Consider the following 60,565-nt stretch of genomic DNA (forward strand, 5'->3'; position numbering starts at 1 on the left):
TCTTTCAGAAGCTTTTTCACTTCTTCAAGCCGCCCCGAAGTGTTTCTCTGTCGAACGTAGGTTTTCATGTTCGCCCAGATCAGTTCGATGGGGTTGGGGTCGCAATAATATGGTGGCAGCCTGATGACCTCATGGCCGGCTTCCTCTGCCAGCTTGTCCAGCACGTATTCAGGTCTCCCTCGCAGAGGGCGAACGGGCTCCAGCAACTCGACCTTCCTCATGTCCGGTTCGAATGGAATTTCCTGTCCCGTCAGCCACTCTTGGATCGCCGCCTTCCGCCAGTTCGTTGTTGGGACTTTTCTTGCGTTTCTCGAGTGATACGATGCGTTATCCATAACGATTACGCTGTGAGGTGGTATGTTGGGTAACAACCGCCCTCTGAACCACTCCTCGAAACACTCCGCGTTCATCGACGTATGGTAGTCGGCAGATTTCCCGTCTGTCCTCAGGCACATATATGCTTGAGATATGAAGCCGTCTTCTGAGCCAGCGTGGACGCGAATCAGCCGTTTGCCCTTTCCAATTGCTGTTTTTTGTCCGCTGACCTCGCTGTCGTCCAGCCATGCCACTGTCTTCATGTCATATTGGTTATACCAAGTCTCATCAAGGTATATTATTGACCGATCTGGTGCCTGCTGCCTGATTTTAAGAATGCGACGGATGAAGATGTTCCGAGCCGCTGTTACTTGAGGTTTTTCTGTGAGAAGTTTGCGGTTGTTTACTTTTCGGAACTTGAATCCGATCCGCAGCTCAGCTCTTTGCGGAGCGAAGAACGTGATATTGTCTTCTCCATCTGAGTTTGCACTGACGCAGTCAAGGTGTCTAGGGTAACATTTTCCCCATTCAGGTACATGTTGTGCACGATTCTTCTCAGAGCACATCTTTCAAAATCATCAAACCACTGGCCTTTTGCTCTGCTGGGTCTCTTTCGGAGTGGAGATGCGCAGCCACCGTCTTCGGTATTTTTCCTCACCATCTTCACCGTCCATTCCGATACTCCAGTGGCTAAGCTTGCTTCCCTAGCGACATTCAGCTGTTTCGCAGCCTCTTCATCGCCTCGTTTCAGTTGAGTTTCCTTTTGTTTAGAAAAGTAGCAGTAAACGTTCCGAACAACTTGTCTTGCCTGCGAGCCGAGAGAGACCCTTTCCCCTCTGATGTTTGGAAAACATAATGAAAAAAGAAAAAATAGATTACAAAGCGAATATAAACATGTTCATAAATATCTACAAAAAGTCACCTCAATTATCTCAATCATTCCACTCGATAAACAGAGATAAGCGTAAAATCCGTTGTTTGATAAAAGCAAGGCCCTGATCTTCCGCTAGGTAAAATTTTCTTTCATGCAGACTTGATTTTAATCATATGTTCGTTGGAGCACGTGGTTAATGAGATCAACATCTTGGAGTGAAGGTAGAAGATACGAAAAACAGACTATAACTTTTTTTCGGTCAAAATTCGAGAATCAGTGTGGAACTGAATGAAAAGTGTTAAAGGGACTATCTCATCTTCAAAAAAGTCCCGTTTAGGATTCGGAAATGCAATCACTGCCTAGATTTCTTGCCTAGATCCTGCGCACCGACGGGGGGGGGGGCGGGTATCCGCCCCAGCCCCCTCAGGTTTTTCGTTAACAGCGGAAAATCGCGGTGCTGAAATTTGGCACGACTATTCCCTCATCACTTTTACACATGGTGTGCAACTTTGAATCTCCTACCTTTCAATGTCAGGTCACCAGGTCACTTCGACTGAAATAACTTTTTTGCAACTTTGTCACCGTGTCAGAGCTATAGTAGAAGACGGAGTCCTTTGAAAGTTGCAAGATGCAATGCGGTTACTGGTAGCTGCAATTTTTATTTCTCGGAATTTTAAGATCTCCAAAGATTGTTGTTAACTTTCGCCCCAGTGGGGGCATATGTTACCACCCTGTCGCGTTTTTTACGTGTGAATAAAAAAAACCGCGGCGCGTAGCGCCGCGCCGCTTGGAGTAGCTTTTTGAACATCAATTTTTAACAATGTGTGAAATTTTTGACCCCAGGTCATGTTAGGTCAGGTCACCAGGTCAAGTTAACTGACCAAGCCTAAAAAAGTTTGCAATCATGTCCAGCCTGCAGTATTTGTCAGAAAGGTTTTAAACTTGATGGATTGCATGATGTTACGGGCGCCTATAATTTGTATATCTCGGATTTTTTATATCCGTGACCTAAGGTCAGGCCAGTGAGGTGACCTTACCATTATGTCAATGGATAAAAATGAAAATGCCTCTAGATCCGTGTGTACGCATAGGAACAGTCCAAATATTTCAGAATAACAATGATTTGGACCGCTTGTGACGACCAAGGCGTCTTTTTGCTGATAGCCTCTAGAAAGGTCACCTGAGGTCATTTGAGGCTACAAACAGATTTTCGCCAATAACTCTCGATTGGAAAGAGATAGGACGCTGGGGATGACCTCATTGTGTCAACCCTTGCTGTATGTGCCTGCAGCAAGGGTTGACACAATCAGAAACGGTTTGTTCTGTCGCTTGCCACGAGCTGTGAACAGTCTATGTGAGAAACGGCCCACTGCTGACCTGTTCGGATCCCGGGCGGCGTTTAGAAGTCAGGTGAAGGCATTCGTATCGAGCCTGTAACCTTATTTATGCATGTGTTAGTTACACATAGGTAGGTGTGTGAAAATGTGACGTATATTTATGCTTGTGACTCCGTCTGTAAATGGGGTGCACCTGTGGACGGTATATTTCAATACACAATTGTGTTTGTCTTGTTGAGACGCATCGATTGATATGCATCATGACCTTTTCCGGTCAGGTACCTTGACCTGAGGTCAAATTTTCAAGTTGACCTTTCAAGGTCAAATTATAGTTCTTTCGACGCGTCTCGGCGAGAGGAACACGATTCTGGCAATAAAAATGTGGCTTTTTTAAGTCAAAAGTTATTGTCGAAAAACACTTCGTAAAAACGGCTATTTTGGAGTTTTTGCCCTCTGGAGGCTAAACCGTTGACCTGAAGTCAATTTTGATGATGACCTTATCAAAAGAAGAGTTCAAAACCTATCGATTGCGATTCCATGCGTTTTTCTAGCTATCATAGTTCCTGAGATAAATGCATGTTTTCTGAAAAATATAATGACATTTGGCAAATTTTGACCTTTGATGACCTCCGGTGACCCCAATATTGCTTTAAGATGAAAAATGACTGACTGAAATACTCTAAAACGTACGCATCAAGAGCTATTGACTGCTTTTTACCGCGTCTTTCTAGCCCTCTTAGTTTTTGAGTTTTTGGAGGTGGGTGGTAACATGAGAGAGAGAGAGAGACCATTTATTCAATAACAAACAGATGAATATAACAAATAAAGTATGCAATTGGCGCAAAAGTGCTACGCACTTAAATCATGGCGCCGCTTGCTAAACGAGAAGTACTTAACGTATTTAGCAACAATAATAATGATGAAACACAATGAAACAAGAATAACGGAATAAAAACATTTATGTTGCAAAACATGTCAAAGTGATCGTCGATCGACCGGACCGCCCAAGCCCGGTAACGCTCCACGACCCCGGCGGCACTGCAAGCCTGCCCCGCACCGCGCCCACTCGTCCGACCACGGTAGTGGTGAGGATTGGGACTGGGATGTTGTATTTTATAAGCGATGGGTATGGATGATGAAGGATTGGACAGCGGTGGCAACCACACGGCCCTCCTCACGACTCAGGTCTGTACCGTGGATAAGGATGTCGAGTTGTTTGGAGGAAGGGAGAGTGGAAAAGTCAGTGCGGATGACGGGCGACACGGTGTTGTAAAGAATGTTTCGCTGAGTATGATAAAGTGGACAGGAAAGTAGGAAATGTTTTGTGTTCTCAGAATTATAGCCGCAAGTGCAAGAGGGTGAATTAGCTTGTTGTATGGAGAAATAATGAGCATTAAGTTTTGAAGTATTCAGTCGTAGTTTTGTGTGTAAAATGTTGCCTGTTTTTGTGCCTAGGAAATAATACAGAGGTGGACGGGGTTGTGTAATCAGTTCTTTTAGGTGTTTTTTAAAGGTAAAGTAGTTATTGTTTGTGCGTAGATGTTCGGGCAATGTGTTCCAGAGGCTTGTAGAGGATGGGACGAAGGATCGGTGATAGGATGTGGTTCTGGCCAATGGTATTGTTTGAGCTGAAATATTTCGTAAAGTTCGTGTTGTGTTTTGCTGTCTTGTGTTAGGAATATTGGTCTTAATAAATTCGGGAACTATAGGATTGAATATTAATTTGTGATAAAGCTGAAGTTTGTGGATTTTCCGTCTGTCGGTCAAAGAAGTCCATCCTACTAGGGTTGACTATTAAGTAATGGAAGTGCCTTAAGCAATTGCCTGCGCAGCCGTGTTTACATTTGTTTATGTATGACATTCAGACTAGGCGCTTTGAGTTAAGCTTTTGCTTTTGCGTCTGTCTTATATTTTGTACAAGTTCAGCCCGTATTTTTTGTTTAATAAACTTGGTGATGATGAAATTAAACGTTTTTGCACGTGCACATGTTTTCTTGGTGTCATTTCATGCGCCGATGTTTTTTCTATCCAATGGTGAAGACCACATGTCCTTGGCTACTTCTTGCTCCAAGCTATCGTCGTTTTCCCAAGAGACCACCCGAACCTGCGGCGCATCATGAAAAAGAGTCTGGCAATGGCCAAAATCGCCAGCGCGAGGTCATCAGAGCTTATTGGCTTATTGTTATGGCTACACAATGGACAATTTCTATATTTTCATCAAAACAATACACATTGGCACGATAAATGACAGCATACACTACTCCACATAATCGCCTTCAAGCATCACACACCATTCCAGCCTCGTCTTGACCCACTCCTGGAACGCCGCCAGAAGACTGATCGGCGTTTTCTTTCTCAAACCGATGAAACCACCGACATATCGTCTGTGGGGAGGCTGCGTCGCTCCATACACTTAGAAAATAAATTTTCTGATATTGGTAGGCCTTTTCCCTACGACAAACTGAGCTCTAATGACCTTGCACTCGTCGCTGGCGCGCGGCTTTGGCCATTGCCAGCAGGTGCGCCACAGGCTCGGGAGGTCTCTTGGGAAAACGACGATAGCTTATAGCAAAAAGTAGCTAGGGACATGTGGTCTTCACCATTGGATAGAAAAAAGATCGGCGCATGAAATGACACCCAAATAATGTGTGCACGTGCAAACCCGTTTAATTGCTTAAGGCACTTCCATTACTTAATAGTCAACCCTAGTAGTTCTCGTCGCAGTCCGTTAGTCGATGTCCGAAGTCCAGTCCCAGTGATCAGTCGTGCTGCTCTGTTTTGTGCTTTTTCTAGTCGCATGCCGTCAGTCGTTGTGATGTGTCCGTCGTAAGTGATGTCACAATAGTCGAGGAAAGGTTGAACGTAAGTAATATAGAGAGATAGAAGCATTCCTTTAGGTATGTGTTTTGCTATTGGGTATAAAGGGCCCATAGAACGATTACATTTTAGAAGGACGTCATTAATGTGTGTGTGAAAGCGTAGATCTGTGGATAGTGTGAGGCCGAGATGTTTATGGTCATTTACTATTGGAATGGGGTTACCGCCGAAAGTAAGGGTTGGTCGATTAGTTTGTTGTCGATGTGAGAAAGTTTGTTGTGTGGTTTTCGTTGCATTGAATGTTATAGCCCATGTTTGTCCGTAGTTGTGTATGATGTCTAGGTCTTTCTGTAGTGTCGTTTGTGCGTCGTGAAAGTTGTCAGTTGGAGAGTAAGACGAGTATAAAGAGCAGTCATCGGCATAAAAAAGCATTTTGTTTGTGGTTTTGTCACATAGTCCGTTTAAATATAAAATCGCCAGAAGTGGCCCTAAAACCGATCCTTGCGGTACCCCAGCGTCAAGTGTCAGTGTCTGTGATGTAATATTATTAATGTCAACTGTCTGCTGTCGGTCCGTCAGATAAGATTCAAGCCACGTCAGTAAGTTGTCCGTTATTCCAAACTCCTTTTTACACTTAATAAGAAGACCCTTGTGCCAAATCTTTTCAAAATATCGAGAAATGTCTAAGTATATTGTGGTGAAGTCGCGTCCGTTGTCGAGAGATTTGTACAGTAAGTCTGTCATGTATGTAAGTTGCAGTTGAGTGTTGTGTCCTGGTCGGTATCCACTTTGTCTGTCGGTTAGAAGCGAAAATTCAGTAATGTGTTGATATATATGAGCGAATATAATTTTTTCAAAAACTTTTGATATGCACGGAAGTAAACTGATTGGGCGATAATTATTTAATTCAGACGGAGTTCCCTTTCGCTTAAATATTGGGCGAACTTTAGCCTTTTTCCAAGATGTGGGGTATATTCCGGTGGTGAGAGATTTGTTAAAAAGTTGTGTCAAAGGTTCGTAAATCAGTAATGCTGTCATTTTTAAAATTTTCGTAGGCAATCTGTCTGAACCACAAGCTTTATTAGCGTCTAAGCTGTTCAGGGTTCGAAGGACTTCACCAGGGGTGATGTCAATGCTGCTGAGAGTGGGTACTGGTTCAGTGTTTCTTGCTGTGTATGTTTGAAGCTGTGCAATGTGTGCGTTTGTGATGTCAAGTTGTGTTTGTGAGGCAAAGTATGTATTCAGCATGGTGGCTTTGTCAGTGTCAGTTGTCGCTGTTGTGCCATCGTGTTGTATGAGTGTCGGTATGGAATGGTTTTGTTTATGACCTGTTATGTCTCTTAAAATTTTATGATATTTGTGAGGGTCGTGTTTGTTCTGAAGTAGAAGTGATACTTTATTTTTTACATGCCCCCCAACAACATATGCCCCCCCCCCCTAGGGCGAAGTTGGCTGAGACTGCCACTGGGGCGCGGGTTATTAACTCCTTACAGGAGCAATATACAGCCGCGCAGATAGTCTCATTGTGTTGAACTCATCAAGGCGCATCGAATTACATACGTAATGACCTTGAGGTCACGTGACGTTAGGTCAATGTTTGACCTTGACCTTTCGAGATCAACACCTATTTGTTTCGATGCGGATTGACGAGAGGATCACGATGGTGCTCTTAGTTTGTTCCTAACGTGGCTATTTCGAAAATGTTTAGAGAAAAACTCATATCTACACTGAGAAAAAAAATTATTCCCCAGGGGTGTTTTACGGGTGTCAGACACCATTGGAGGTGTCATCGAACACCCAGATTGGTGTTGAAAAATGCTGTTTAGGGAATCATTAAGGTGTACAACACCACGATGACACCCTTTCAAGTGTTCGTTCGCATGCGAGCGTTTAGATATACCTTAATGGGATTCAGCATGACACCTTAATAGGTGTCCGACACCCACACCCATCCGGGTATCAAACACTCTAAGGTATCAAACACCCTAAAAGGTGTCAAAAATGTTCTTTTAAAAGCATCTGACACCCTTATGATGCCTTCACAGGTGTTGCCATTTATTGAAGCGGAATGTTAAGAGTGTCCGACACTGCTAGAGGTGTCACATTGACACTTGCAAAAGGATCTGACACCAAAAACAGCGTGAAAAAAATGAGGAAAAATATTCCCATGGGGTGTCTCACGGGTGTCGGACATCATTGCAGTGTCATATAACGCCCAGATTGGTGTCAAAAATGTTGTTTTGGGAATCATGGAGGTGTACAACACCACGATGACAACCTTCAAGTGCAACGCGCTTTTAAACACACCATGATGGGATTCAGAAAGAAACATTAATGGGTGTCCTACACCAACATCCATTCGGGTGTCAAACACCCTAAACCATCAACACTTCAAAAGGTGTAAACAAAAATGTTCCTTAAAAGGGATCTGATACCCTTGTGATACCTTCACGTGTGTTGTCATTTGTTGAGGAACATTCCAGCATGAGTCATGAAATGTTTGAAAGCTGTCGTGTATTCGAACCTAAATCATCACATAAATTGTTCTGACGTCACTTGTGTTAGGAACCAGGGATGCGGTGTCTAACGGATTTTCAGTGACTCGCACTCCCGCTCTGTCTTCCAAAATGGACTCCTATTCCGGCCAGAACTGCCAACTCCATCAGACTCCGACTCTGACTCCGTAGCACTGCTAGAAACCACAGCAGGTCCAGTGGTTTGAATCATTACCCAATCAGCAAGCTTCATTGTGTGACGTCATTTGTGTGCTAGTCACGGCGTCAACCATGCGAAGATCAAAAAGCGCCACCTTGCAGGAAAGCCGTTAGAGTTCAGTTGGCGGCGGCGTGCCACGTGGTGCGTGTGCGGTGTGAGTGATGGCAGGGCTTTTTTTGAATTTATGTGGATATAGTGGCGCCGAACGTTGTTCGCAGTGTACTTCTTCAAGTGATTGTGCGTTAATGATAATGTTTAGCTTTTATTTGTAGCTTGCTCCGTGTTTATTCAAATGACGAGGCGGGCGGTACTCGGTGAAATTTGAAGTCTGGAGTGAGGATGACAACACAGCATTGCACCATGGAAACGAAAGCAAGTGAACTGCGGAATAACATCTGGTTGGAGATAATCGACGGTTAATTATCATTGCTGAAATGCGAGCAACTTCTCACTGTGAATGGACCCGATGTGTTTCGGTGAGTTTTCATTGGATTTCTCCGTAAATATAGGGCCCATATTTTTTGTACTTTATAGTTTGTTGCTGTATACAAGATAGGAATGCCATTGTATGCGATATGCCTGTTTGAACCAATAAATGTAAGAATGTGTCGACACCTTTTTTTGGCATCCAATGGACACTCTCGTAACACCTTTAAGGGTGTGTACCAAACTGCACCTCGCTGGGGTGTCAGACGGGTGTCACTTTTGACACCAATACAGGTGTCATTGGGAATCAAACACCGGGTGTCTGACACCCTTTTGGGTGTGCACCCAAAAGGGTGTCAGACACCCGGTGTTTCATTCCCAATGACACCTGTATTGGTGTCAAAAGTGACACCCGTCTGACACCCCAGCGAGGTGCAGTTTGGCACACACCCTTAAAGGTGTTCCAGGGGAATAATTTTTTTTTCTCAGTGTAGCGCCACTTATTCTACTTTTTTATCCCCGTCAAGTCATCTTTGACCTGACCTAAAAATGATCTCAGTAAAAATTGCAGACCTTGTCCTAATGCTGTTAATCACTTGTCGCTATCTTGGTTCGTTCTCAAGATGTCAGGGGGAGCACTTGTCCGCACCCCCCCCCCCCCCCGTCGGTGCGAAGTTGGCGCGGACACCGTCAGTAATCCAACCTTTGCACATGTCAAAAGAGAAAGGAATAAGCCTGGAGTAATCATTCAGTGTGGCCTAGTGGATACGGCGTTAGTCTCCTGCACAGGGGAGCAATGCCGCTTCAACCCTATTGGCCGTAGTGTCTAACGGTGGCGGCCATATTGCGCAGACCAGGAACCGGCTGCCGCCTGTGTTGAGGAATAGGGAATTCGGGACCTCGATTTACGTTTGCTGCCGCCGCATCCGTTACGTTCAAGTTACGTAGATACGGAACCCGGCATCTTACGCAGAATTGAATGGGGAACACGATCGTATCTTCAGAATTCCTCAAATTCACTCGCCGGACCTACATTTGCCCCGGCCGAAGGGGTTGATTGAACCCACCTCGCTAATGCGCCGCTAATTAAACTATAATTAAGCGGTAAAGTGGTCGTATGCGGCAAAGTATAATGCAAAATGACTGGTAGGAACCCGCTGTAAAGGTCTCATGTCAACCGGTGACCTCTGAGGTCAGGTCAAGTGATCTAAGGCATGGGTTCGGTTTTTGGTTAATAACTTCGCCAAAAATGGCCGTAGAGCCGCGATTTTGGAACCATCGTGTTCAGCTAGCTCAGGCGCATCGAGTGATATACTTTTTGTTCGGGTCAGGTCAACTTAGGGTGTTGACCTCAGGTCAAGGTCAGATCAGCACCCCCAGGTCACGAAGTTGGTCGAAAGAGGTCATGTCGCATATCATTCGCTTCGGCAGGTCTTCCTGAGTCCATTGGTGGCTTTCCCGACTCGCTAGCTCAATTTGATCGGGAGTTATTGAAGAAAAATTGTGACACTTGTGACGTCACAAATGACGTCACGCAAGGGCAACAATGCAAATATGAAGCATAGAACCTTGCAAGGAGTGCATGAAATCATGATTCTATATGCTTGAGATAGTTTCAGATCATTCTCGGCGCAAATATAGCAATTTTCATATTTCCCCATTGACTTATAAGGGTTTAACGTATTAGTTCCTTGTATCTGAGGATTTTTTAGGATTTCATCTTGTTCTCCACTCAATTCTGCGTAAGATGCCGGGTTCCGTGTCCACATAGCTTGAACGTAACGCATGCAGCGACCGCAAACGTAAATCGAGGTCCCGAATTCCCTATTCCCCAACACAGGCGGCGGCCGCTTCCTGGTCTGCGCAACATGGCGGCACCGTTGGACACCATCTGGCGGCCGATGCGCATTCCACATTATAGAGTTCAGTGGTCTCCTGACTCCGCAGCAATGAGTCCGTGGCCGGAGAGCACTCGTTATCGCGATTAGCTGGTGACTGCCTATGCATTTTACATAGAGGGCATCGCTGGACCCGGGAGAACGTGCCGCATCTGCCCAGGCTACATTATCACTTTTCACCTTCGCACTTACAGGGAGGTCGGAAGGGGCTCCCCCACCCCTCTCTGCTTCACAAATGACTCATGAGCCATGACCATGCCAGGGCAGAATGGCGATTTGACGCATGGTGGCGCAGATTTGTGAAAGTGCCTTTCCGAGCTTATTTGTGATCAGCCGCTACTTACTAGCCGCAAGCTCCCATACCTATGCAGTAAAGCCGCTATAAAAAGGCGAAAACTGGCGAGAGTTCATAGAGGATCCTGCACATCAGGAGGGTTTATTTCGCATGTTCGCCACTCGCGGCTATGTTTGTGGTCACGTTTGCTTCGTCAGTCGGCTATAACCTGCTTCACTGTTAGTGTGCTGGCTGGCAGAGATAACTGGCCTGGAAGACGCCGTCAGAGGTCGACCCGACTTCGCAGTACTCGGGCCGTGTCACAGTTCTCTGATCTGGAGGCCATTGCACCTGGTTATGATGGCGCATCTGACTTAAGACAGAAGTACGTTTTCTTACCTGCCGTTAAGGGCGGTCAAGACCACATACTTCCGCTGCTCCTGCACGTAACTGATTTATAACATCACGACACACATATTTGACTCATGCCTTACATAATAAAACGGACGGCTTAACAAGTAACTGCTGAATAAATTAGCTTTACGCATACTCGCCTGCGGCCACCTGTCACCTTACACCTTCCGCTGCAGGTGAGGATGACAGCCGCTGAGGCCAGTCACTGGGAAACAACATGACGTCATACACCGCAATAGTGACGTCATCAGGAGAGCGGCGGGCCTCCCAGGCCGGTTCGCCGGACACCTGGTGACGTCATGACCGGCTCAAAAGCGGCGCGGGTACGGTCGGTCGGCCAGTCGTTCCGTCGGCCCCACACCACCCGGACCATGCTCGTGGCGCTGACGTGGGCGGCTCTGGCGGCCAGCTGCGGCGCGTCCTCGCAGATTTTTTTCGGCTCCGTGACCGAACTGGTGCGCCGCTCCAGTGAGTGTGTTTTGTCCGACGGCCGCCAGGGGCGCTGCATGTACCCGAGCTCGTGTGAGGCGCTCTCGGGTCCGCAGCTGCCCGACTGTGTGAAGCCGTGCGCCATGGTGCAGCATGAGCTGAAGGTCTGCTGTCCGACGGAGGCCACCAGCAGCGGAGACACAACCATCAGGACCTGCGGCCGGCCCGGCACCCCGCCCACTCTGGCTCGCAACATCGCCTTCGGCCGGCGCTCGGCGCCCGGGCGGTGGCCGTGGATGGCGCTGCTCGGCTGGCGCGAGTCGACCGGCTCCGGTCGGCACCGCTGGCGCTGCGGCGGCGCCCTCATCAGCCAGCGCCACGTGCTGACGGCGGCGCACTGCGTGGAGCGCGCCGGCGCTCCGCTCACAGTGCGCCTGGGCGAGCACGACCTGACCGAGACGGCCGACGGCCGGCACCAGGACGTGCTGGTGGCGCACGCTGCCGTGCCGGCCGGCCGGCGCGGCCACCAACAAGACCTGGCGCTGCTGACTCTGGCCGAGCCGGCGCGGCTCTCGGCGCACGTGCAGCCCGTCTGCCTGCCGTCGTCGGCGGCCGACGACCCAGCCGTCGGAGACGATGTGGTGGTGGCCGGCTGGGGCCGCGTGCAGTACTCCGAGCCGCGGTCGGACCACCTGCGCGAAGCAGTGCAGCAGGTGCGGCCCACCGGCGAGTGCGAGCGCGCCTACCGCCGCGTGCCCGGCTTCGAGGACAACTATCCGGGGGGCCTGGGCTCGCGGCTGATCTGCGCGCTCGACACCACGGCCGGCCACCAAGACTCGTGCCGGGGCGACTCGGGCGGCCCGCTGGTGGCGCGCGCGACCGACGGCACCTACACGGCTGTCGGCGTCGTGTCTCTCGGCATGGGCTGCGGCAACCCGGCCTTCGGCAGTCTCTACACCCGCGTCTCCAGCTACCTGGATTGGATAGAACGGCAGATGGCGCGACCGCAAGGTGCCCATGGAAATACAACGGTCACAGTCGTAGCCAAGTAGTCAGATGTTCACATTTTTAGCTTATAGACCGTTGATGCTCTAGACAGCTTGTCATGATCTCAGATTATGCGTTCGCATTCTTGCAATACAGTTGCTAGTTGTTAAAATATTATTAGTTGAATATGCACACGGTTGAAGATATGTGACAGTCTCAATCTATTATGTATTGCATTTTATGATTCGATCTTGTTACTGCGAGCTGTTAATTATGTTTTGTATATGTTAGGTGCTAAATGTGAGATTCGGAAATAATGTAAATAATACGACATGTAGCAGTCTACTGGTGCTGGAGGATGAGCCACCTTAGTTGTAACACACTGGTTACAGTTACAAGAACGCCGAGCAGGGAGTTGGTTTGATCAGGACCCTGAAGCGGCACGTCGTTCAGGGATAGGTCATCGTACTTGGCCGCAAATCGAAAACGACTCTGATCTTGTCGACCATTTGGGGTGATACACCATGATGTGGTATGTACGACTACATACCACATCATATGTACATATGTATGTACGACTACATACGTACAATGTGCATACCAAACATACCACACACACGGCCGTCTGCCCTGCTCAGGCTTTCCTCCGGCACCTCCTCAGCGTAGTTCTCTTGCAACATGTTATCCATGAAGGCAACGTTGTCCTCTTTGAATCTTGTATTCTCAGTCAGTTTCTTTTTCAGACTGGAGTCAGTGCAGAGCCATGCGTATTTGGAAATTCCGACCTCGACGAGCATCTGTGGTAGAAAACCACCACTTTAGTAGGGGAAACTACTGCTGTATGCTACCATTTGCACTGCATGTGTCGCTATAGCTGCGACATCTATGCATAATGTATATACATATAAACCGCGACATCTGTGCCGCTGGGCGGGTTTACTCCAGACCAAGGCCCTAAAACACTCCAGACCAGTTTGCATGATCGTCGCCACACGCTGCTCCGGTGAGGCACTGCGTGTTGTTAGTCAATGAGACAGAAACTTCGAACGGCGGTCTGACTTGGGTCTGACATTTCCTTCGTTGAGTGCGGAGCCCACGAGTCATTTGGACCAAACTCCCACAGCACAAGCTGTAAAGAAACTCTCAAAGCTCCGGGAAAAAAAAAAACAAAACAAAAACGCCCTCATGACTATGGGATATCAATGCGGCGCTTAGTGAGACAGGCTTGCCCCGATTTTTTCGGCACAAACGGTCAGGTCAAGAACCGACTGTTGGCTAGCGATGTCAGCGGCCTCCTGGCGCCCGGGGAAGGCGCACACCACGAAGAGGGTCAAAAAACGAACACCCACCCACCTGACGGGTTTCAGGGTATGATACGCTGTTGGTCCCGTAGGGGCTGGGGATCCGCAAGTTTCAGTGCTCAAACGAATAGCCGGGCAGGCTCGTAACGCTGGCCTGATGTCGCTGCCGCGCCGGTGACGAAAGTGATGATAAACGGGGCAATTTTTAATGACTGGTGGATACGGGAGCTCAACGGACTTTGTTAGACTCAGAATTCAGAATTCAGAACCTTGGCCCCTCGAGAAACAGCGAGACGTGCAGCCTATCTCAACTCGGCGTCTGGGCATAATTTGAATGTGCTTGAAGTGTGTCCTGCCCGTAAAAATGCAGGCACCTACTATGGACGTCAAACCCCATGAGACCCCACTCACCCCACTATTTGCGAGGATTTTTAAATGCGTTAACTCTCGTTGACGATATTCTGACAGTATGTTTCAGATTCAGAACCTGCCGGAACTTTTATTACTTTAGTATTATGTGTACCCAATTTTCCCATCACATCGAAATTTCTCATAGAGCGGCCAATCCTCCAGATTTTCCTCCAGAATTGAAAATGCTCCAAAGGCGAAATTTCTCCGTCGAGTTCGAAATCCTCCATATAAGCGGAAATCCTCCAAATCCGGCAGCACTGCTCCAGGGCAGATAAGTTAAGATAGTGATGACGCAACTTGTTCCTTCCGTAGCTTTTTGCTGTTACTACATGTCAAGACACAAGCTCACTATCCCGTCCCGTCGGGCCCGGGCGTTCGGGCTCCTCCTTTTATACGTTCTTGGCTCTCATACGCTGTCAGCCGCCGGGCTCCTCCACTCCTCCATTCAGCCTTCAGTCATGCCTTGGAATACAACTGCGCTGGCAGCTAGACTAGACTTCATGGAATATTATACTAAAAATCGAATTTCTTACTAGATATGTCCTACATATTTAAAGTATTTAGGTACCTGGTTCAGAATAGAGTAAGGCATACCCAAGAGCATACCGAAGAATAAATAGGTGCCAGAAACATCTAAAATTAGGCCATTTTCCACGATTGGTGCCGGTATTACCACATGGGTGCTTAGAGAACCAGATGTAGGGCGGGGCGGACCCAGTGGTGTATGTTGGAAGAGCGCAGCACGGCGTCTCTGCGCGGCCTCTACGCGGAACTGCAGCAGACACAGCCGGAGGTCAGCTACCTGCTGACTGAGCACCTAAATCAGGACTGTCTGGAGAATTGCTTCGCGAAGCTGCGCAGTCTACGGTTCAATCACCAGTCTGGACGCGGTGAAAGCGCGCGCTCGTCTGCGCGTGCAGTCCATAGTTCATAGTTCTTCAATTCTACATAGTAGTCGCCAGCAGTGGATGCCGGTGGGACCAGAGCCTAACACCGGATAGATCAGCTCAGGCTATCAGGGATTGAACCAAGAAGAGATTGAGAATGGTTTACCTGTCCCTCGCGGATTAACTGAAAATTCAGTAACCTGCTTTCCTGTCTTCTTGCCACTGCATAACATGCTGTTTGAACAATTGAACCATTCCTAAATAATCTTAACCCGCGCCCCAGTGGCGGTCTCAGCCAACTTCGCCCTAGTGAGGGGGGGCATATGTTACCACCCACCTCTAACTCAAAAACTAAGAGGGCTAGAAAGACGCGGTAAAAAGCAGTCGATAGCTCTTAATGCGTACGTTTGAAAGTATTTCGGTCATTTTTCACCTTAGAGCAATATTGGGGTCACCAGAGGTCATCAAAGGTCAAAATTTGCCAATTGTCATTATATTTTTCAGAAAACATGCCGCTATCTCAGGAACTATGGTAGCTAGAAAAGCGCATGAAAGAGCACTCGATAGCTTTTGAACTCTTCTTTTGAAAAGGTCGTTATCAATATTGACCTCAGGTCAACGGTTTAGCCTCCAGAGGGCAAAAACTCCAAAAATAGCTGTTTTTACTTTAAGTGTTTTTCGACAATAACTTTCGACTACAAAAAGCCACGACATTTATATTGCCAGAATCGTGTTCCCCTCGCCGAGACGCGTCGAATGAACTATAATTTGACCTTGAAAGGTCAACTTGAAAATTTGACCTCAGGTCAAGGTCATGACCTGACCAGAAAAGGTCATGTTGCATATCAGTCGATGCGTCTCAACGACACAAACACAATGAGACCATCCCCAGCGTTCTATCTCTTTCCAATCGCGAGTTATTGGCAAAAAACTGTTTGTAGCCTCAAATGACCTCGGATGACCTTTCTAGAGGCTATCAGCAAAAATGACACCTTGGTCATCACGAGTGGACTAAATCATTGTGATTCTGAAATATTTGGACCGTTCCTATGCGTACACACGGATCTAGAGGCATTTTCATTTTTCTCCATTGACTTGTAATGGAAAGGTCACGCCACTGACCTGACCTTAGGTCAAGGATATAAAAAATCCGAGATATACACATTGTAGGCGCTCATAACAGCATGCAATCCACGAAGTTTAAAACCTTTCTGACAAACACTGCAGGCTGGACATGATTGCAAACTTTTTTTTAGGCTTGGTCAGTTTACTTGACCTGGTGACCTGACCTGACATGACCTGGGGTCAAAAATGTCACACATTGTCCAAAATTGATGTACCAAAAGCTACCCCAAGCGGCGCGGCGCTACGCGCCGCGGTTTTTTATTCACACGCGAAAAACGCGACAGGGTGGTAACATATGCCCCCCCCCCACTGGGGCGAAGGTTAAGCATTGAGGGAAGTCATCCATTTCGTTTTTCATTAGCTTACAATATCGTTTGCTGTGATCGCCGTTTCCCGATCATTTAACTATATAAATAAGTTTGGAACGTTTCCTTGTTTACTTTACTTCCAAGTAAACACCCATATTTAGCTTATTTGGCTCGTCACTAAATAACTAACAGAAAAATCGGTATCTGACAGGTTATCAGTTTCATCCCAAAATCCGGCATGGTACTCCGTGGAGACTATGAGACAGTCATTCTTCAGCTTATGATGTTTCCAGAGGGACGAGCTGGTTGCTGCCGATGATCTGCTTAAGGCCGCCCCACACCGGACCTCGCATGCGGGTTGCGAGTTTTTGGGTTTTCGGGTTTCTTCAAATTTAAATAGTACGATATATGCTGAGTGACCCACACTACCATCGAACAAGCGAATCTGCATGTTTTTAGCTTACCAGCCACCTTGCATCGCATTACAAAAGTTGATTTTGAGTCAGCTTTCGATTTTCCTCGCTGCGAGGTCTGTGAGTTCACTTCTGCGAGGTTTGCGGGTCTTTCGTTGAAAATTTAGGTTCGTTGTGCTGGTTTTGCGACTATATATGTAATTTTCTGAAGGTGTACCGGCTTCACTGCATTCATGAAGTTACCATAAGGGAACAGTCTAATAACTCTATGAATGAGTATTATGCCCGTAAACTCAAAACCCGCAAACTCGCAACCCGCATGCGAGGTCCGGTGTGGGGCGGCCACTAAGCTGGAGAAGTCGCTACGGCTACAGAGCCTGGAGCTGAGGGAGCCGACGGACGCCCACGGCGGCAGGACGGCTCCCGGCCCGAGCGCGATCGAGACCACCGTCTTTGAAGACGCCATGGCCTTTGCGGGGGGGGGGGCTACGTGCTCCTAGTGCCACCATACCGACAGCGGACTCAGCGTCTCAATGTACGTACGTACAGGGCGACCTCAGAAGACATGCACGCAGTCCCAAACACCTGGCTGATGACATCAGCCGTGGCAGGCTGTACGTCCCAGGGTATATTGAGTGAAGGGTAGGACGAACACTGGTAGGAATTTCTAGTATAACTAATAGAAAACCTACTATGTGGTAGGGACTAGCAAAAAGTTAGTTCAAACTAGAATATGGTAGCGCTTATGGTTGGCAGTCGTGACGCGCACGTGACATTCATTTTTTAAAATTTCTTGAATAACGGGTTTTAGGGGCCGATTAGTGCGCAGATACATTCAATTAGCTATTAATAATTCATTACGCAAACATTCAAGACTCTACATCATTCAATTCTAGCCGAAATCATACGGCGCTCCCAGGATTCGAACTCACGACCCTCGGATCCGTAGCCCGATACGCTACCGACTGCGCTACCGAGGACCGCGCGCCGACGATCGGAGGGGCGGATCGCGGGTGCTGGCGTGCAGATAAATCTTTACCCTGTACGCCGTAGAAGATCGGCTGGGTTTCGTGAAAATGGTAGAGGAATTGTCGAAAGAAAATTCATCGATCTATCATTTGAGACTAAAAACCATTGATTCCTTCAAAGGTTGACCGAGATATCGCTCGCCGAAAACAGGCCATTTAACATGTAAACCATATGGGCTGGTAGGAAATGTACGCCGTGGAGCAGCAGTGCTACCAACTAACTTCGGCGGGGGCCGGTACGTCCAGTCAGCCCGATACATGAAGATCGTGCGGACCTTCGATGTCAATTTCACGATGTTGATTGGCGTCACCGCCAGCCAGAGGCCAGGCTCGGCTCATAGAAAAACTCCAGCAGCTTTTCAGTCTCAAGGACCTCCAGTTGGACCAGAGGGAAGCCGGGAAACTGGTATAGTTCTGTCTGCGTCGCCTAAATAACGCTAGAAAGGTGGCACGTGCCGCGCCGCGTGCTGCGAAACAGCTCACTCCCCCGCGTCCAATTTGATTGTGGCCCGAGCCGCCGAGTGACGTCCATTCTATCATTCTTGAAGCGACTGACTTGTTTGAAGCCAAAAACGTGGCAAACGCGAATTATTACCATGATATTTTATCACTCTGGATTCGCTCAAATTTGCGCTAGGATGGTGACAATGGATGAGTTGCGTTCTATGAACTTAACAAGGCGATCAGAGGGGGGGGCGCACGAGTCGTTCAGAATTCCTCCATTTGTGGACTGAGCGGTCCAGCCAATTAAATACTTAAGCAGACTGCTTCTTGAGCGAGAAAAAGGGGAGTGGCCGTCCGATAAAAGCCGTCTCCACGGAAGACAAAAGATAAGCGGAAGATCTAGTTCTCCCCCAAGAAAGGCCGGGACCATACTTGCACCAACAGAATGCAACGAGAACCTTCAGAGTTCATTACATCAAAATCTTCCGTCCACCGTCACCATAAGTCAAAGAACATGAAGGCATTGAAGCGACTCATCGTCCCACCCATGTTTGTACAACAAAAATATGTAGGTATGGGGTCAGCAACGCTTGAACTTGTGTCAAATGCAGTGCCGAGAACTTCACTCCAAGTTGCAGATAAACTCAGCAAGCAAGTCACGCTAACGCGAGAGGTACGAAGAGCGGTGTGCAACATCGAAACTAACAATATAGCATTAGGAATTCTAACTGGGTAGCCCCGCAGTCGCATACCTTTCCAAGCATACCCTTCCAACGTGCACTAAGGCTCAATAGAACTGATTACAATGTCGCAGCTGTCTGGGAAGCCATCTACGTGGAGGGTGATAAGAGGAAATGGAACAGGATCCTCTATTTTCAGCCCGCTTTTGCGATGCCCGCCCACTGCACTATACGAGCCTTGTTTATTTACCAAGTCCTATACACGGCCTTGATACGGGCAGCTCGCATGCTGTTCTTCACATCGAAGACTAGACGTCAAAATACTGCCCGCGCCGGCGCTTTCATGGATTGTGTTATGACTTCACAAAGTAAGTTCTTAGTCATACATTTTATTCATCCCAAAACACACACCGAGCACCACACACATTTTTGCACTCAAATTTAGTAGAAATAAATCTCGTGAAAAATCTTCAGTAGAAATAAAGCTCGTGAGTATACCGAAAGTGACAAACTAATCAGGGCTCCTTCATGTCAAGAATGAATGAAGGTCAGTGACCTCATAACACCCTCAGGCCCTTAGAAATAAAGCGAACTGTTCACTCAGTACGTTCACTAGTACATGACAAAGTCTTTGAATCGCGCCGGTCGACGGTAAGTTCTCCCGGTCCTCGATACTGACTCTGCAGCAGGCTCAGGTAAGAATGGCTGCGGCTCTAGCTGCGCAGACATCTGAGGGTTGTCCTGGTCCCCCAGTGGTGGTACATCCTCATTTGATGTGACTTCATCAGTTGTCTGCCCTCCTGTGTCACTGCGTGCCGTTTCCGTTCTTGGGTTCAGCTGAGGTAGATATAAGGGAAGACTGTCCCCGTCCAGCTCCTGGTTGCTGACCGACCCAGGCTGTTGTGTTTTACATGTGGATTGTGGAACTGGAGGCTTGTTGAGGCTGCTTCCATGTGCTTGGTTTTGTACTTGTACTTGTCTGACTTGTGCTGACTGTGGTGTCTCGTTTACCATTTTCTTGAGACTGTTGATTCTGCCGACTCTCGATAATCAGTGGAAGTATGTAGTTGTCCAGCGTGTCTTGACCAGATTAGACCATCCACTGTCACTTGGTAGGATACAGGTCCTGTGCGTCCCAACAATGCTCCCTTCTTCCATTTCTGACCTGAAAAGTTTCTCACTAGAACATTGTCCCCTGCTTTATATTCAACCAGTCGCTGGCTGTGATGAGGGGTCCGGTCGGACAGACCTCGGCGCGCGCCTCGCCGGGCTGCACCGCCCCCGCTGGGTCAGCCAGGGGTCCGGTCGGACAGGCCTCGGCGCGCGCCTCGCCGGGTTGCACCGCCCCCGCTGGGTCAGCCAGGGGTCCGGTCGGACAGGCCTCGGCGCGCGCCTCGCCGGGTTGCACCGTCCCCGCTGGGTCAGCCAGGGATCCGGTCGGACAGGCCTCGGCGCGCGTCTCGCCGGGCTGCACCGTCCCCGCTGACCATGTGGGACTACTCAAGACTCGACTCAGATCTACTAACAAGACTGTTGCAGGCAAATTAAGAAGCAGTACATAGAACGTAAAGTGACAATGCTTATATCCCAAAGACGTGACCCTCGGAAGTACCACCAGACGTTACGAACCATAACAGGCCGGACACGTAATGACAACATCCCACCTCTTGAAAGGCCAGACGGAGAAATAATTACTGACGACTACGCAAAAGCAACACTTTTAAACAACTATTTTTCAGACCAGGCCAAACTCGACATAGACACAGAGTTGCCCATACCAAGAGATGAGCCAGAAATAATGCCGGTGCCCACTCTAGGAGAAATAAAAACAACCGAAAGAGAAGTCCTACAGTTCCTAAATTCATTAGATAAGATGTAAACAAAGCAACCGGACCTGACGAAATACCTGCAAAACTTGTAAAACTAACAGCCGTACTAATCGCAGAACCATTGTCAAAACTGTACAATAAATCACTTGCACTTGGTATTTATCCCTCTAAATTCAAAGAAGCAAACGTAAAACCTATATTCAAAAACAAAGGCTCTCCATCTGAAGTCAGCAACTATCGCCCATTAGTCTCTTGTCATCTCTATCTAAGGTTTTCGAAAAAATTGTACACAAACACATCTACGACCATCTTTCCCAAAACAACCTTCTAACAGACAGAGTGGGTATCGGAGAGGCCACAGTGCCGAACAACAGTTGCTTTATTTCACTCATAACTTGTACCAATCATTAGACTCAGAACACGACTTCACAGCAATCTATCTAGATATATCAAAATACTTCGACAAAATTTGGCATACAGGACTCCTATACAAATGCAGACATGACTTTGGAATCACTGAATCTCTTCATGACTGGCTTAAATCATACTTATCAGACAGACGGCAACGAGTAAAGATTGACGACACTTTTTCAGCAACCGAAATTATAAACGCTGCACAGTGGGGCCGTTGACCAGCTTAGGGCGAATTTATTCGTAGCGTTGTTAATATTTCTCAATATGTTTTTCAAATGGTTTAAATGGGTATATTTAGGCATTTTGGGTCATCCCTGATGCTTTCGATACATTCGATAATCGAAAAAGCATAAACACACGATACATATGTATTGCATCACATGTTACATACATACACTTTGAACACTCTCACGACACGCCGCGCTGGTTCGACTCTGCCAGTCACTGCTGTCACTGCTGAACAGTCACTGCTGCTGTGGCAGTCGTCGCTGTCGACATCACTGCTGTCGGTGCCGTCGTCACGACGTAGCTGATTTCTCTCTCTCTCTCTCTCTCTCTCTCTCTCTCTCTCTCTCTCTCTCTCTCTCTCTCTCTCTCTCTCCCCCTCCCCCTCCCCCTCCCCCGGCGCTGCAGACCCAGGCTGCTGAGCAGCGGGTCGCTCGCCACGAGCAGGTAGCCCAGGAGGTCCAACATCGTGTGGATCCTCGAATCCTTGCGGGTGTGTCGAAGGCGGTACTGGCGGACCCGCTTGTGGGTAGCCTCTGCTGCTTCCTCAGACATCATACCGATCGGGAGGTGGCAAGACTCCACCACGGCCGCGGAGTGGCTCAGCAGCTTGTGCAGCGTGGTGGACATGTACCCTCCACGTACAGCTCAGCCGTGCGGCGGCAGTACGCGGAGAGAGCGTCGATGTCCAGTCGGTGCAGACAGCTGACAGCCTGCAGCACCGTGCCGACCCGGTCGATCAGCTCCTGGTCGACACCGGTGCAGGCCGCGAACTCGGCCGGCGAGCGGAAGGCGCGGCGGGCGGTGTTGCCGTCGTTGGAGTTGCCGCTGCCTCCTGCCCGCGGCTTGTTCACGCGCAGCCCCATCCTGGTCCTGAAGGCCTCCTGCACCTCAGCCGGGTGTACGGAAAGCAGTAGTACCAGGGGTAGCCAGTAACAGTTGGTAGCATTAGGTCAAATGGGCGCTCAAAAACTACTACCCCATAGGGATTCCATGTTAAATCGACCTTTTTCAGGCGAGCCCCATACGTAAGCTAAAAGATAAAGTGCCAATATTATTGTGGGGAAAGGTAGCCTCAAGCTTCCTCTACAACCTTTTTATCTAGCGTTTTTCGATGCGGAGGCCATAACAGGTCCAAAAAGCATTGGGCGCTGCCCGAGGTACCAAAAGCCCCTCCATGAGAGCACAAGTTCCTGCGCATGCGCACATTGCCTCAACCCTGTACTAGCATAAATTAGTGATACTGCTCAGTGCTCACGGACTCGATCAGCCAATCAGCATCCCCAATTACATTCATAGATGTCGCCAGCGTCGCGTAAGTCCTGCTTGCGAACACATTTTAAGAATGAAACAGCTGCGCCATTTCTGCCTTCCATTGATTCCTTCCATCTTAGTATCAACTATACGCTTTTCAACTAACTTTCGACTAAGTTTTAAACTATGCTTAGTATGTTATTTCTGGTACATATAATTTAAAAATAACTGCTTTATGGATTTGGCTTTACTCGTCAGAATGGAATACTCTATTTTTTCCATATTCAAAAAATATATCACTTACCATGTAACTCATCCAGGTAAAATGGGCGCTTTCCGCGTCGTTGGTGTACCCGTTGTTCTATATACCCTGAGTAGTACGGGGCAGGAATGATCAGGTACCAATCATCGAAATCATCGTGGCCAAAGAGGACTTATTTCATACTCTCGAAATAGGTTACGATACATTTGCCACCCAATGACTAGCTGACACACATCCTGACCCATAATAACAGGCTCGATGATTGGCTGCTGTAGACAGTGACATCACTCAATGGGCGGGACTAAAAACCACACGTCATTCCGGATCCTGTCGGGTCACGCACCGTCCGCCCCCAGGTCAGGTCACGGCGCGCGGCTGGGTCATGACCGAGCGGCGTGCCGTCGGTCATGTTTAAACTCGAGCTACCGGTGAGGCGAGCAAGTTCGAGCAGGAAAAAAAGGTCGGGCCAAATCAAAAAATGCTGGCAAATTGCAATCATCCTAGATCTGACGTGGCGGCAAACGGCGGTAGTTGTTGAAATCTTCGGTTTTCATGAAACATCGTTATGAAAACGCTATCCATGTATTGGTTTGATTCTATCAGTCGTAACGTGCAGACGATAAGTCAGCCAGTATTGCAAGTAATCCTATCGTTTTTTAGAGACATTGGGAAGAACAATGGTGTATGATTTATATCAATTCAATATGTATTACACTATGTAAACTTGCGTTACAAAAGTCGCGTTCTTGCCCGCAAATCGGCAGGATATGAGAAATCCAACAATTTGTCCACTTTGAGTAGTCAAATCACCCCCTAAAAGTTGCCATATGTGCAAAATTCAGTCTGTTTCATAAAATTCAGGCAATTTCCTATACATTCAGCCATATTTCAAGCAGATTTTCGAAAGTCACTTTCTTGATTAAATTCGCCCTAAACTGGCGCGCGGCCCGTCCGTGCGCTGGCTGTCCGCAATGATCCGTCCTTGGACCACTTTTAGCCCTTATATATCTTGACGGACTTTCGACGAAGACCCATAACGACATTCTCTTCTTTGCTGACGACGTCTCTATTTACACATCCTATTCAACAGCAGACACTATCAAAGCACAGGCATCATTACAAAAGGACCTTGATGCAATATACAAATATGGACAGGACTGGGCAATAACTTTCAACACAAACAAGACAAAACAACAAACATTTTCACTAAAACAAAAATACACTTCGCCAACCCTAACATTTGGAAACGATAGGATACCACAATGTGACAATCATACACATCTCGGAATGACATTTTCAAAAGACTTGCGCTTCCATCAGCATGTAAATGAAATTTGCAAAAAAGTACAGAGAACATTGAGTCCACTCTACCCTATTGCACCATACATTCCCAGAGACATTCTTGACGACGTTTACAAAACATATGTGAGACCTCACTTTGACTTATACGATACCATATATGACGGACACTTGACAGCACGGGACGCATATAGACTAGAGACACTTCAAAACAGAGCGGGAAGACTAGTTACCGGTACACTATAGAACACCAACAGATAAATTATTATATGACCTGGGGTGGAACAGACTCACTATTCGAAGGAAAATACACAAACTATCGTTGTACCATGCATTCACACATAGCCAACATACACCTGCATATATCAAGTTAATCATACCGGCCACTCGCATCCAACAAACTGGCAGAACGCTAAGAAACGCGAGTAACCACACGATCACAGCAAACCGTACCACATCCTATCAATCCTCATACTTCCTTTCAACCGGCAAACTATGGAACGGGCTCCCAGAATCAATTAGGTCATTACCCCATACATCCTTTAAGCGAGCGATTACCGAGCGGCTGGGAGTATCCAAGCCTCCAAATTATTACAAAATTGGATCCAAGGAAGGAAATGCCCTCCACACCAGATTAAGAACAGAAATGTCATTATTAAATTCACATCAGTTCCAGATAAACAAGTGCTCGACCACTGCTTGTTCATGTGGTTACCCGACGGAAAACGTTCGTCATTTCACATTATTTTGCCAAAAATATGAACACCAAAGAAATCAACTCTTTCGAGACGTTTTGCATATTCTCGGCAATGTCACTAACAACCAACCACTCGATTCCAACCTGACACTTCGGTTGCTCATTCATGGAGAAACTCTTGGCGACGGAGATGGGCGGCGGGTGGCACACCACTTCCAAAGATTCTTGATTAACTCAAATAGATTTAGTCAACAATAACACTTTCTTTAAAATCAACCTTAGTTTTTCATTGATTTTCAATCTGTGACCTTGGTGCTGTCCCCGCGGGCCGGCGCGCGGTCTGCATTCAACCCAACCGCTCATCGGTGACCGGGTTGGCGGCGGCGGTGTGATTAGCAGCAATTAATTTCATTTCCTTTACAGAGAGGTGCCTAGAATTAAGCGCTTGGCGCTTTTGCACCAATCTGCTATTATTTTTTCGAAACGCCTTGTATAACTATTTGTTTTCTACTTACGTTTCTCTTTTTGGTAATACGTGTTGATTAATAAACATTCTGTGTGTGTGTGTGTGTGTGGGTCAGCCAGGGGTCCGGTCGGACAGACCTCGGCGCGCGCCTCGCCGGGCTGCACCGCCCCCGCTGGGTCAGCCGGGGGTCCGGTCGGACAGGCCTCGGCGCGCGCCTCGCCGGGTTGCACCGTCCCCGCTGGGTCAGCCAGGGGTCCGGTCGGACAGACCCCGGCGCGTGCCTCGCCGGGCTGCACCGCCCCCGCTGGGTCAGCCAGGGATCCGGTCGGACAGGCCTCGGCGCGCGCCTCGCCGGGTTGCACCGTCCCCGCTGGGCCAGCCAGGGGTCCGGTCGGACAGGCCTCGGCGCGCGCCTCGCCGGGCTGCACCGTCCCCGCTGGGTCAGCCAGGGATCCGGTCGGACAGGCCTCGGCGCGCGCCTCGCCGGGCTGCACCGTCCCCGCTGGGTCATCACTCAGTGGGTAGATCTCGGTGCATGCCGCCTCGCTGGACTGGCCTGCTACCTCCGGGACTGCGGCGGGCTCCGCTGGGTTTCCTGGTGCTTGTTCGCCACAGCACCTCTTGGCGAGAGGTAACTCATCGTCGGAGTCGTCTATGGAAAACCGAGGAGGGGAGAAAGGAGTGTGAGGAAAAAATGAGGACGCGGGAAAGGGTTTATGGAAATTAATTGTGCGATACCTAACTGGTTATCCTGATGTGTGGCTTGATCTTTTTCCATGCGGGTGTTCGTGGTCGGGGGAAGAAAATCTAATGAGTGCAACTTGGAAGGGCGAGGAGGGACGGCAGTCTCGATGTGGCACAAAGAAAAATGGCAGCACATCTAACATATCAGGACTCAAAAAAGTCATGCTTGATATATACCTACATGGCTTCAAAATTGCAGGCAACCGGCACGAAGGATCTCTCAGTTCTTATATAACTCTTTCAACAGTTCCGAATTTCACTTTTCTAGCTCAAAACACGTAGCGTGCAGCAATGAAACAATATTTTACCTTGACCTGGGGCACTGATCAGTGGGCACCAAGGCCGTATAAGAGAGGTAGAATCATCCCGCGATTTCCAATGGACCGGTCGCTAAGCATTAGCGTGACGTCACTGGTGGAGACCGGGCGGCGCCCGGCTCCAAGCTGTACGTCGGGTACATTTGGCACCGTATAGTTGTTATTACTGTAAGTAGGTATAATATTATTTAGTGGCCGAGAGCCGTGAAGGATGCACGGCTAAATCGTGTTCCCGGCTGTGGCGGGAAGCGGTCGCGCGTCGGCGCGCGAGCAGAGCAGAGCAGAGCGCTGGGCAGAGGGTGTGTGTGTGGAGATATTATTTAGTGGCCGAGAGCCGTGAAGGATGCACGGCTAAATCGTGTTCCCGGCTGTGGCGGGAAGCGGTCGCGCGTCGGCGCGCGAGCAGAGCAGGGCAGAGCGCTGGGCAGAGGGTGTGTGTGTGGAGCGCGGCCGGAGGCGCGGCTGGTTGTGTGTTGTGTGTTCGGTCAAGCTGAGAACACAGGAATACAGAGACATGCAGTAAGACCGGAGGCTGTATCTGAAGACTGAGGTGTCTTACATTACTGAACGTAATGACACCTAATGACTCTTAATAACTTTTTTACTCAACTAAAGCTGATTTCCTTGCCGGTACATTGCCGACCCGAGCCCCAGGGTTGACATCATGGGATATGGGTCGGATGGGCGACCTCGCGACGGGAGAAGGAACAATTGCAATTGTTGTGCCCGCACCGCCGATTGCATTCTCTATCTGCATCGGGGGGGAGCAGGGGGCACGTGCCCCCATCGGATCAGGGGGCCTCTCGGGCCCGAGGGGCCTTGCGACGCCAATTGGCGGCTGAGGGTCTACGCTGGCATCTTTCGACTCAGAAGGGCCCCACAGGGCTCTGAAGAACACCTTATGTGCTCCGAAGAGCCACACTTCTATCCATAAGAGCCCCACACCGGCTTTTCAGTGTCCCTTGTCGGCCTTTGAGGGCCCCTTGCCGGCTTCTCAGGGCCTATTGGCGACCTCTGAGGGCTACTTGCCGGCCTCTGAGGGCCCTTACCGGCCTATCAAGGACCAGCAGCTCTAAGGGTTCCACAAACGCCTGCGATGACCCCCTAAACCAATGGTTGAAGCCTGAAGGCCCCCACAACGGCGCCTGCGAGGGCCCTCACCGGCGGCTGTGAAGGCCTCACACCGGTGCCTAGCTGAGGGCCCCACACTGCCACCTCTGAGTGCGACCGGCACCCTTGAATGAGGTCCCGAAACCAGTGCTTCTTATCGGCGGCTCTGGGGGCTCAACGCCGGAGCCTCTGACGGCCTCAGACGGGACCTGCGCATCGGACGGCCACTCACCGGTGACTTTTGAAGGCCCCACACCGACGACTCTGAGGGCCCCACTGGCGTTTGAATGCATCTTGCTGGTCTATAAGGACTCCACAGGGCTCCCGAAGGCACCGCAGACCTCTTGAGAGCCCCTGTCGGCCTGTAAAGGGTTCGAGCCAGCAGCTTTAAGGGTCCCGCACCCGACTGTGACAACCCCACACTGCAGTGTCTCTGAGGGCCAACAACGGCAACTGTGAGGACCCTCACCGGCGCCTCTAAGGGCCCACAGTGGCAACTCTGGGGACCCCGCACCAATGCATCTGAGAGCCTCACACCGGTACCTGTGAGGGCCCACACCAGTGCCTCCAAAGGCTTCATAACCGGCGGCCCTGAGGGCCCTACACAGGTGATTTTGAGGGGCCTACCGAAGGCATCACACAATCCCTTAGTCTCGCTGAGCTTCTATCCCAATCCCATACCGGCTTCTATCCCAATTCCGGCTCAACTAATTAGCAGTCCCCCCCCCCCCCCAGCATATTTACGTCTGGACAACGAGTTGCGTTGGAGAGGCCGGAAATAGTGGCGATTTCAGGACCGCAAGAATGGACCGTCATTGGAATGATTCTTTTTTAAACCGTGCACTGTTTTCGGCCGGAATTGAATAGTTACTACAAAATATTTTGTAATTACGTTTCCACCGAGAATGAATGCCATCAGGGCTGAATTTTTAATACTATTGCATTTTGTCAAGAAGCATATAGTGCTGTTATATTGCAGTTTTAGCGCGTTTGTTACAAAATATGAAGCGAATAAGCGTCAGTGTAATTCATCAACAGTGCCAGTTTTGAGTTAAAGCTTTGCTAATTGCTCTTGTCCATCCACTAAAATTTATTAAATATTTTGCTTTGTGTATTCCAAAAGGAGAGGGAACTATTTCATTTGTGCCTTCATGTCAGAATTGAAGGTGGATCATTAAATTGTCAACGCAGTTTACAAACAAGCATTTGGTCTTTCTCGTTTATAAGCAGTAGCTAAGAAAAGGTTGATCAATCCTGAAGTTCAGTCATCGTACCTCAACTTGGCAGCAAGATCCCCCAAGGACAGAGGATATACTGTATACATGTCCTGTAAATCAAAACAAACAAGCATTTGGTCTTTCTCATATATAAGCAGTGGCAAGAAAAGGTTGATCAATCCTGAAGTTCAGTCATCATACCTCAACTTGGCAGCAAGGTCCCCCAAGGACAGAGGATATATTGTAAACCTGTCCTGTTAATCAAAACATTGTTCTGCCTTCAAAGGCTTAAGTTATCTGTGGTGTGTTCGGAGTTAGGCTATATGACCGTTTTTGTTGTATGTTTATGTGGAGATTGAATATAACTGTGACCCTGTGCTTGTTTGTATGCTTACAGTCAAACAGGGAACAGCACATTTACATAACATGCTCACCTAGCACCTAACTCATAGCTGTACCCTGCAGGATCTGTACTTGTTCATGTCTCGAGCATTAACAAAGCACTAGAGTAGCTTAGTAATCATTTCCCACATTTTCTGAGCATCTAACATGACATACAGCAGTGCAGAGCAGCTTCAGAGAAGAAACACTTTAAATGCACAGACTCACATGGCACACCAGCCACCCAATGAGCCAGTTCCTCAGTTGACTGTTTCCCTGGACACAGCTTGGCAATGTGAGCTAACTTTTGGCAAGTTGAAGGTTAGCAGGTAAGATTGAGTTAGGGTGAGTACCTACCTATAACTGGGTGCTACTGCCATGCAGGTCTTGGGTAGGCTGCAAATATGTGTGATGATTGAGGTTAGGTCAGCTGTCAGGTTAGTCAGGTTCAGGTATGCTCATTGCTCAGGTCACATTTTTATGGACATTTGGCAAATTAAAAAACTAACAATCTGATCTAAGCTAACCCGACTAAACATACACAACTACTGACTATAGGAACTGAGCACCTACCTACTTGTGCCTACCTCTCATACCATGTCAAAGTAGAGTTCCTTGGTGGAAGATAACCCTCAGTACTTTTTATCCCAGCCCTGTGAAGAAAACTAATACTTCTAAGCTCTGAGTCACTGCTGGCCATCCACAGGATGAAACGCTGAGACTGAGAGCTTTGCCACTGTATATTGGACCAATATTGACTATCACGAATGACTATGAACACATAATATGATCAAATCGTTGCATGGATTGTCACATTGACAATTTTACTACCATCGTTTTTTCAAGAAATACAGTGATGATGATTAACATAAAAATCAACATTAAAGGAAATAGTTCACTTTTAACATGGGGTTTTGAGCTGGAATAGCAGTTTCGTAGCTTGAGCTGAGACTAGCACAAATCAGGAGCTTTTACGGCTCAACGATCACCCTAGACGAAGATATTCCATTTCTCGTTCCGAAAAGAGTGCCTTGTAGAGGAATGCGTGCCTTGCACAGGAATGCAGCCACGTCATCGTCAGCCAATCAGCGTGCTGCTTACAGCCAATGCAGTATGTGTAGGTTTGAGCTACGCAATATGATTGGTCAATGCGTAATAAGCTTCCGCGTCAAACATTATTTTACATAGAATATAGTTCGTCCTATATTAAAATATAGAAAATAATTGTTTTTACAAAAAGGTTTTATTTTATTTCATGATTATTTTGAGCATAAAAAAATCATAAATCAATAGCAAAATACTGATTTCAGGAAAGTGGACTGTTTCCTTTAAGTAGATTTAGTGATCCAAGCTTTCTCCTCTAGTAGCAATGGAATGATCGCATGCTTCATTTGCCAGACACTGAGTACCTGATGCACATTACAATCTGCATAGCATCTAAGCATAGTAAAACTGCCCAAGTCCATTCATTCTAGATTTTATCTTGATAGTTAGCACTAATTTATCTTGCTGATGTAAGTTATCATTCAATATTCATACCAATACATCAATATGCGCTCATCAGTCAACATTTTCTGGCATGATCCTGCTCAAGTGCTCAGCGTGCTCTTCAGTATTGGTCCAAGGTCTGCAATATTATAGCTTGTTTTTGGACAATAAGCTCTTTTAATTATACTTTTTCTTGCTAATATATGAGCCCGATCAACTTGCGTTTATCAACCAAAATTTCATAACTTGTTCAACTTGATATTGATATTGCTCAGTAGTCAGTCGACCTCTGTCAGCCTCCTGGATAGATTGTTTTCAGTCAACATGCTTCTTAAATATGATATAAGTCAATCTTAATGAATTCAAAACATCCAACAAAACGACGTACAAGAGCAAGAAAACCACCAGATAAACTAAAAAATGGCCTTGGAACAGAGCCAAGTGGTGCTCCATTTGTTTGTTTACAATGATTGTAGTGCTGATGTATTTTTAGGACTCTGAACGTCGGCTTATAAAAAAATGAAACGTTTTTACAAAAGTTGTACGGCAAGTAATATTTATCTGAAAGAACTAAAATATTCAAAAGCCGAACACTATGAAATACATGAATCGGAACGAAAAAGTAACCCAAAAATCCAACCTAATCACCGGCTCCTAAAACTGCAACACAATCAGCACTTTTCCCCGCAACTCGTTGTCCAGACGTAAATATGCCCCCCCCCCCCCCATGGGTCAGCAGCGCCGCGCCGGTGCCGGGGGCCAGCGCCATCGGGGCGGCAGTCGGCCACGCGCACTCAATGGTTAGCGCTTAGCATCGACGGCTAGCGCACGTCCGGTGTGTTATCGGCCGTGAGCCGCTCCAAAACGGCTGCAGTAACTAGTCGATATAGGTAGTAAGCAGATGCAGAGATGCAGGTGGATTGATGACCGGCAAGCTTTTGTGTTTTACGAGAGTGAAGGGTCGAAGTCGGCTGCTAAGTGGTGAGCGGATTTTATCAGATGCCGGTTCACCATGACCTTTGTCCGGGTCCTGGTACTCTGACGCACTCTTGGAGAGCCGAATCACAGCAAAAATCCACCCACGACTGTATCTATACGGCTTACGCTTTTCTGAAAACGTCTGCGTTTGGCGTTCTACGGGCCCGGCCGGCCGGCCGGCCGCACCGGCCCCGATTGGCGGTCCTCCAGTGACGTCACCGGTAGTGTTAAGCTGATTGGCGAATAATACATGGGAAGAACCGGGACGACATCCCCCTGGTGGGCACCCCTCCCTCCAGTGCGAACTAGAAATACAGGGGGAGGAAGGTGAAAGCATATTTGTACATTTTCTTACCATGAACGAGCTCTAAGGCTGCAAGTCGCTGCTTAGACAATTGGATTTTTCCAGTCCACACCTTTCTTGAGTGTCGCATAGACACGCTCGCTCCTCCCTGGAGAGGTGTGTCGCTCTTGAGGCAATGCACCGGAACGTAGTGGGAATGGCCTCGGCTTGTATCGTCCCATGCCACGCGGACGTAACTAGTTCCACTTTTGATTTTGCAGTCCCCATTGGGCACGGAGTTCTTCGACTTCCTCTTCATTTCACAGCACAGTTCGAAGAGCCCGCGCCACCCGTCCGACCTCCATCACTGACAGAACGAAACTGGCGCGAACTTCAATGAAAGTTATTGGTGATATTTTATTTTAGCGCATTTCCTCCCTCATCATACACAAAAAAATTAACATATCTTTGTAGGGGTATATTCGTATCCAACAGAAAATATGAAAAATAAATCCAAAATATGTCTGAAAAAAAAATGTCGCGAAATTAAAACCCGTTATAAAGCTAGGCCACATGAAACATTCCCGGCAGATGAAAACACGTATGTGTTTTGCAGGGAGAGAGGCTGACAAGACAAAAAACCGTAACTACACACTTACGGTTTTCTGCCTTTTCACAGCCTGCCACAAGTGACGATAGCATCCCAGTAGAGTAGTAGCTGACAAGACAGAAAACCGCAACTACGCACCTACGTTGTTTTCTCTTGTCACATCCTCATCACGCACTGATTTGCGCATAAATGGACACCGCATGATCACTTACGTTTTTCTTTCCTGTCAAAGAAAAGGTGGCCTGGCACTTGCGTTTTTTTGCGATAATATGTCAAATTTAAAATAGAAATATTTGAAAAATTATAACAAATTTGATAATATGCTCCAAACAGGCGTATGCGGACCACTTTTCCGCGTCGAATGATACCAAAAACCCAAAATCGATAAAATGTGAGTTACGGTCTTCATCCTTTTCACGACAGAGTGGCACAGGGGCGTTCTCTATCGGCTCAGTTGTCTTCTTTGTAGGAATAGGCAAGGCCGTATATAGGGGAATAGGGGCCTCCTGTGCGGACACGAGCCCTCTGGGGTCCTGTACAGACACAGGGCGTCCTCTGAACGTACGTACTTACAAAAACCTCGTGTTTTGAAACAGGGGCCTACACAGGGCCTTCAGTGCGGGCACAGGGGCCTCCTGTGTAGCAACAAAGGCCTGTTAGATAACTTCTCACGTATAAAATGGTCTCTTGTATTTATAGAGGCTTATACGGGTATCTGTTCATAGGAAGAGACTCTTCACTTCCTTCCAAGCTTTTATAATTATGAAAGGGCGGACATTTAACGTATGTAGTGTAGAGGTCATAGGGGCCTCGAATAGTTGAGACTATGAGAGTCTTTTTCGTCGGTGATGTTTCAAATTTGCCCCATATTTCAGGGGTGGCAGGCTGCCACCCATGCCCCTATCGTGATGCCGCCATGGTGACAACACTAAAAAAACTTAGCACGTGCAAAAACCAATCATTGCTAAAAGTACCTCCATTAATTGATTGTCAATTCGTACGTTTTTTCGCAATGATATTCTCGAGTCTGCGTGTCGAACACCGACAATGTCGGTGCGTCTGTCGTCTGACTGGTTTCTGGGGACCACTTTTTATCGCCCATCGGAGGACGTCCTGTTCCATGAGGAGGACAGTGTCAGTTCAGCAGTGGTCTATACGACTGCCTTTTGACACACCTAGCGAGACTGAGTGAGGCTACTTCTGATTGTGAAACGTCTATCAATGATTTTTTAGTGATTGTGACCGCATACATTTCATCGCACTATGGCCTTGGAAGGATTTCGTTGTGTCGTCCTGTTTTTGTGTTCGTGCTGTCTGTCCACCACAGCTGGACTGGGAGTCATTTGGGACGTCTTTGGCATCAACAGAGAGAATGTGGTGAGTACACCCATCTACAGATTCTACCTCCTTCCTACGGATCTACATGCCCTGAGAATTTCCTGTCCCAGTGACCTTTGGTCTGCAGGTCACCAGGCTACGAAAACCTGTGCACTGTCAAAATAGCACTGAAATTACACTCAAATTTCTATGAAACCTGGAGTTTTACTTCGCTTTGGTTCAAACTTGCAGGATGTGGTAAGCTCACCGAATTTGACCTCGGTCAATGGTTTGGCCTCCAAGAGTCAAAAATCGCCAAAATGGCCAATATTGACGAAACTAGTTTTTTCAGGCATAACTTCTCACATAATGAAGCTAGGTCAATGATTTAATCACCATAGCATTTCTCTCATCAAGGCGTGGCGTTTCGGGGTCATCAATTTCAATGATATATAAGATGACCTCGAAACTTCAAATTGAAAAAATTGACAAGTCAAGGTCACGACCTGACCCCAAAAAATCATGTTGCATATCAATTGATTAGTCTTGACGAGATAAACACAGTTAACTTGTCCTGGAACCCGTATCTCGCTTCAATCCTGTACCTCGGTGGCGGCCCCGGTAGCGGTTGCGCTTTAGAATTTTTTCGCTTCCGCAACTCGCAACTCCGCAACTTTTTGGGCTCGGTAGCCGATCCGTAACTCCGCTTCCACGGCGGCAGTCCGCAAGTTGCGGAGTTGCCGATTTAAGTTGCGCAATGCCCACCTCTGGGCTGCGACACGGGGGAGGGGAGCCTCTACGCCCACGGCCGGCCTGTTGTGAAAAGTCCCTGCCCTGTGGTTTCGTGGATGACTTAGACTCCTTACTCGTACCAAGCTGACCTAGCTTCTCATGATCGTTATGTAGAATCTTCCCTCGTGCAGTGCCGGCACGTCACGCCAGTTGGCCCAGTCATCCCTGACGCCATTCTCACGTCACCCGCAGACCCGGGAGCACTGGACCCCGTCCCAGGCGGTGCCGCAGAACCGGTTTTTCTTGGGCGACATCACGCCGGCCGGCCAGCGGATACCGGGGCTGGCCAAGAACAGCAGGTGCTGCGGCAGGACCAACCGCGACGGCATCCAGCTCGACAGCGTCGGCACCAAAATCGTCAACGGCACGGCCACGGAGCGGAGCGAATTTCCCTGGATGGTGAGTGAGGGACACATCAGGAGACAGACTGGTGAATGGTGACGATTGGTGGGGTATAACTGGGATAGATGAGTGAATAGTGATGTTTGCTTGGGTGTAACTTGGGGAGAGTTTGGTAATGTTTGGCGGGTTACACCCGGGGGGGGGGGGCGTAATACTGGTAACGGTTGCCGGGGCACGTCGGGGACAGATAAGTGATGGTTGGGGCACATCAGGGGCATGGTGTTGAGTGACATTGAGCCGGGCACCTCGAGGACAGAATGTGACGGGTTGCGAGTGTGTGGCCTTTCGTGTCATGCTGACAACGGACGGTGTTCTATCACACTGCCGCTCCTTAGTCCGGGCATATAGTGTGAGGTTCATAAAACTCGTTATTCGCTGGGCTCATTCGTCTCTGATCAGTCTTTGATGAGCAATTCCTTAACTTATAAGTTAACGATAGGATTTGAGAAATAATCGTTCATATACCGGTACACACAACAGTCAAATGAAGTATACTTTTTTACTTTTTTATCGACAGGCAGCGCTTGTTGAGCGCACGGATACATTCCTGGGTGGATTGCCTTTCTGCGGCGGGTCTCTGATAAATGACCGCTACGTGCTGACGGCGGCTCACTGCATCGCATGGTGGCCATCCCCACTATGGGGTCAGGTCATACTCGGCAAACACGAACTTCGTGAAACGTCTGAGGGTGAGCTTCGGCTGGACGTGAAACAGGTTAGTACTAACCAGGCTGCGGAGTCGGTCGGAGTCGACAGCTCTGCCCAAAGTCGGCGTTGGAGTCGCTACTCTTACCGACTCCGACTCCGGGGAGTCGGAGGTAACACTGCATGGCTCAAAGTGGTCCCTGACCTCATCACCTGTTGGTTTGACAATATTGCGCTATTTGACGGTTTTCAAAATCAGATTTTGTCGAAGCTAAGGCCTAACTCCCGTTTAAGACGAGTGTTTTCATTGAATTCGTGATAGTTCTGAACACAGAAGAAAGACAGATGAATTTCGGAACACCTGTGACATTTGACTGACGCCGATTTCTTGCGACGGTAGCTGCATTTTCGGGTCAGGCCAGGTCACTGACAAATAGCATCATAAGTGAACCACTGCACTATAGGTACACGGTCCTAAAATATGGTAACTCCGTAACGCCCTCCGTGTCAGAGGAGCTCCAAGGGGTAAATGAATCTGGCGGGAAATAGTATCCTCCAGAGGTCCCACAACTTCTTCATGTTTTATTTTTCTTCCGGTCACCTGAGGTTATGCCGGTATTTTGACCACCCAATTCAATGGGGGAACTGTTATTTTGGCACCGGGAATGATCTTGACTACCTCAAGCACATACAATCGTAATTTCGCGCACTCCTTGCAAGGACCGATGTTTCACTTTTGCATTGTTGACCTTGCTTGGCACTGGGGTCATACGAGTTGGTCGTCAGTAGCGCCCAATAAAATTGAGCTGGCGAGTCGGGAAAGATCTGCCAATAGATTCGTGAAGACCTGCCGAATCGAATGATATACAATGACCTTTTTCGACCCACTTCGTGACCTACACTTTGACCTCCCTTGACCTGGGGTCAACATCTTTAGCTGACCGTCCTCACCCAAACAACAAGTATATCATTCGGTGCGCCTGAGCATGAAGAACGCGATGATGCGTGACCTATTTGGCGAAGTTATTTACTAAAATTGAACACGTACCTGGGCTACTTGACCTAGAGGTCGCCGGCTGCTAACTGCTTCGAGAACTTAAAATCAGTTACCAGTCGCTGCGTCTCGTTAAGGCGCACCAGCTCATTTTCTATAGGCTCTACTCAAATTTCAATTAGGTGTGAAAAGGCGAACGGGGGAGGTCATACCTCCAGTGTGTGTGTGGTTGGGGGGTCATGTACTTCCCTCCTAACGGAGACGTATGTAGAAAACCGGTGGGTCCGATGAGGGTTGATTCAAAAGTAAACAAAACTATTCGGTAGCCTTGTTGTGAAATGGCTTCCGCCTTCCTTGTCTTTCAACAAACAAATGTAAGACATCACGCACTTTTAACCTTCCGATCTTGTTAAACCCGCGCCCCGTAGGGCTATCGGCGGACCCTACCACCCCTCTAAGATCTCGGAAATTTACCGGCCGATTTTCAAAATTCAAACGGCGTTCGATAGCCCCACCGGGGAACTACCTTGTGACCAAATATTATTGACCTAAGTCAATAAAATTCGTCACGTGAAGTTTGATGACGTCACAGGTCAGGTCAAAGGTCAGATTTTCACCGTTCACAGACATTTCAAGAAATGTGTTGTGAAATAGAGTAAATTGGTAATTCATTGAAAACCATCGATGGTACATTGTTCGTCAAACACATATTTTGCTATCTGAGGTCACTGATACCAGGTCAGGTCACAGCGAGGTCAGGTCACCGGGGTTCACAATATGAAAGTGTCGTGTGATGCATGTTTTATGGTCCATTTTACATGACAAATGCGATAATGTGGGTTAGGCAGCCTTTGGGGCCAGCCTAGGTCACGTTTTGGTGAAAGTCAGGTCAAGGCAGGTCAAATTAGGGCAAATTTCAAAGTTGATATTTTTGCATAAAATGGGTATCGATTCGATGCAGCTCGTCACGGGAAGTCTAATGGTGTCTTTGTTTTGCTCTACGAGGTCTAGAATTGCCAAAAAATGAGTTTGAAAATTTGACGTCATCATTTTTGAAGTTTTTTTCGCTATACCTAACTTGGCCAAAAAACGAGGTATCGATCTGAAATTTGGTAAGTAGATAGAAAACGGTAGGTACTATCACAGATATTCCGATTTCGAAACTCAGAAAACTTTTTGGATTTTTTGGCTAATATATCCAAAAAATGTTTTTTTTTTGTTTTTTCGGGGTCAAAACTCAAACATTTAAAACATCCGAGATATCAGTTTTGTAGCCCTGTCAATTTTACACCTTTTATGACTTGACCATTTTTCTGTATCTTCAAAGCTGTAGGCCTGACAGGTCTTCTCGCGAAGGTCTTTTTCGGTCGAAAATGACAGAACATGACGTCATTCTGACGTCATTTGTGGCCAACATATCATAGCCTCTGCAAAAAATTTTCGGGCACAATGTGTAAAATGGATTCCCGGAGAAGTCCTGCAAGTTTGGTGGCGATATCTCTAGCCGTTTAGAAGATATGGATGGAAAAGGACAGTGGGGCCGTTTCGACCCCCCCCCCCTACGGGGCGCGGGTTAACAATTGTAAGATTGCATGTCTGATTACGAGCGAGCGAGCGCAGCGAGCGAAGCGAGTCTTTTCAATATAACGGAAAAATCTCATTACCAGTAAAACGCCTTATGGGCGAAGAACGAGCGAGCGAGAGTGAGCCCTGCACGTGCGGAAGGGCGGGAGGGTACTTCCAACGGGCTTGTGCAAAGCACCCTTCTAACCGGTCGCTAGCGGTGTGCCAAATTTGAACGCAATCGGCCCAGCCGTTCCTGAGATCTGGAAGCGGCATTCTGCACGTGCGCACGTGCAAACGGGGTCCAAAATGACTTTTGCACGGCACCCTACTAACCGGTCCCCAACCGTGTACCAAATTTGAGCGCAATCGGCCAAGCCGTTCTCGAGATCTGGAAACGCGCCCTGCACGTGCGCACGTGCAGTAGCACCCTAACCGCAACACATGGGAATGCATTGCCTGATGGGTGCCTAGCTGTATGCCAAGTTTCAGCGAAATCGCCCCAGTAATTACCGAGTTACTGAAATGGGAACAAATTTGGCACCTCTTTGCACGTGCAGTGGGGGTCACTCACATATGTAGATCAAGAGTATCCGACCTTTGGTAGAAGGGATGCAGCTACCCTATAAAAATTACCGCAAGACAATCGCTCAAGCCGCAGCTGAGATATGGGCCTCTCAAAATCACTACTTTTGCAAAACTGCTTGAACACCCTTCACTTTTCACGTGGCACGTGCCACGGCGGTCACTGAGATGATTCAAAAGTAGTCAATTACGGGGTAGAAGGGATGGGGCTATCCAGCAAAAAAAAAAGACCGCAGGCCAATCGGTCCAGCGGTTGCTGAGATATAAGCCTCTCAAAAACGTTACAGGCCGGGCCGGGCCGGGCCGCTCATACTGAGATTTTTCCGTTATTACGAGCGAGCGAGTGCAGCGAGCGAAGTGAGTCTTTTCAATATAACGGGAAAATCTCAGTATGAGCGGCCCGGCCCGGCCCGGCCCGGCCTGTAACGCTTTTGAGAGGCTTATATCTCAGCAACCGCTGGACCGATTGGCCTGCGGTCTTTTTTTTTGGGTAGCCCAATCCCTTCTACCCCGTAATTGACTACTTTTAATACATCTCAGTGACCGTCGTGGCACGTGCCACGTGAAAAGTCAAGGGTGTTCAAGCTGTTTTGCAAAAGTAGTGATTTTGAGAGGCTCATATCTCAGCAGCCGCTTGAGCGATTGACTTCCGGTAATTTTTGTAGGGCAGCAACATCCCTTCTACCCAAAATAGGATACTCTCGAAGCATGTGGGTCACCCACAGTGCACGTGCAAAATACAACAATAAGAGGTGCCAAATTTGTTCCCATTTCAGTAACTCGGTAATTAGTGGGGCGATTTCGCTGAAACTTGGCATACAGGTAGGCACCCACCAGGCAATGCATTCCCATGTGCCATGTGTTGCGGTTAGGGTGCTACTGCACGTGCGCACGTGCAGGGGGCGTTTCCAGATCTCGAGAACGGCTGGGCCGATTGCGCTCAAATTTGGTACACGGTTGGGGACCAGTTAGTAGGGTGCCGTGCAAAAGTCATTTTGGACCCCGTTTACACGTGCGCACGTGCAGAATGCCGCTTCCAGATTTCAGGAACGGCTGGGCCGATTGCGTTCAAATTTGGCACACCGCTAGCAACCGGTTAAAAGGGTGCTTTGCGCAAGCCCGTTGGAAGCACCCTCTCGCCCTTCCGCACGTGCAGGGCTCACTATCTCGCTCGCTCGTTCTTCGCCCAAAAGGCGTTTTACTGGTATGGAAAAGACTTCGCTTCGCTCGCTGCGCTCGCTCGCTCGTAATGAGCAGCCCGGCCCGGCCCGGCCCGCCCCGGCCTGTAACGCTTTTGAGAGCCTTATATCTCAGCAACCGCTGGACCGATTGGCCTGCGGTCTTTTTGCTGAGTAGCCCCATCCCTCCTACCCCGTAATTGACTACTTTTGATACATCTCGGTGACCGTCGTGGCACGTGCCACGTGAAAAGTCAAGGGTGTTCGAGTTGTTTTGCAAAAGTAGTGATTTTGAGAGGCTCATATCTCGGCAGCCGCTTGGGCGATTGACTTGCGGTAATTTTTGTAGGGTAGCAGCGTCCCTTCTACCAAAAATAGGATACACTCGATGCATGTGGGTCACCCCCAGTGCACGTGCAAAATACAACAATAAGAGGTGTCAAATTTGTTCTCATTTTAATAACTCGGTAATTACTGGGGCGATTTCGCTGAAACTTGGCATACAGGTAGGCATCCACCAGGCAATGCATTTCCATGTGTTGCGGTTAAGGTACTACTGCACGTGCGCACGTGCAGTGGGCGCTTCCAGATCTCGAGAACGGCTGGGCCGATTGCGCTCAAATTTGGTACACGGTTGGGGACCAGTTAGTAGGGTGCCGTGCAAAAGTCAGTTTGGGCCCCGTTTGCACGTGCGCACGTGCAGAATGCCGCTTCCAGACCTCAGGAATGGCTGGGCCGATTGCGTTCAAATTTGGCACACCGCTAGCGACCGGTTAGAAGGGTGCTTTGCGCAAGCCCGTTGGAAGTACCCTCTCGCCCTTCCGCACGTGCAGGGCTCACTATCTCGCTCGCTCGTTCTTCGCCCAAAAGGCGTTTTACTGGTTTATGTATTTGTGTCGATAGATCATCTTACATCCGGGATACGACGAGAATATGTCACAGTTTGTACAAGGCAATGACATAGGGCTGCTGAAGTTACGGACGACACTTACTCTGCCCATCGGGAACAACCGGATCGCGCCGATCTGTCTGCCTTCCAGAAGCCAGTTCATCAATGCAGAAGCAGAGGTCGCCGGATTTGGTATCACGAAGGTATGTGGAAAGGCTACCCGCTTATCCTTATCGACAGAATTTTACTGTATTTATTCCAGAAATAACTGACGTTATATTTAGTTACCTCCCGTAACGCTGTCGGTCTCTCTCTCTCTCTCTCTCCTCTCTCATCTCTCTCTCTCTCTCTCTCTCCTCTCTCTCTCTCTCTCTCTCTCTCCTCTCTCTCTCTCCTCTCTCTCTCCTCTCTCTCTCTCTCTCTCTCTCTCTCTCGCGTTATTTTCCCTCGAACAATATGTGTGCTTGATGTATCGACGAGACCGTTGAGAACATTTAAAGTGTACTTTTCCTGGACAGTACATGGGCGACCCCGTGGTGGACCGGGCCGATCAGCTGCAGAGCGTCAAGATGAGGATCGTCAACAGCGGTGTGTGTGCCTTTATCAACCCGCCGGGGCCCCAAGTCGAACCGAACATGGTGTGCGCCCTAGGAACCACCAGCAGGACTGGAGTCTGTCAGGTGAGTGTCTATCAAGAGCACGGTCGGTGGATTGGGGACTGGGGAGTCAAGACGCTGCCTTGCTCAAAGTTGTGCCTAAAAATTATTATGTAGGGCCAGCTAAGTTCAGCATGCAAGGAGGAGAGAGCAACGAAGACTATGACTCCGTCCTCTGAAACCTCGAGGTCACCGATGACGTCACAGTCAGTCAAAGTAAATTATCGATGATTGGCTTGTTCACATTTTGGGCTCTGGCCGCCGCTGGCTTACAAGTCAATGAGGCTCATTTTTGGTTTACGCACTTGTGAAGATGCTTTAGATACCCTGAGGGTATCAACTTGTACTTTGATTTCCAGGTCAGGGTCAGGTCATTGCAGGTCACGGAAATCTTACATCATGAATTGGTCACGCGACACATGTTTTATGGTTCATTTATGCCAAAATTTCGAATTCGGTGTCGTTTATGCCATTTGAGGTCAATTTGAGTTCAACTAACCCTATTAGTGGCAGGCTCCTGGCTACCCCTATTAGTGCAGGGGGGCTGTTTACGACCCCCCTTGATATCTCGAGATCTAACGGGCCGATTTTCAAATTCAAACGGCATTCGATTTCGCTCAACGTGATCTACATTTCTAAAAAATAAAAATTAAAGAATGTCAATAGGGGGTAGAGGGGGGTAAAAACGGGCAAATTGCAGATACATTTTAGACTGTTTATCACGGCCAGGTTTCTGAACCAACCTTAACGCAACTTTTGCCGATCGATAGAGAATGAACCAGAATTCACATGGATCCTAAAAGTATGCATTTTCAAAAATCATAGGCGGATACAGATCATTGAGATTTGGGGTACACAAAATATAGTAAATAAGGTTTTTGTTGGTACTGTTTCTAAAAAGGGTGGTAATGGTCTTGTTATGTTACAATTTTCTTATGAGAGAACGACTACAATTGTATTGGTCATGCATAGGCGTGTCAGGGCACTTATGTTGGAAGGTAAAACATAACCCCCCTTTTTGGACGCCTGGATCCGCCTATTATAGCAAAAACGTGTCAAAAGAGATGCACAATACTTTGTATATGTTATCACATGATACCTTTCATTCACTGTTCGTAAAAGTACATCAGCATCGTGATCTTCGCCCAAATGACTCGCTTCACGAATAGGACCCCCCAATTCCCAGTGCTCTGGAGCCGCGCCTGGTAAAGTTATGAACTTGAAAATTTTCAGGGAATGTGCTTAATTTAGTTTTAGGAAAAGTCAGAAAATTTCAGCATCGTAGCTTCAGCGGTTTCGGAGATATTCCCGAAAAACCTGAGGGGTGATGAAAACACCCCCCGCCACTAATAGGGTTAAGCTGATGTCAGGTCACTTTCAGGTAAAAAAGTTAAATTTAAAAGTTAAATTTTTGAACGAAAAAGGTGTCTACTGGGGGCAGTTTGAGCTCAGGAACACGATGCTGCTATTTATTTTGGTGTACGATGTCGAATACGTACTGAAAAATCGATTTTAAAAAATATAATACAGTGACATTTTTGCTATAATGCGTATAACCTTCGCTAATTTTGAAGATATTCGGCTGAAACTTGCTAGAATAGGCATGGCATGTGTTCTATCACATATATTCCGTTTTTTTTCCGAATGTCAAAAACATTTGGAAAAAAAGATGGAAATATACTCTAAAATTTCATAAAACTTATATTCGAATTTTCAGATTTTTTAAAATCCCAGGTCGCAATTTGATAGCGCAGTTTATTCTGAGTCCTCTCATGCAAAGAAATTGGATCTAGCCTTACCCGCGCCCCGCTGGGGGGGGGCAGAATCTGCCCCCCCTCCCGTTTTTTCGCCAATAACTTCTAAACGCGTCACGCCAGCGACGTCAAACTTTCAGTACCTTATCATACATCAATTTGACACGTTCCCTGAAATTTGAGCGAAATCCGTCGGAAACTTTTTGAGAAATTGACGTTTTAGTGACGTCATGTTCGCCATTTTCGCCTAAAAAACGGCAAAATTTCAAACGCCGCTAACTTCTTCATTTTTAAAGGAATCAAGACGTACAAAAAGGTTATACGTGATTCTACTTTGTCTATCAAATGGCTATCTCGGTTTTTTGAAAATTTTGGATTTTGACCAAAATTTTTCAAAAAAACTGACTTTTTTGGGAAAATATTTATAAAATCCAAAATTTTGAGTTAATCGAAAAAACCGGAATATATGTCAAAGAATGGTCTATGTGCACCTACATACCAATTTTTAGAAGAATCGGTTCAAAAATGTGGGAGTTATTTAAAATTTTATGACGTCACACACACAAAATTTTTGAAAAATGATTTTTTTTGGAAGTTCTAGACCTCGTACGGAATAAAAATAGCACCATTCGATTCGCCGTGAGAAACTGCATCGGATAGACACCTTTTTAGGCCTTAACAACCAACTTCAAAATTTGACCTCACTTGACCTGACCTTGACCTGACCTCGACCTGAAATTCATCCAGAGGTGGTCCATATCACTTATTGAGTGTGCCTATTGAATTCCATGAGTAAAATGACCCATAAAACATGTGTCGCACCTGCCCTTTTCTATTTGTTTTTGGTGACCTGACCTCCTGACCTGACCGACCTGACCTTGACCTTTGAATGACATTGTGTGCAACGAATATTGTCTTGGTAGTCTAAAACACGTTTTGGGCACAGTCTCAGTCCATTCTTCGGCAACTACGGTGCAAGGCCATACTGTAAAACTTGCATTTTGTACCCTTGACCTGACCTTGACCTGACCTCTGACCTACTTAAGCAAAAAAAATTTGGGGCTTTAAGATCCGCCTTGTTGAGAGCGTTCGATTGCCGTTTTCCCCGTCTTTCTACGACCATCGGTTCGGAAGTTAGACAGGGGGGGCAGAATCTGCCCCCCCCCCCCCAGCAGGGCGCGTATGGCTGAATAGCCCAGCGGGGCGCGGGTTAAGCCTAAAAACCGAGCTCTTGAGAGCGATTGCTGTGGTTCCATGTTTTGCGTCGAAATCGGCCGAACACGGAACATGACGTCACTCTGACGTCATTTCCGGCCGACCTATGGTAGCTACGAAGTTCATATTTTTACACAAGGTGGTATAAAATTGATGCAGCCGAGCATACTGAAAGTTTGGCGTTGATACGTCAAGCGGTTTAGAGGTTAGGTACCTATTGCAAAAAAAAAAACGAGAGGGGGGGCTATGTTCATTGTTCAAATACCTCCATTGGCAAATTTCGTTATTGGAACTGATCATTGATCAGATTCTGATCAGATCAATAGGAGACTTCGTTGCACAGCAGTAGAAGCTGTAAAAAGTGAAAAATATATATGTGAGGGTGAATATCTCCCAAGAGCCGATTATGGACTTTTGTCAGCTTCCGTCGTCCGCTATAGCTGTTAATGGCGGGCCTTGTGTTCGTGACTCTGTTTTGGTTTGCCTGTGTCAAACACACGACCAACAGCCATATCTCCTCTTTGCAGGGCGACTCGGGTTCGGCACTGATGGTGGCCGCTCGGTACAAGAGGTCACGTCGAGGGTTTTCGGCATAACCAGCTGGGGGTACGGATGCGCACCCCCGCTCAGCCCGTCAGTATACGCCCGGGTGCCGTGGTTTTTGGACTGGATCATAGGGAATACGAGAGATGCCGAATACTGCTAACAGAGCAAGCGGAGACAGACTGTGCGTGGGATTAGAGATGGTCGCGTTATTGCGTGCCATGCCAGGTCATGGAGCGCTACTGTGTTGATGATGTGGAGGGCGTTTTGGAGAACCGTCAACCTCGCCCCGCTTGTTCCGCCATCGGTCCCGCTGGTCCAGTCTCCGGTCACCCCGGGTCCAGTAGTGGTCGAGTGGTCAGTGGCCTGCTCGCAGTCCCCGCCGCGCCCAAGGCGTTTGCTCCCGTATGGGATTCGTCAGACTTAGTAGAGGTTAAGACATTCACTTTGTTTGGTTTCATTTTCGGTGGGTGAAAAATAAAAAAAACAAATATTTCGGTTTTTTTAGTTACGTGTTCACTGGTTTAAAAGATGCAAATACAAGGAGACGATATTTACAAAAAGTGACAACATGCAAAGCTGGTTCGTGCTATCAATGATCTGTAACTTCCTCTTAACACTGTTGCCTAAACTGAAACAATCGTTTGGTTCGAATCATCACATCGTTATCGCATCGCAATCATAAGTAAATTTGGTTGCGCGTCCGACCAGTCGGTCTTCTTAGTCCACGTCGTTAGAGACGCGGTCTCTTATATAGAGTCGGTCTGTTATGTGGACACCAGCCGTTGTCTCTTCAGTATCCTTTGTAACGTTATGGACTGTGGCTGGCAAAGATGTAACGGAAGTTGGCACAGATTCAGCACAGATTCAGCACAGCACAGATTCGGTAGGGGGAAAAAAGGCCCCGGTAGAGGGAAACCTTTATGACCCGTTTTCCCCTAGAAATGACGTCACAAAGAGGAAAAAATGGGTATCAATCGAAAGCTCTCGTTTACCCAGACACAGTCCTGCAGGAAAATTCCACTTTTTTCCCATAGGAAAGTTTTTACGGGAAAATCAAAATTTTGGGTCAATGGGGGGTCCCCCCCGATTTCGTTCAAAATCGGCACACAGGTGCCCCACCACCAGCCGAGAAACTTTCCCCAAAACGGTCCCCGTTGCATTGACGTTTAAGGCCCTTAAAGCCCCGTAAACTCGTAAAAAATCCGTAAATTCGCCCTTGTACGGCCAAAAACGGGGCGCTAGGGTAAAAATGGGTATCAATCGAAAGCTCTCGTTTACCCAGACACAGTCCTGCAGGAAAATTTCACTTTTTCCCCATAGGAAAGTTTGTACGGGAAAATCAAAATTTTGGGGCAATGGGGGTCCCCCCCGATTTCGTTCAAAATCGGCACACAGGTGCATCACCACCAGCCGAGAAACTTTCCCCAAAACGGTCCCCGTTGCATTGACGTTTAAGGCCCGTAAAGCCCCCTAGACTCGTAAAATATCCGTAAAATCGCCTTTGTACGGACAAAAAAGTGGTGCTATGGTAAAAATGGGTATCAATCGAAAGCTCTCGTTTACCCAGACACAGTCCTGCAGGAAAATTTCACTTTTTCCCCATAGGAAAGTTTGTACGGGAAAATCAAAATTTTGGGGCAATGGGGGGTCCCCCCCGATTTCGTTCAAAATCGGCACACAGGTGCCCCACCACCAGCCGAGAAACTTTCCCCAAAACAGTCCCCGTTGCATTGACGTTTAAGGCCCGTAAAGCCCCCTAGACTCGTAAAATATCCGTAAAATCGCCTTTGTACGGACAAAAAAGTGGTGCTATGGTAAAAATGGGTATCATTCGAAAGCGCTCGTTTACCCAGACACAGTCCTGCAAGAAAATTTCACTTTTTCCCCATAGGAAAGTTTGTACGGGAAAATCAAAATTTTGGGGCAATGGGGGGTCCCCCCCGATTTCGTTCAAAATCGGCACACAGGTGCCCCACCACCAGCCGAGAAACTTTCCCCAAAACGGTCCCCGTTGCATTGACGTTTAAGGCCCGTAAAGCCCCCTAGACTCGTAAAATATCCGTAAAATCGCCTTTGTACGGACAAAAAAGTGGTGCTATGGTAAAAATGGGTATCATTCGAAAGCTCTCGTTTACCCAGACACAGTCCTGCAGGAAAATTTCACTTTTTCCCCATAGGAAAGTTTGTACGGGAAAATCAAAATTTTGGGGCAATGGGGGTCCCCCCCGATTTGGTTCAAAATCGGCACACAGGTGCCCCACCACCAGCCGAGAAACTTTCCCCAAAACGGTCCCCGTTGCATTGACGTCTAAGGCCCGTAAAGCCCCCTAGACTCGTAAAATATCCGTAAAATCGCCTTTGTACGGACAAAAAAGTAGTGCTATGGTAAAAATGGGTATCAATCGAAAGCTCTCCTTTACCCAGACACAGTCCTGCAGGAAAATTTCACTTTTTCCCCATAGGAAAGTTTGTACGGGAAAATCAAAATTTTGGGGCAATGGGGGGTCCCCCCCGATTTCGTTCAAAATCGGCACACAGGTGCCCCACCACCAGCCGAGAAACTTTCCCCAAAACGGTCCCCGTTGCATTGACGTTTAAGGCCCGTAGAGCCCCCTAGACTCGCAAAATATCCGTAAAATCGCCTTTGTACGGACAAAAAAGTGGTTCTATGGTAAAAATGGGTATCAATCGAAAGCTCTCATTTACCCAGACACAGTCCTGCAGGAAAATTTCACTTTTTCCCCATAGGAAAGTTTGTACGGGAAAATCAAAATTTTGGGGCAATGGGGGGTCCCCCCCGATTTCGTTCAAAATCGGCACACAGGTGCCACACCACCAGCCGAGAAACTTTCCCCAAAACGGTCCCCGTTGCATTGACGTTTAACCCTCGCCCGCACATGCCATTTTCCCATCCTAGAACGCACATGGGGGGGGTGGTTGCCACCCCCCCCGCGCCATTTCGTTCCTGTTGGAGATAGAGCTTAGCAGTAAAGACCAAAAAGATTCTTTGGGAAGAGACGAATCCAATGATACCCAGTTTTACCTTCTCAGGTCAGTCATTGACCTTCCAGGTCAGGTCAAACTAAAAAATGTTGCTGTTTTGGGTCACCGTTGGATATCAAGTGTGCTGCTTATCAAATACCGATGACGATGCTGTTTTCTGGTGCCAAGCCAGCTAGAACCTCTTTGTCACACTACCCGACCAGAAATTTGCTGCTGAGGTCATTTCAGGTCAAGTTAGGTCAAGGTCAATTATATGTGTTTGTATGTCTGTGTGTGTCTGTGTGTATACTGATGTGTGACCGATTGTTTTTGGGTCCATATTACATGAAATCATGATCTGAGAAGCTTTTACCATAAATGCAGTCAAAAAACTTCAAAAAAAGTAAATTCAGCTTGCCTAAAACGCAATTATCTTAGATGACCTAGGTTGACCTTGACCCTGACCTTGACCCCTGTACATCGTCGAACAACATGTTCCATGATAGGTGGGAGGTAAGACAGGCAAAAAAGGCCGAAATCAGGGTGTCAAAAGCTCATAAGGCCCATGGCAAACGCAAGATGTTGAGAATTGGCCATTTGGGTCATGACATGACCTGAAAAACAAGGTCATATCTCCGAAACCAAAAATCACAGAAACTTGAAATTTTCAGTGGACATCAAGAAAGGATAGAGGAGCAGCTATACGAAAAATCAGCCCTCTAGCTCTAAAAATGTTGAGTGCAGAGCAGAAAGACTACCTGGGGGGGGGGGTGGCAACCACCCCCCCCATGTGCGGGCGAGGGTTAAGGCCCGTAAAGCCCCCTAGACTCGTAAAATATCCGTAAAATCGCCTTTGTACGGACAAAAAAGTGGTGCTATGGTAAAAATGGGTATCATTCGAAAGCTCTCGTTTACCCAGACACAGTCCTGCAGGAAAATTTCACTTTTTCCTCATAGGAAAGTTTGTACGGGAAAATCAAAATTTTGGGGCAATGGGGGGTCCCCCCCGATTTCGTTCAAAATCGGCAAACAGGTGCCCCACCACCAGCCGAGAAACTTTCCCCAAAACGGTCCCCGTTGCATTGACGTTTAAGGCCCGTAAAGCCCCCTAGACTCGTAAAATATCCGTAAAATCGCCTTTGTACGGACAAAAAAGTGGTGCTATGGTAAAAATGGATATCAATCGAAAGCTCTCGTTTACCCAGACACAGTCCTGCAGGAAAATTTCACTTTTTCCCCATAGGAAAGTTTGTACGGGAAAATCAAAATTTTGGGGCAATGGGGGGTCCCCCCCGATTTCGTTCAAAATCGGCACACAGGTGCCCCACCACCAGCCGAGAAACTTTCCCCAAAACAGTCCCCGTTGCATTGACGTTTAAGGCCCGTAAAGCCCCCTAGACTCGTAAAATATCCGTAAAATCGCCTTTGTACGGACAAAAAAGTGGTGCTATGGTAAAAATGGGTATCATTCGAAAGCTCTCGTTTACCCAGACACAGTCCTGCAAGAAAATTTCACTTTTTCCCCATAGGAAAGTTTGTACGGGAAAATCAAAATTTTGGGTCAATGGGGGGTCCCCCCTGATTTCGTTCAAAATCGGCACACAGGTGCCCCACCACCAGCCGAGAAACTTTCCCCAAAACGGTCCCCGTTGCATTGACGTTTAAGGCCCGTAAAGCCCCCTAGACTCGTAAAATATCCGTAAAATCACCTTTGTACGGACAAAAAAGTGGTGCTATGGTAAAAATGGGTATCAATCGAAAGCTCTCGTTTACCCAGATACAGTCCTGCAGGAAAATTCCACTTTTTCCCCATAGGAAAGTTTTTACGGGAAAATCAAAATTTTGGGTCAATGGGGGGTCCCCCCCGATTTCGTTCAAAATCGGCACACAGGTGCCCCACCACCAGCCGAGAAACTTTCCCCAAAACGGTCCCCGTTGCATTGACGTTTAAGGCCCTTAAAGCCCCGTAAACTCGTAAAAAATCCGTGAATTCGCCCTTGTACGGCCAAAAACGGGGCGCTAGGGTAAAAATGGGTATCAATCGAAAGCTCTCGTTTACCCAGACACAGTCCTGCAGGAAAATTCCACTTTTTCCCCATAGGAAAGTTTTTACGGGAAAATCAAAATTTTGGGTCAATGGGGGGTCCCCCCCGATTTCGTTCAAAATCGGCACACAGGTGCCCCACCACCAGCCGAGAAACTTTCCCCAAAACGGTCCCCGTTGCATTGACGTTTAAGGCCCGTAAAGCCCCCTAGACTCGTAAAATATCCGTAAAATCGCCTTTGTACGGACAAAAAAGTGGTGCTATGGTAAAAATGGGTATCAATCGAAATCTCTCGTTTACCCAGACACAGTCCTGCAAGAAAATTCCACTTTTTCCCCATAGGAAAGTTTTTACGGGAAAATCAAAATTTTGGGTCAATGGGGGGTCCCCCCCGATTTCGTTCAAAATCGGCACACAGGTGCCCCACCACCAGCCGAGAAACATTCCCCAAAACGGTCCCCGTTGCATTGACGTTTAAGGCCCTTAAAGCCCCGTAAACTCGTAAAAAATCCGTAAATTCGCCCTTGTACGGCCAAAAACGGGGCGCTAGGGTAAAAATGGGTATCAATCGAAAGCTCTCGTTTACCCAGACACAGTCCTGCAGGAAAATTCCACTTTTTCCCCGTAGGAAAGTTTTGACGGGAAAATCAAAATTTTGGGTCAATGGGGGGGTCCCCCCCGATTTCGTTCAAAATCGGCACACAGGTGCCCCACCACCAACCGAGAAACTTTCCCCAAAACGGTCTCCGTTGCATTGACGTTTAAGGCCCGTAAAGCCCCCTAGACTCGTAAAATATCCGTAAAATCGCATTTGTACGGACAAAAAAGTGGTGCTATGGTAAAAATGGGTATCAATCGAAAGCTCTCGTTTACCCAGACACAGTCCTGCAAGAAAATTCCACTTTTTCCCCATAGGAAAGTTTGTACGGGAAAATCAAAATTTTGGGGCAATGGGGGGTCCCCCCCGATTTCGTTCAAAATCGGCACACAGGTGCCCCACCACCAGCCGAGAAACTTTCCCCAAAACAGTCCCCGTTGCATTGACGTTTAAGGCCCGTAAAGCCCCCTAGACTCGTAAAATATCCGTAAAATCGCCTTTGTACGGACAAAAAAGTGGTGCTATGGTAAAAATGGGTATCATTCGAAAGCGCTCGTTTACCCAGACACAGTCCTGCAAGAAAATTTCACTTTTTCCCCATAGGAAAGTTTGTACGGGAAAATCAAAATTTTGGGGCAATGGGGGGTCCCCCCCGATTTCGTTCAAAATCGGCACACAGGTGCCCCACCACCAGCCGAGAAACTTTCCCCAAAACGGTCCCCGTTGCATTGACGTTTAAGGCCCGTAAAGCCCCCTAGACTCGTAAAATATCCGTAAAATCGCCTTTGTACGGACAAAAAAGTGGTGCTATGGTAAAAATGGGTATCATTCGAAAGCTCTCGTTTACCCAGACACAGTCCTGCAGGAAAATTTCACTTTTTCCCCATAGGAAAGTTTGTACGGGAAAATCAAAATTTTGGGGCAATGGGGGGTCCCCCCCGATTTCGTTCAAAATCGGCACACAGGTGCCCCACCACCAGCCGAGAAACTTTCCCCAAAACGGTCCCCGTTGCATTGACGTTTAAGGCCCGTAGAGCCCCCTAGACTCGCAAAATATCCGTAAAATCGCCTTTGTACGGACAAAAAAGTGGTTCTATGGTAAAAATGGGTATCAATCGAAAGCTCTCATTTACCCAGACACAGTCCTGCAGGAAAATTTCACTTTTTCCCCATAGGAAAGTTTGTACGGGAAAATCAAAATTTTGGGGCAATGGGGGGTCCCCCCCGATTTCGTTCAAAATCGGCACACAGGTGCCACACCACCAGCCGAGAAACTTTCCCCAAAACGGTCCCCGTTGCATTGACGTTTAAGGCCCGTAAAGCCCCCTAGACTCGTAAAATATCCGTAAAATCGCCTTTGTACGGACAAAAAAGTGGTGCTATGGTAAAAATGGGTATCATTCGAAAGCTCTCGTTTACCCAGACACAGTCCTGCAGGAAAATTTCACTTTTTCCTCATAGGAAAGTTTGTACGGGAAAATCAAAATTTTGGGGCAATGGGGGGTCCCCCCCGATTTCGTTCAAAATCGGCAAACAGGTGCCCCACCACCAGCCGAGAAACTTTCCCCAAAACGGTCCCCGTTGCATTGACGTTTAAGGCCCGTAAAGCCCCCTAGACTCGTAAAATATCCGTAAAATCGCCTTTGTACGGACAAAAAAGTGGTGCTATGGTAAAAATGGATATCAATCGAAAGCTCTCGTTTACCCAGACACAGTCCTGCAGGAAAATTTCACTTTTTCCCCATAGGAAAGTTTGTACGGGAAAATCAAAATTTTGGGGCAATGGGGGGTCCCCCCCGATTTCGTTCAAAATCGGCACACAGGTGCCCCACCACCAGCCGAGAAACTTTCCCCAAAACAGTCCCCGTTGCATTGACGTTTAAGGCCCGTAAAGCCCCCTAGACTCGTAAAATATCCGTAAAATCGCCTTTGTACGGACAAAAAAGTGGTGCTATGGTAAAAATGGGTATCATTCGAAAGCTCTCGTTTACCCAGACACAGTCCTGCAAGAAAATTTCACTTTTTCCCCATAGGAAAGTTTGTACGGGAAAATCAAAATTTTGGGTCAATGGGGGGTCCCCCCTGATTTCGTTCAAAATCGGCACACAGGTGCCCCACCACCAGCCGAGAAACTTTCCCCAAAACGGTCCCCGTTGCATTGACGTTTAAGGCCCGTAAAGCCCCCTAGACTCGTAAAATATCCGTAAAATCACCTTTGTACGGACAAAAAAGTGGTGCTATGGTAAAAATGGGTATCAATCGAAAGCTCTCGTTTACCCAGATACAGTCCTGCAGGAAAATTCCACTTTTTCCCCATAGGAAAGTTTTTACGGGAAAATCAAAATTTTGGGTCAATGGGGGGTCCCCCCCGATTTCGTTCAAAATCGGCACACAGGTGCCCCACCACCAGCCGAGAAACTTTCCCCAAAACGGTCCCCGTTGCATTGACGTTTAAGGCCCTTAAAGCCCCGTAAACTCGTAAAAAATCCGTGAATTCGCCCTTGTACGGCCAAAAACGGGGCGCTAGGGTAAAAATGGGTATCAATCGAAAGCTCTCGTTTACCCAGACACAGTCCTGCAGGAAAATTCCACTTTTTCCCCATAGGAAAGTTTTTACGGGAAAATCAAAATTTTGGGTCAATGGGGGGTCCCCCCCGATTTCGTTCAAAATCGGCACACAGGTGCCCCACCACCAGCCGAGAAACTTTCCCCAAAACGGTCCCCGTTGCATTGACGTTTAAGGCCCGTAAAGCCCCCTAGACTCGTAAAATATCCGTAAAATCGCCTTTGTACGGACAAAAAAGTGGTGCTATGGTAAAAATGGGTATCAATCGAAATCTCTCGTTTACCCAGACACAGTCCTGCAAGAAAATTCCACTTTTTCCCCATAGGAAAGTTTTTACGGGAAAATCAAAATTTTGGGTCAATGGGGGGTCCCCCCCGATTTCGTTCAAAATCGGCACACAGGTGCCCCACCACCAGCCGAGAAACATTCCCCAAAACGGTCCCCGTTGCATTGACGTTTAAGGCCCTTAAAGCCCCGTAAACTCGTAAAAAATCCGTAAATTCGCCCTTGTACGGCCAAAAACGGGGCGCTAGGGTAAAAATGGGTATCAATCGAAAGCTCTCGTTTACCCAGACACAGTCCTGCAGGAAAATTCCACTTTTTCCCCGTAGGAAAGTTTTGACGGGAAAATCAAAATTTTGGGTCAATGGGGGGGTCCCCCCGATTTCGTTCAAAATCGGCACACAGGTGCCCCACCACCAACCGAGAAACTTTCCCCAAAACGGTCTCCGTTGCATTGACGTTTAAGGCCCGTAAAGCCCCCTAGACTCGTAAAATATCCGTAAAATCGCATTTGTACGGACAAAAAAGTGGTGCTATGGTAAAAATGGGTATCAATCGAAAGCTCTCGTTTACCCAGACACAGTCCTGCAAGAAAATTCCACTTTTTCCCCATAGGAAAGTTTTTACGGGAAAATCAAAATTTTGGGTCAATGGGGGGGTCCCCCCGATTTCGTTCAAAATCGGCACACAGGTGCCCCACCACCAGCCGAGAAACTTTCCCCAAAACGGTCCCCGTTGCATTGACGTTTAAGGCCCGTAAAGCCCCCTAGACTCGTAAAATATCCGTAAAATCGCCTTTGTACGGACAAAAAAGTGGTGCTATGGTAAAAATGGGTATCAATCGAAAGCTCTTGTTTACCCAGATACAGTCCTGCAGGAAAATTTCACTTTTTTTCCCATAGGAAAGTTTTTACGGGAAAATCAAAATTTTGGGTCAATGGGGGGTCCCCCCCGATTTCGTTCAAAATCGGCACACAGGTGCCCCACCACCAGCCGAGAAACTTTCCCCAAAACGGTCCCCGTTGCATTGACGTTTAAGGCCCTTAAAGCCCCATAAACTCGTAAAAAATCCGTAAATTCGCCCTTGTACGGCCAAAAACGGGGCGCTAGGGTAAAAATGGGTATCAATCGAAAGCTCTCGTTTACCCAGACACAGTCCTGCAGGAAAATTTCACTTTTCCCCCATAGGAAAGTTTTTACGGGAAAATCAAAAATTTGGGTCAATGGGGGGTCCCCCCGATTTCGTTCAAAATCGGCACACAGGTGCCCCACCACCAGCCGAGAAACTTTCCCCAAAACGGTCCCCGTTGCATTGACGTTTAAGGCCCGTAAAGCCCCCTAGACTCGTAAAATATCAGTAAAATCACCTTTGTACGGACAAAAAAGTGGTGCTATGGTAAAAATGGGTATCAATCGAAAGCTCTCGTTTACCCAGATACAGTCCTGCAGGAAAATTCCACTTTTTCCCCATAGGAAAGTTTTTACGGGAAAATCAAAATTTCGGGTCAATGGGGGGTCCCCCCGATTTCGTTCAAAATCGGCACACAGGTGCCCCACCACCAGCCGAGAAACTTTCCCCAAAACGGTCTTCGTTGCATTGACGTTTAAGGCCCTTAAAGCCCCGTAAACTCGTAAAAAATCCGTAAATTCGCCCTTGTACGGCCAAAAACGGGGCGCTAGGGTAAAAATGGGTATCAATCGAAAGCTCTCGTTTACCCAGACACAGTCCTGCAGGAAAATTCCACTTTTTCCCCATAGGAAAGTTTTTACGGGAAAATCAAAATTTTGGGTCAATGGGGGGTCCCCCCCGATTTCGTTCAAAATCGGCACACAGGTGCCCCACCACCAGCCGAGAAACTTTCCCCAAAACGGTCCCCGTTGCATTGACGTTTAAGGCCCTTAAAGCCCCGTAAACTCGTAAAAAATCCGTAAATTCGCCCTTGTACGGCCAAAAACGGGGCGCTAGGGTAAAAATGGGTATCAATCGAAAGCTCTCGTTTACCCAGACACAGTCCTGCAGGAAAATTTCACTTTTTCCCCATAGGAAAGTTTTTACGGGAAAATCAAAATTTCGGGTCAATGGGGGGGTCCCCCCGATTTCGTTCAAAATCGGCACACAGGTGCCCCACCACCAGCCGAGAAACTTTCCCCAAAACGGTCCCCGTTGCATTGACGTTTAAGGCCCGTAAAGCCCCCTAGACTCGTAAAATATCCGTAAAATCGCCTTTGTACGGACAAAAAAGTGGTGCTATGGTAAAAATGGGTATCTGGGTAAACGAGAGCTTTCGATTGATACCCATTTTTACCCTAGCGCCCCGTTTTTGGCCGTACAAGGGCGAATTTACGGATTTTTTACGAGTTTACGGGGCTTTAAGGGCCTTAAACGTCAATGCAACGGGGACCGTTTTGGGGAAAGTTTCTCGGCTGGTGGTGGGGCACCTGTGTGCCGATTTTGAACGAAATCGGGGGGGACCCCCCATTGACCCAAAATTTTGATTTTCCCGTACAAACTTTCCTATGAGAAAAAAGTGGAATTTTCCTGCAGGACTGTGTCTGGGTAAACGAGAGCTTTCGATTGATACCCATTTTTACCATAGCACCACTTTTTTGTCCGTACAAAGGCGATTTTACGGATATTTTACGAGTCTAGGGGGCTTTACGGGCCTTAAACGTCAATGCAACGGGGACCGTTTTGGGGAAAGTTTCTTGGCAGGTGGTGGGACACCTGTGTGCCGATTTTGAACGAAATCGGGGGGACCCCCCATTGACCCGAAATTTTGATTTTCCCGTAAAAACTTTCCTATGGAGAAAAAGTGAAATTTTCCTGCAGTACTGTGTCTGGGTAAACGAGAGCTTTCGATTGATACCCATTTTTACCCTAGCGCCCCGTTTTTGGCCGTACAAGGGCGAATTTACGGATTTTTTACGAGTTTACGGGGCTTTAAGGGCCTTAAACGTCAATGCAACGGGGACCGTTTTGGGGAAAGTTTCTCGGCTGGTGGTGGGGCACCTGTGTGCCGATTTTGAACGAAATCGGGGGGGACCCCCCATTGACCCAAAATTTTGATTTTCCCGTAAAAACTTTCCTATGGGAAAAAAGTGGAATTTTCCTGCAGGACTGTGTCTGGGTAAACGAGAGCTTTCGATTGATACCCATTTTTACCATAGCACCACTTTTTTGTCCGTACAAAGGCGATTTTACGGATATTTTACGAGTCTAGGGGGCTTTACGGGCCTTAAACGTCAATGCAACGGGGACCGTTTTGGGGAAAGTTTCTCGGCTGGTGGTGGGGCACCTGTGTGCCGATTTTGAACGAAATCGGGGGGGACCCCCCATTGACCCAAAATTTTGATTTTCCCGTACAAACTTTCCTATGGGGAAAAAGTGAAATTTTACTGCAGGACTGTGTCTGGGTAAACGAGAGCTTTCGATTGATACCCATTTTTACCATAGCACCACTTTTTTGTCCGTACAAAGGCGATTTTACGGATATTTTACGAGTCTAGGGGGCTTTACGGGCCTTAAACGTCAATGCAACGGGGACCGTTTTGGGGAAAGTTTCTCGGCTGGTGGTGGGGCACCTGTGTGCCGATTTTGAACGAAATCGGGGGGGACCCCCCATTGACCCAAAATTTTGATTTTCCCGTACAAACTTTCCTATGGGGAAAAAGTGAAATTTTCCTGCAGGACTGTGTCTGGGTAAACGACAGCTTTCGATTGATACCCATTTTTACCATAGCACCACTTTTTTGTCCGTACAAAGGCGATTTTACGGATATTTTACGAGTCTAGGGGGCTTTACGGGCCTTAAACGTCAATGCAACGGGGACCGTTTTGGGGAAAGTTTCTCGGCTGGTGGTGGGGCACCTGTGTGCCGATTTTGAACGAAATCGGGGGGGACCCCCCATTGACCCAAAATTTTGATTTTCCCGTACAAACTTTCCTATGGGGAAAAAGTGAAATTTTCCTGCAGGACTGTGTCTGGGTAAACGAGAGCTTTCGATTGATACCCATTTTTACCATAGCACCACTTTTTTGTCCGTACAAAGGCGATTTTACGGATATTTTACGAGTCTAGGGGGCTTTACGGGCCTTAAACGTCAATGCAACGGGGACCGTTTTGGGGAAAGTTTCTCGGCTGGTGGTGGGGCACCTGTGTGCCGATTTTGAACGAAATCGGGGGGGACCCCCCATTGACCCAAAATTTTGATTTTCCCGTACAAACTTTCCTATGGGGAAAAAGTGAAATTTTCCTGCAGGACTGTGTCTGGGTAAACGAGAGCTTTCGATTGATACCCATTTTTACCATAGCACCACTTTTTTGTCCGTACAAAGGCGATTTTACGGATATTTTAAGAGTCTAGGGGGCTTTACGGGCCTTAAACGTCAATGCAACGGGGACCGTTTTGGGGAAAGTTTCTCGGCTGGTGGTGGGGCACCTGTGTGCCGATTTTGAACGAAATCGGGGGGGACCCCCCATTGACCCAAAATTTTGATTTTCCCGTACAAACTTTCCTATGGGGAAAAAGTGAAATTTTCCTGCAGGACTGTGTCTGGGTAAACGAGAGCTTTCGATTGATACCCATTTTTACCATAGCACCACTTTTTTGTCCGTACAAAGGCGATTTTACGGATATTTTACGAGTCTAGGGGGCTTTACGGGCCTTAAACGTCAATGCAACGGGGACCGTTTTGGGGAAAGTTTCTCGGCTAGTGGTGGGGCACCTGTGTGCCGATTTTGAACGAAATCGGGGGGGACCCCCCATTGACCCAAAATTTTGATTTTCCCGTACAAACTTTCCTATGGGGAAAAAGTGAAATTTTCCTGCAGGACTGTGTCTGGGTAAACGAGAGCTTTCGATTGATACCCATTTTTACCATAGCACCACTTTTTTGTCCGTACAAAGGCGATTTTACGGATATTTTACGAGTCTAGGGGGCTTTACGGGCCTTAAACGTCAATGCAACGGGGACCGTTTTGGGGAAAGTTTCTCGGCTGGTGGTGGGGCACCTGTGTGCCGATTTTGAACGAAATCGGGGGGGACCCCCCATTGACCCAAAATTTTGATTTTCCCGTACAAACTTTCCTATGGGGAAAAAGTGAAATTTTCCTGCAGGACTGTGTCTGGGTAAACGAGAGCTTTCGATTGATACCCATTTTTACCATAGCACCACTTTTTTGTCCGTACAAAGGCGATTTTACGGATATTTTAAGAGTCTAGGGGGCTTTACGGGCCTTAAACGTCAATGCAACGGGGACCGTTTTGGGGAAAGTTTCTCGGCTGGTGGTGGGGCACCTGTGTGCCGATTTTGAACGAAATCGGGGGGGACCCCCCATTGACCCAAAATTTTGATTTTCCCGTACAAACTTTCCTATGGGGAAAAAGTGAAATTTTCCTGCAGGACTGTGTCTGGGTAAACGAGAGCTTTCGATTGATACCCATTTTTACCATAGCACCACTTTTTTGTCCGTACAAAGGCGATTTTACGGATATTTTACGAGTCTAGGGGGCTTTACGGGCCTTAAACGTCAATGCAACGGGGACCGTTTTGGGGAAAGTTTCTCGGCTGGTGGTGGGGCACCTGTGTGCCGATTTTGAACGAAATCGGGGGGGACCCCCCATTGACCCAAAATTTTGATTTTCCCGTACAAACTTTCCTATGGGGAAAAAGTGAAATTTTCCTGCAGGACTGTGTCTGGGTAAACGAGAGCTTTCGATTGATACCCATTTTTACCATAGCACCACTTTTTTGTCCGTACAAAGGCGATTTTACGGATATTTTACGAGTCTAGGGGGCTTTACGGGCCTTAAACGTCAATGCAACGGGGACCGTTTTGGGGAAAGTTTCTCGGCTGGTGGTGGGGCACCTGTGTGCCGATTTTGAACGAAATCGGGGGGGACCCCCCATTGACCCAAAATTTTGATTTTCCCGTACAAACTTTCCTATGGGGAAAAAGTGAAATTTTCCTGCAGGACTGTGTCTGGGTAAACGAGAGCTTTCGATTGATACCCATTTTTACCATAGCACCACTTTTTTGTCCGTACAAAGGCGATTTTACGGATATTTTACGAGTCTAGGGGGCTTTACGGGCCTTAAACGTCAATGCAACGGGGACCGTTTTGGGGAAAGTTTCTCGGCTGGTGGTGGGGCACCTGTGTGCCGATTTTGAACGAAATCGGGGGGGACCCCCCATTGACCCAAAATTTTGATTTTCCCGTACAAACTTTCCTATGGGGAAAAAGTGAAATTTTCCTGCAGGACTGTGTCTGGGTAAACGAGAGCTTTCGATTGATACCCATTTTTACCATAGCACCACTTTTTTGTCCGTACAAAGGCGATTTTACGGATATTTTACGAGTCTAGGGGGCTTTACGGGCCTTAAACGTCAATGCAACGGGGACCGTTTTGGGGAAAGTTTCTCGGCTGGTGGTGGGGCACCTGTGTGCCGATTTTGAACGAAATCGGGGGGGACCCCCCATTGACCCAAAATTTTGATTTTCCCGTACAAACTTTCCTATGGGGAAAAAGTGAAATTTTCCTGCAGGACTGTGTCTGGGTAAACGAGAGCTTTCGATTGATACCCATTTTTACCATAGCACCACTTTTTTGTCCGTACAAAGGCGATTTTACGGATATTTTACGAGTCTAGGGGGCTTTACGGGCCTTAAACGTCAATGCAACGGGGACCGTTTTGGGGAAAGTTTCTCGGCTGGTGGTGGGGCACCTGTGTGCCGATTTTGAACGAAATCGGGGGGGACCCCCCATTGACCCAAAATTTTGATTTTCCCGTACAAACTTTCCTATGGGGAAAAAGTGAAATTTTACTGCAGGACTGTGTCTGGGTAAACGAGAGCTTTCGATTGATACCCATTTTTACCTCCTTGTGACGTCATTT

The 60,565-nt window shown here is 47.7% G+C and overlaps 3 protein-coding genes across 3 annotated transcripts; 2 read left to right on the plus strand and 1 right to left on the minus strand.

The window, feature by feature from the left end:
• Nucleotides 1–11,441: 11,441 nt before the first annotated feature.
• On the plus strand, nt 11,442–12,551 carry LOC122371082 (venom protease-like). Its single transcript, XM_043347171.1, has one exon. It carries the CDS (start codon nt 11,442–11,444, stop codon nt 12,549–12,551), a length of 1,110 nt encoding a protein of 369 aa, XP_043203106.1.
• A 7,712-nt stretch (nt 12,552–20,263) lies between these two features.
• Nucleotides 20,264–32,859, minus strand: LOC122371083 (S-antigen protein-like). Its single transcript, XM_043347173.1, has 4 exons — nt 32,796–32,859; nt 25,667–26,181; nt 22,186–22,435; nt 20,264–20,565 (listed from the first exon to the last, which is right to left on the minus strand). Exons 1-4 carry the CDS (start codon nt 32,857–32,859, stop codon nt 20,264–20,266), a joined length of 1,131 nt encoding a protein of 376 aa, XP_043203108.1.
• A 958-nt stretch (nt 32,860–33,817) lies between these two features.
• Nucleotides 33,818–45,968, plus strand: LOC122371081 (trypsin-1-like). The gene is made up of 6 exons (XM_043347170.1): nt 33,818–34,034; nt 34,959–35,165; nt 35,686–35,883; nt 41,037–41,225; nt 41,541–41,702; nt 45,175–45,968. Exons 1-6 carry the CDS (start codon nt 33,921–33,923, stop codon nt 45,241–45,243), a joined length of 939 nt encoding a protein of 312 aa, XP_043203105.1. The 5' UTR covers nt 33,818–33,920; the 3' UTR covers nt 45,244–45,968.
• The last annotated feature ends 14,597 nt before the right edge of the window (nt 45,969–60,565 follow it).

The sequence above is a fragment of the Amphibalanus amphitrite genome, unplaced genomic scaffold, assembly GCF_019059575.1.
Source record: "Amphibalanus amphitrite isolate SeventyFive unplaced genomic scaffold, NRLGWU_Aamphi_draft 001202F_arrow, whole genome shotgun sequence".
NCBI classification, from domain to species: Eukaryota; Metazoa; Arthropoda; class Thecostraca; order Balanomorpha; family Balanidae; genus Amphibalanus; species Amphibalanus amphitrite.

What these genes read in the sequence shown, in the direction of transcription:
- LOC122371082 (XM_043347171.1), top strand. Translation starts at nt 11,442, where the DNA reads ATGCTCGTGGCGCTGACGTGGGCGGCTCTGGCGGCCAGCTGCGGCGCG.
- LOC122371083 (XM_043347173.1), bottom strand. Translation starts at nt 32,859, where the DNA reads ATGCGGTGTCCATTTATGCGCAAATCAGTGCGTGATGAGGATGTGACA. An exon ending in GACAAGAGAAAACAACGTAG is followed by an intron (nt 26,182 to 32,795) that starts GTGCGTAGTTGC and finishes GGTTTTCCATAG; the next exon opens with ACGACTCCGACGATGAGTTA. An exon ending in GGCTGAGCTGTACGTGGAGG is followed by an intron (nt 20,566 to 22,185) that starts GTACATGTCCAC and finishes CCACATGGTCAG; the next exon opens with CGGGGACGGTGCAGCCCGGC.
- LOC122371081 (XM_043347170.1), top strand. Translation starts at nt 33,921, where the DNA reads ATGGCCTTGGAAGGATTTCGTTGTGTCGTCCTGTTTTTGTGTTCGTGC. An exon ending in GCATCAACAGAGAGAATGTG is followed by an intron (nt 34,035 to 34,958) that starts GTGAGTACACCC and finishes CGTCACCCGCAG; the next exon opens with ACCCGGGAGCACTGGACCCC. An exon ending in TTCGGCTGGACGTGAAACAG is followed by an intron (nt 35,884 to 41,036) that starts GTTAGTACTAAC and finishes TTGTGTCGATAG; the next exon opens with ATCATCTTACATCCGGGATA.